This window comes from Mustelus asterias, unplaced genomic scaffold, assembly GCF_964213995.1.
Source record: "Mustelus asterias unplaced genomic scaffold, sMusAst1.hap1.1 HAP1_SCAFFOLD_1916, whole genome shotgun sequence".
Lineage (NCBI taxonomy): Eukaryota > Metazoa > Chordata > Chondrichthyes > Carcharhiniformes > Triakidae > Mustelus > Mustelus asterias.
In genome coordinates this window covers 1-67,500 of record NW_027591861.1, presented here as the reverse complement: position 1 = coordinate 67,500, position 67,500 = coordinate 1, and the positions used below count along the sequence as shown (strand labels likewise).

General features: G+C 53.0%; 1 protein-coding gene across 2 annotated transcripts; it reads left to right on the top strand.

Annotated features, from left to right (window-relative positions):
• Nucleotides 1-21,649: 21,649 nt before the first annotated feature.
• On the top strand, nucleotides 21,650-45,354 carry wdr74 (WD repeat domain 74). 2 transcript variants are annotated; one of them, XM_078206954.1, is made up of 12 exons: nucleotides 21,650-21,760; nucleotides 21,855-21,952; nucleotides 26,746-26,867; nucleotides 31,022-31,085; nucleotides 31,519-31,656; nucleotides 33,429-33,530; nucleotides 35,042-35,142; nucleotides 36,530-36,585; nucleotides 38,133-38,275; nucleotides 42,111-42,167; nucleotides 44,253-44,417; nucleotides 45,035-45,354. In XM_078206954.1, exons 1-12 carry the CDS (start codon nucleotides 21,658-21,660, stop codon nucleotides 45,071-45,073), a joined length of 1,188 nt encoding a protein of 395 aa, XP_078063080.1. In that variant the 5' UTR covers nucleotides 21,650-21,657; the 3' UTR covers nucleotides 45,074-45,354. The 2 variants fall into 2 exon arrangements, with proteins under 2 accessions (XP_078063080.1, XP_078063081.1); XM_078206955.1 differs by having other exon boundaries at nucleotides 44,253-44,454.
• Nucleotides 45,355-67,500: the final 22,146 nt, after the last annotated feature.

The window sequence follows — 67,500 nt, the reverse complement described above, 5'->3', positions numbered from 1 at the left end:
GGTGCTCCGGTTTCCTCCCACAGTCCAAAGATGTGCGGGTTAGGTTGATTGGCCAGGTTAAAAATTGTCCCTTAGAGTCCTGGGATGCGTAGGTTAGAGGGATTAGCGGGTAAAATATGTGGGGGTAGGGCCTGGGTGGGATTGTGGTCAGTGCAGACTCGATGGGCCGAATGGCCTCCTTCTGCACTGTAGGGTTTCTATGTTTCTATCTGCTGCTCCTCGTCCTTCTCGGTGGAAGCGGTCGTGGGTTTGGAAGGTGCTGCCTCAGGATCTTTGGCCAGTCGCTGCAGTGCATCTTGTAGATGGTACACACTGCTGCCACTGTGCGTCGGTGGTGGAGGGAGTGAGTGTTTGTGGTTAGCGTGTCGATCGAGCGGGGCTGCTTTGTCCTGGATGGTGTCGAGCTTCTCGAGTGTTGTTGGGAGCCGCACTCATCCAGGCAAGTGGGGAGTATTCCATCACACTCCGTTCCATGTACACAAAGGTGGTCTCTTCCTCGCAGGGAGGGAGGAATGGCATGAGGGACTTGGGGAGGTGGAGTAATCTTCTGCCTCACCTTTGCCCTGGATGTGCTCCCCAAACTTGGCCCCACCCACTTGAACAGCCACCCTCCGCTGCCACCATGTCAGACTTTTTTTTATTCTTCCTGGGTTTGCCCACAGCGCTCTCCAGGTGGTGGATTCTGGGAAACACCAGACCAATCCCGAGACAACTTCCTCCTCCCCCTTCCCTCCCTGTCCCTGCCCCACCCTCCCCTTTACAAGGCAGGAAAGGGAGGCATTGCCCTCTGACCCCTGCGTATGTTAGCCATGCATGCCCCTCTTGCGTGTGATCAGGCTTTGTACCACCAGTCTGATGCATGCTCCTCAGTTGATATCCAGTTTAGGATTGCTCCAGCACAGGAGGCCATTTGGCCCGTAAGTGTCTGTGCCAGCTCTTTGCCAGAACAATTGAGTTTAGTCCCGCTCTTCCTCTGCCCAGCCTCCTCCCCTTCCCCACAACCTCTCTCACCTTCAGCTGCTTATCCAGTCCCTCTTTCAACAGCCTCGACTGAACCTGCCTCCGCCACACACTCAGACAGTGCCTTCCAGACCCTACCACCCTCACTGTGTGGAAAAACCTTCTCCTCGTAGCCACTGCTTGTTTTGCCAATCACCTTACATCCGTGTCCCCGATCCTTCCATCAATGGGAACAACTTACAAAGAAAAGTCCAGCACAGGAACAGGCCCTTCGGCCCTCCAAGCCTGTGCCGTTCATGATGCCCTAACTAAACTACAAAAAAACCCTCCTGCCCTTACTCGGTCCGTATCCCTCTATTCCCTCCCTATTCATGGACCCATCCAGATGCCTCTTAAATGTTGCTAATGTACCCGCTTCCACCACCTCCTCTGGCAGCGCGTTCCAGGCACCCACCACTCTCTGCGTGAAAAACCTCCCCCCGCACATCTCCCTTAAACTTTCCCCCCTTGAACCTTGTAATTGATCCTTCCACCCTGGGGGAAAAGCCTCTGACTATCCACCCTGTCTACGCCTCTCATCATTTTGTAGACCAGGTCTCCCCCTCAGCCTCCGTCTTTCCAGTGAAAACAATCCTAGTTTATCCGACCCCTCCTCATACCTAACGCCCTCTGCACAGTGGGTTAGCACTGTTGCCTGACAGCAACAGGGACCCGGGTCACTGTCTGTGTAAAGTCTGCACAGTCTCCCCGTGTCTGCGTGGGTTTTCTCCGGCTGCTCCGGTTTCCCTCCCACAGTCCAAAGATGTACAGGTCAGATGGATTGGCCATGCTAAATTGTCCCTTAGTGACAAGGGGACTAGCAGGGTAAATAGGTGGAGTTAAGGAGATAGGGCCTGGGTGGGATTGTGGTCAGTGCAGACTCGATGGGCCGAATGGCCTCCTTCTGCATTGTAGGGATTCTATGATTGCCCTCGAGACCCGGTCAACATCCTGGTGAACCTTCTCTGCACTCTCTCCAAAGCTTCCTCCTGCTAGTGTGGCGACCAGAACTGCACGCAATACTCCAAATGCGGCCTAACCAAGGTTTTATATAGCTGCAACATGAACTCCTGTACTCAAGCCAATTTCTCGCCATCCACTCTATCCAGACCCCTCTCGTGATTTTGATTGCCTCAATCAAATCTTGTTGCAGGGCCTTCCTTGATGTTCTGCTTGTCAGTGTATTAACTATTTTGCTCCCTTTAAGTGACCACACAATGGACGACCTCTTCGTGAACTAGTGGGGACCAAAGGGGTCACCCGACCGTCAACCCCTCTACCACGGCCTCATTCATGGCCAGGTGTTCCTGGAGAAGGAATGTGTAGTGTCATGGAACCATAGAATCCCTACAGTGCAGGAGGAGGCCATTTGGCCCATCACAATCCCACCCAGGCTCTATCCCTGTAACCCCATGTATTTACCCTGCTAATCCCTTTATCACTAAGGAGCAATGTAGCATAGCCAATCCACCTAACCTGCACATCTTTGGACACTAAGGGGCAATTTAACATGGCCAATCCACCTAACCTGCACATCTTTGGACACTAAGGGTCAATTTAACATGGCCAATCCACCTAACCTGCACATCTTTGGACACTAAGGGGCAATTTAGCATGGCCAATCCACCTAACCTGCACATCTTGGGGCACTAAGGGGCAATTTAGCATGGCCAATCCACCTAACCTGCACATCTTTGGACACTAAGGGGCAATTTAGCATGGCCAATCCACCTAACCTGCACATCTTTGGACACTAAGGGGCAATTTAGCATGGCCAATCCACCTAACCTGCATATCTTTGGACACTAAGGGGCAATTTAGCATGGCCAATCAACCCAACCTGCACATCTTTCGGACTGTGGGAAGAAACTGGAGCACCCGGAGGAAACCCACGCAGACACGGGAAGAATGTGCAAACTGCGCACAGACAGTGACTAAAGCCAGGAATCAAACCTGGGTCCCTCGTGGCGTGAGGCAGCAGTGCTAACCACCGTGCCACCACGGGCACCTTTGAGGCCTTCCGTGCTTGCTGGGCACCGCAGAGACTGGGATGTATTATTGACCCCTGTTGGGTCCATTCATTGGGGACAGCACTGGTATGAGTTTTAAAATGGTTTTCTTTTATTGAACAGAACTTAAAAAGATTAACATGACAGAAGCCAGTTAAAAAAAAACTTGGATTCTGGCTTCACAGCCAGGCCCTGTACTAAAGTTGAACGCACTGAAACAAAAACTCAACACAATTCCAAAACTATATTTCAACCCTTATCTCGTTATTGGAAATGTTTTCCACAGGCTGTCTCCGACATAGAAAAACAATCCCTGCAGCTGCTGTTATGAAAGACCTGTTTGCCTGCGTTGTGTACCCTTCAGGAATGCAGTCAATTTTTAGCTAACCTTGAGCCTTCTGATTCTACATTTGGTCAGATTAGCAGAGTTAGTAACATCGGCAGAAATATCAAAAAAAGAAGTCTTTGCATCGACTGATGCAAACAGGGCTAAGCGTACACTGGATCTCTCAACCCTTTAATCACATTTTGGTCTAATGTTTTAAGTTTCCTTTCTGTTTTGTTTCGGGCGGTTCCCTTCTTGCTTTTTCCCTGATTTTGTTCATTTTAGTTTAGTGTTTTGCCCAAAGAAAGTAGCCAGACAAAGTCACCCAGTGTCTCACAATGGTGGTTAATACTATAGTTATACGACTTCGGAAGGTCATCTGCGGCCAGCCACAATACACGATTCAGGAATACCCGAGCAGATATAGTTTCCAGTTTGATTACAAGTAATTAACATATACCAATCAAGTTATAAAGAGTTATCTCTATCCACTCTCAACTATTGATTAAGGTTACATCATGCTTAAGATACAAATGTTAAACACCAATCGATGCTATTGTTATGAAGGGGATCCCCTCTCTGAGAACTAACACCTAACCCACTCAGAAGTACCTTGCCTCATAATCTGTTAAAGTGCGTGTGAGAAGGGGGAATATCTGCTCTTCAGCAACTTTTAGTGGTTAAATTAAAATAACTACCTAACACTCTGGAAAAGCAACAAGTAACACTTTATTTATCTAACTAACAGTGAACAGGTTAACTAAACTATTAAGAAACCCAATAAACCACAATTCTAATGGAACGCTGTTTAGATAAATATAATTCCCACTTATTAACAAAAATAAAGAAAATTTTTAGTCACTCTCAAAATACAACCAGGTTTGTGTCATCTTCCGGAATCTTCTGTCTTCTTTCTGCAATCTCTGGCTTCTTTTGCTATCTTCGCTATCGAGACTAGGCTTTTTTTTAAGACATAAATGCAGCTATGAGATCCAGCAAGTGTCTCTCTCTCTCGGAGCTGAACTAAGCTGTCATGTGGCAGGTGCTCTTCTCCTCCAGTTTGCCACTGCCCCCCCCCCCCCGCCTTTCTCTTATACCCCTGATGACACATCAAAATCCCCACAATAGGATTGTTTTTTGAACAGATTACCAAAACATCAAATTGAAATCTAATTGGCTGCTGTTATTCAAAAGCCTAGTTTAAACTGATTGGGCAAACTTCAAAAACAGCCTGTTGTCTTGGCAATACTCTCAGTACAATGTTTCAGTCTGTGTACTCCACGTGCACCTGCAATTTCCCTTTTTTTAAACTAAGTACAGAAAAATAACTACCTTTTTTAACAGACCATGTATTTTACAATTTTTTTTATAATTTACAAACACTAACTTTGCAACACTACCGAGCCTTTGCTTAATTATAATATCTAATCAGCGTAAAGGCTTAATCATTATTGTGTTATGGTTCAGGTTAGAAACTACAAAGTGTTTTACAAAGCCCGCTTGATTCGTAAGTATTGCATCCTGAAGTTGGCTAGGATAAGCATGATAGGTTTCACTCCAGGTATGATTCAAATGACCCACCAGGGAGCTTTTATCAAACACAGCTAATTTAAGAATATAGTTAACATGTATAGTAAGAAAATTAACAATAGTTTTCATCGATTGCAAACACGAAACAAACCCACACTAATGTATAACCCTTAACAGACAGAGGTAGTGGCATTGTTGCCCACATTGATTTGGGCTGACATGGTGGCACAGTGGTTGGAAATTTCCCGGCGGCACGGTAGCACAGTGGTTAGCACTGCTGCTTCACAGCTCCAGGGTCCCGGGTTCGATTCCCGGCTCGGGCCACTGTCTGTGTGGAGTTTGCACATTCTCCTCGTGTCTGCGTGGGTTTCCTCCGGGTGCTCCGGTTTCCTCCCACAGTCCAAAGATGTGCGGGTTAGGTTGATTGGCCAGGTTAAAAATTGTCCCTTAGAGTCCTGGGATGCGTAGGTTAGAGGGATTAGCGGGTAAAATATGTAGGGATATGGGGGTAGGGCCTGGGTGGGATTGTGGTCGGTGCAGACTCGATGGGCCGAATGGCCTCCTTCTGCACTGTAGGGTTTCTATGTTTCACTGGTGCAGCAAGGATTGTGTCTCTGAGACTGATTGAGGCTCATTGTTGCTTCACAGTGAGAAACGCTCAAAGTATCATGCACTTTTGGATTGTGAATTTGGTCGGTTTTTTTTTCTGTACTCAAGAGTTTTAGAAAAAGGGAAATTGCAGGTGCATGTGGAGTACACAGACTGAAATGCTGTATCGCGAGGCGAAGGCAGTAGTATCGTCAAGACAACGGGCTGTTTTTGAAGTTTGCCCAGTCAGTTTAAACTAGGCATTTGAATTAACAGCAGCCTATCAGATTTGAATTTGATATTTTGGTAACCTGTAAACCAATCCTATTGGCTCTGCTGCCTCACAGCGCCAGGGACCTGGGTTCAATTCCAGCCTTGGATGACTGTGTGGAATCTGCACCTTCTCCCCATGTCTGTTTGTAATATATATAAATAAATGATTTGGAGGAAAATGTAACTAGATTGATTAGTAAGTTTGCGGACGACACAAAGGTTGGTGGATTTGCGGATAGCGATGAGGACCATCAGAGGATACAGATCGGTTGGAGACTTGGGCGGAGAGATGGCAGATGGAGTTTAATCCAGACAAATGTGAGGTAATGCATTTTGGAAGGTCTAATACAGATAGGAAATATACAGTCAATGGCAGAACCCTGAGGAGTATTGATAGGCAAAGGGATCTGGGTGTACAGGTACACAGGTCACTGAAAGTGGCAACGCAGGTGGAGAAGGTAGTCAAGAAGGCATACGGCATGCTTGCCTTCATCGGCCGGGGCATTGAGTTTAAAAATTGGCAAGTCATGTTGCAGCTTTATAGAACCTTAATTGGGCTGCACTTGGAATATAGTGTTCAATTCTGGTCGCCACACTACCAGAAGGATGTGGAGGCTTTGGAGAGGGTACAGAAAAGATTTACCAGGATGTTTCCTGGTATGGAGGGCATTAGCTATGAGGAGAGGTTGGAGAAACTTGGTTTGTTCTCACTGGAACGACGGAGGTTGAGGGGAGACCTGATGGAAGTCTACAAGATTATGAGGGGCATGGACAGAGTGGATAGTCAGAAGCTTTTTCCCAGGTTGGAAGAGTCAATTACTAGGGGGCATAGGTTTAAGGTGCGAGGGGCAAGGTTTAAAGGAGATGTACGCGGCAGATTTTTTACACAGAGGGTGGTGGGTGCCTGGAACTCGTTGCCGGGGGAGGTACTGGAAGCAGATACGGTAGTGACCTTTAAGGGGCGTCTTGACAAATACATGAATAGGATGGGAATAGAGGGATATGGTCCCCGGAAGGGTAGGGAGTTTTAGTTCAGTCGGGCAGCATGGTCGGTGCAGGCTTGGAGGGCCGAAGGGCCTGTTCCTGTGCTGTAATTTTCTTTGTTCTTTGCATGGGTTTCCTCCAGGTGCTCTGGTTTCCTCCCACACTCCAAAGATGTGTAGATTAGGTGGATTGGCCATGCTAAATTGCCCTTAGTGTCAGGGGGACTAGCAGAATAAATAGGTGGGGTTATGGGGATAGAACCTGGGTGGGATTGTTGTTGGTGCAGATTCGATGGGCCGAATGCCCCCTTTCTACACTCTCGGTTAATTCTAAGGAAATAGATCTAAGATGTTCCAGTCAAACCAAAACCTTCCATAGACAAAACCCTTTAAACAGGTTCAAGACTCAAGGTTCACGTGACACTAGAGCACTAGACACTGGTTGGAGGATTGAAAGCTTTTGGCCCAGAAGGGAAAGAGGGGGACTATGAGAGCAACAGTTAGAGGCACGGACAGGCGGTTCTGTGGGCGCGAACGAGACTCCAGGACGGTAGTCTGCCTCCCTGGTGCCGGGGTCCTGGATGTCTCTGAGTGGGTAGGAAGCATCCTAAAAGGGGAGGGTAACCAGACAGACGTCATTGTCCACATTGGTGCAAATGACGCAGGCAGAAAGAGCAGGGGGGTCCTGAGAGAGCAATTCAGGGAGTTGGGTAGTAGGCTAAAAAGCAGGGCCTCTAGGGTAGCGATCTCTGGACTACTCCCAGTGCCACAAGCTAGTGAGGCTAGGAACAGGGAGACTGCACAGCTGAACGTGTGGCTAAAGGACTGGTGCAGGAGGGAGGGTTTCAAATTCCTGGATCACTGGGAAGTCTTCAAGAGAGGATGGCACCTGTACAAGAAGGACGGGTTGCACGTAAACTGGAGGGGTACGAATATCCGAGCTGGGAGTTTTGCTAGTGTGGTTCGGGTGGGTTTAAACTAATGTGGCAGGGGGGGTGGGGATCAGAACAATAGGTCAATAAGCAGAGAGGCTGGGGACGAGGTTGGAGCCAAGACAAGGCTGTCTAAGAGGAAGAGCATTCTGGGGGAGGATGACTTCAGTGGGCCTGGAGGTCTGGAGTGCATCTGCTTCAATGCGAGGAGCGTCACGGGCAAGACAGACGAGCTTAGAGCCTTAAAGCTTGCGCGGAACTTGGATGTGGTTGCAGTGACGGAGACTTGGTTAAAAGAAGGACAGGACTGGCAGCTGAATATTCCGGGGTATAAGTGTTTTAGGCGAGACAGAATATAAAAGTTGGGGTCTGATGTTGCGGCTGTATAGAACGTTGGTTAGGCCACATTTGGAGTACTGCGTCCAGTTCTGGTCGCCGCACTACCAGAAGGACGTGGAGGCGTCAGAGAGAGTGCAGAGAAGGTTTACCAGGATGTTGCCTGGTCTTAGCTATGAGGAGAGATTGGGTAAACTGGGGTTGTTCTCCCTGGAAAGACGGAGGATGAGGGGAGACTTAATAGAGGTGTATAAAATTATGAAGGGCATAGATAGGGTGAACAGTGGGAAACTTTTTCCCAGGTCGGAGGTGACGAACACAAGGGGTCACGGGTTCAAGGTGAGGGGGGCAAGGTTCAACACAGATGTCAGGGGATGTATTTTACACAGAGGGTGGTGGGGGCCTGGAATGCACTCCCAAGCAAGGTGATTGAGGCGGACACGCTGGGATCGTTTAAGACTTATCTAGATAGCCACATGAACAGACTGGGAATAGAGGGATACAAACGAATGGTCTAGTTGGGCACATGAACGGCACGGGCTTGGAGGGCCGAAGGGCCTGTTCCTGTGCTGTATTGTTCTTTGTTCTCTCAGCCTTCTAAGTTCTCGTAGTCCTTTTGACACACCCAGAACAGTTTGAGGTCGGAACAGCTTCCCAGAAACCCAGGCAGACTCTGGTCAAGCCGCCAACAGCAGATTTTCAACTCCAGGAAGGCAAGACCTTGCTCTCAGATAACCAGCAGAATTTCCAAATAAAACGGAGAGAGAAACACTTTGTTTCAGCTTGATGTCCCTTCTAAAACGAACCTGCAGCTCAGAACTGAAAATGTAAGCGCTCCTGTCACCTGACCTGCCAACCAGTTTTCCTCCTAACAATACAGAGTCATAAAACTAATCCCAGAAAGTACCTGAGGCTCCAATTTAAGCTACTGAAGGAGTAATAAAAGGACATCTGGTTAACAACTGGGCACCAATGAGAAACACTGAAGCTGTGAGGACTCCAGAGATAATGGTAGGGGAGAGTTACAGAACAAAGAGATCTCGGGGTACATGTTCATAGCTCCTCGAAAGTGGAGTCACAGGTGGACAGAGTGGTGAAGAAGGCACTCGGCATGCTTGGTTTCATCAGTCAGAACATTGAATACAGGAGTTGGGACGTCTTGTTGAAGTTGTACAAGACATTGGTAAGGCCACACTTGGAATACTGTGTACTGTTCTGGTCACCCTATTATAGAAAGGATATTATTAAACTAGAAAGAGGCAGAAAAGATTTACTAGGATGGTACCAGGACTTAATGGTTTGAGTTATAAGGAGAGGCTGGATAGATTGGGACTTTTTTCTCTGGAGCGTAGGAGGCTGAGGGGTGATCTTATAGAGGTCTATAAAATAATGAGGGGCACAGGTCAGCTAGATGGTCAACATCTTTTCCCAAAGGTAGGGGAGTCTAAAACTAGAGGGCATAGGTTTAAGGTGAGAGGGGAGAGATACAAAAGTGTCCAGAGGGGCAATGTTTTCACGCAGAGGGTGGTGAGTGTCTGGAATGAGTTGCCAGAGGCAGTAATAGAGGCGGGTACAATTTTGTCTTTTAAAAAGTGTGGTGAACCATAGATGGTTACCACTATGGGTACTGAACCATAGATGGTTATCACTATGGATACTTGTACATATATTACTGTTGTCACTGTTGGGGTTAGGGTTGGGGTGTTCTACCTGTTGGTATTGTTCTGTGGTACACTCCGGTTGGCTCCGCCTACCTGTAGGAGTATAAAGGTCACTGCACTGCCTGGTGACCCTTTAGTCTGGGATTGTATTGTTATGCAGTATGCTCCATTCTTGTTACTAATAAAAGCCTTTATTTCCCGGGTACGATCCAGCCTCCCGAGTGATTTAATCGCGCATCAAAAAGCATTTAGATAGTTACATGGGTATGATGGGTATAGAGGGATATGGACCAAATGCGGGCAATTGGGACTAGCTTAGTGGTTAAGAACTGGGCGGCATGGACAAGTTGGGCCAAAGGGCCTGTTTCCATGCTGTAAACCTCTATGATACTATAATGATTTTTAAAAACTTCCTTAAAGGTACACTGATGTCACAATTGTGACAAGTTATCATTGCCCCAGTTTGTGTCTGGGTTTGTGGATATCGATCCCTCCCAAGTCCGGATGTATGAATTCTCTCAGACTAAGGGCCTTGATGCTTATCTATGTCAACTCTTTATAAAGGCCTCTGGTTTCTCTCATAAGAGCTTATACGATTCGTAACCTTGTGTGATTCTTAACCCTTTAAAATCTCCGCAGCCACCTCTTGTCCAAGGGAAACAGCCCCAACATCCTCCAATCTTCATCACTGAAGTTCCTCATTCCTGGAACCATTCTTGCGATTTCTTTCCACGCTGTCTCTAAAGTCTTCACGTCCTTCCCAATAGTGCGGCACCCAGAACAGAACGCCAGGGGATGTGATGGCCGAGATTTACATAGAAACTAGAAGCAGGAGGAGGCCATTCAGCCCTTCCAGCCTGCTCCCCCATTCATTTTGATCATTGGCTGATCATCAAATTCAATATCCTGATTCCCCCCCTTCCCCCCCCATATCCCTCGATCCCTTTCGCCCCAAGAGTGATATCTAATTTCTTCCTGAAATCACACAACGTTTTGGCCTCAACTACTTCCTGTGGGAATGAATCCCACAGGCTCACCGGGTGAAGAAATGTCTCCTCATCTCCGTCCTAAATGGTCTCCCCCGAATCCTCAGACTGTGACCCCCTGGTTCTGGATCATCAAATTCAATAGCCTCATTCCCCCCTTCCCCACAATATCCCCACAATATCCCTTTAGCCCCAAGAGCGATATCTAATTTCTTCCTGAAATCACTCAACGTTTTGGCCTCAACTACTTTCTGTGGGAGTGAATTCCACCATTCTCTGGGTGAAGAAATTTCTCCTCACCTCAGTCCAAAAAGGTTTATCCTCAAACTATGCCCCCCCCGCCTAGTTCTGGACTCCCCCCCCCCCCCCCCCCCCCACACCATTGGGAACTAGTTGGGCCGAAGAGCCTCTTTCCATGCTGCATTGCTATCTGATTCTATGGTATTATCACCAGACTATTAATCCAGAAACTCAGCTAATGTTCTGGATCTCATGGGATAAAGGGGAGGTGGCTAGATGGGTGGAGAACTGGCTTGGTCACAGAAGACCAGTGGAAGGGTCTTTTTCCAACTGGAGGCCTGTGACTAGTGGTGTTCCGCAGGGCTCTGTATTGGGACCTCTGCTGTTTGTGATTTATATAAACGATCTGGAAGAAGGAGTAACTGGGGTGATCAGTAAGTTTGCGGACGACACAAAATTGGCAGGACTTGCAGATAGTGAGGAGCATTGTCAGAAGCTACAGAAGGATATAGATAGGCTGGAAATTTGGGCAAAGAAATGGCAGATGGAGTTCAATCCTGATCAATGCGAAGTGATGCATTTTGGTAGAAATCATGAAGGGAGGAGCTATACGATAAATGGCAGAACCATAAAGGGTGTAGATACGCAGAGGGACCTGGGTGTGCAAGTCCACAGATCCTTGAAGGTGACGTCACAGGTGGAGAAGGTGGTGAAGAAGGCATATGGCATGCTTGCCTTTATAGAACGGGGCATAGAGTATAAAGGTTGGGGTCTGATGTTGCAGATGTATAGAACGTTGGTTCGGCCGCATTTGGAATACTGCGTCCAGTTCTGGTCGTCACACTACCAGAAGGACGTGGAGGCTTTGGAGAGAGTACAGAGGAGGTTTACCAGGATGTTGCCTGGTATGGAGGGGCTTAGTTATGAGGAGAGATTGGGTAAACTGGGGTTGTTCTCCCTGGAAAGACGGAGGATGAGGGGAGACTTAATAGAGGTGTATAAAATTATGAAAGGCATAGATAGGGTGAACGGTGGGAAGCTTTTCCCCAGGTCGGTGGTGACGTTCACGAGGGGTCATAGGTTCAAGGTGAAGGGGGGGAGATTTAACACAGATATCAGAAGGACATATTTTACACAGAGGGTGGTGGGGGCCTGGAATGCGCTGCCGGGCAAGGTGGTGGAGGCGGTCACACTGGGAACGTTTAAGACTTATCTAGATAGCCACATGAACGGAGTGGGAATGGAGGGATACAAAAGAATGGTCTAGTTTGGACCAGGGAACGGCACGGGCTTGGAGGGCCAAAGGGCCTGTTCCTGTGCTGTATTGTTCTTTGTTCTTTGTTCTGGGAGACCCGGGTTCGAATCCCGCCACGGCAGATGGTGGAATTTGAATTCAATAAAAAATATCTGGAATTAAGAATCTACCGATGACCCATTGTGGGAAAAACCCATCTGGTTCCCTTTAGGGAAGGAAATCTGCCGTCCTTACCCCGGTCTGGCCTACATGTGACTCCAGAGCCACAGCCAGTGTGGTTGACTCTCAACTGCCCTCCAAGGGGCAACTAGGGATGGGCAATAAATGCTGGGCCCAGCCAGCGACGCCCATGTCCCAGGAATGAGTAAAATAAATACTCCATTTGATGGTGAAATAGGTTTTATACAAGTTAAACGTAACCTCCTTGTTCTTGAACCTATTCATGAAGCCCAGGATACAGTCTCCTTTATTGACCACACTCTCAACCTGTCACCCAGATCCCTCTACCACCTTGAGAGTTCAGAGAATCCCGTCAGTGTCGGAGGAGACCATTCAGCCCATCAAATCTGCAACAATCCCTCCCAGGACATATTCCCTGTAACCACACACATTCACCCGACTAATCCCCCTGACACTAAGGGGGCAGTTTAGCATAGCCAATCCACCCAACCTGCACATCTTTGGACGGTGAGGGACAATTTAGCATGGCCAATCCACCCAACCTGCACATCTTTGGACGGTGAGGGACAATTTAGCATGGCCAATCCACCCAACCTGCACATCTTTGGACGGTGAGGGACAATTTAGCATGGCCAATCCACCCAACCTGCACATCTTTGGACGGTGAGGGACAATTTAGCATGGCCAATCCACCTAACCTGCACATCTTTGGACAGTGAGGGACAATTTAGCATGGCCAATCCACCTAACCTGCCCATCTTTGGACAGTAAGGGGCAATTTAGCATGGCCAATCCACCTAACCTGCACACCCTTGGACAGTAAGGGGCAATTTAGCACGGCCAATCCTCCTTTCCAAAGATGTGCTGGTTATATGGATTGGCCATGCTAAATTCTCCCTCAGTGTAACCCGAACAGGCGCCGGAGTGTGGCGACTGGGGGATTTTCACAGTAACTTCATTGCAGTGTTAATGTAAGCCGACTTGCGTCACTAATAAATAAACATCAACTGAAAATTGAATTCTCTGGTGTGTGAGTGTTGGTGGAGTCTTGCCCTGCTTTGCATTGTTGAACAATGCTGCCACCTGGTGGGCAGTTACTCTTGTGGTCTTCATAGAAATCATAGAAACCCTACAGTGCAGAAGGAGGCCATTCGGCCCATCGAGTCTGCACCGACCACAATCCCACCCAGGCCCTACCCCCACATATTTTACCCGCTAATCCCTCTAACCTACACATCCCAGGACTCTAAGGGGCAATTTTCTAACCTGGCCAATCAACCTAACCCGCACATCTTTGGAGTGTGGGAGGAAACCGGAGCACCCGGAGGAAACCCACGCAGACACGAGGAGAATGTGCAAACTCCACACAGACAGTGACCCGAGCCGGGAATCGAACCCGGGACCCTGGAGCTGTGAAGCAGCAGTGCTAACCACTGTGCTACCGTGCCGCCCTAAGAAGTCCAACAGGTTTATTTGGTAGCAAAAGCCACACAAGCTTTCGGAGCTGCAAACCCCTTCTTCAGGTGAGTGGGAATTCTGTTCACAAACAGGGCATATAAAGACACAGACTCAATTTACATGAATAATGGTCTTATCACCTTGCCAGTAGGATGTAGCACAGCAGATTAAGGATGCCAGCCACTCGAAGGGTGCCACGCAAGAAAATCAAACAGGATCTAACAAAGATACAAGATTTGCCCAGTATGGGGGAGATTGGAAAGGTTGGGACTGTTCTCCTTGCACAGAAGATGGCCACAGTGGGTTAGCACTGCTGCCTCACAGCGTCAGGGACCCGGGTTCGATTCCCGGCTTGGGTCACTGTCTGTGTGGAGTTTGCACGTTCCCCCCGTGTCTGCGTGGGTTTCCTCCGGGTGCTCCGGTTCCCTCCCACAGTCCGAAAGATGTGTAGGTTCAGAGGATTGGCCATGCTAAATTGCCCCTTGGTGTCCAAAGATTTGCAGGTTAGGTGGAGTGGCCATGCTAAATTGCCCCTTAGTGCCCAAAGATGTGTAGGTTAGGTGGATTGGCCATGCTAAATTGCCCCTTGGTGTCCAAAGATGTGCAGGTTAGGTGGATTGGCCGTGCTAAATTGCCCCTTAGTGTCCAAAGATGTGCAGGTTAGGTGGATTGGCCATGCTAAATTGCCCCTTGGTGTCCAAAGATGTGCAGGTTAGGTGGATTGGCCGTGCTAAATTGCCCCTTAGTGTCCAAAGATGCGCAGGTTAGGTGGATTGGCCATGCTAAATTGCCCCTTAGTGTCCAAAGATGTGCAGGTTAGGTGGATTGGCCATGCTAAATTGCCCCTTGGTGTCCAAAGATGTGCAGGTTAGGTGGATTGGCCGTGCTAAATTGCCCCTTAGTGTCCAAAGATGTGCAGGTTAGGTGGATTGGCCATGCTAAATTGTCCCTTGGTGTCCAAAGATGTGCAGGTTAGGTGGATTGGCCGTGCTAAATTGCCCCTTAGTGTCCAAAGATGTGTAGGTTAGGGGGATTGGCCGTGCTAAATTGCCCCCTTAGTGTCCAAATAAAGAAATTGTCCACATTGGTAAAAGGTTGGAGAGCGAGAGGGACACCGGACTCGGTGGAAGCAGTGAGGGAGACAGGAGGAGAAAGTTTCTCACACAGCGAGGGGTTGGGGTCTGGAATGCGCTGTGTGGGGGAGGCAGGTTCAATCCAGGCTTTGAGGAGGGAATTGGGTTGTTATCTGTAGCATCTGTAACCCCTGGCAACACAGGATGGATGTTCTGCACACACACACACACGGAAAGCCAGTTTCATTCTGCTCCGCCCAACTTGCCCGTACACCTCTGTGTACATGTTTTACAATCCCTTTTACATTGACATGAACACTGGGCCTGTACTGAGTGTGACTGAGAGATTAGCTATCACCTGATCGGCCTATAGAGGAGTACAGCACAGAGAAAGGCCATTCAGCCCATCGAGTTATAGAGGACTACAGCACAGAGAAAGGCCATTCAGCCCATCGAGTTATAGAGGACTACAGCACAGAGAAAGGCCATTCAGCCCATCGAGTTATAGAGGACTACAGCACAGAGAAAGGCCATTCAGCCCATCGAGTTATAGAGGAGTACAGCACAGAGAAAGGCCATTCAGCCCATCGAATTATAGAGGACTACAGCACAGAGAAAGGCCATTCAGCCCATCGAATTATAGAGGACTACAGCACAGAGAAAGGCCATTCAGCCCATCGAGTTATAGAGGACTACAGCACAGAAAAAGGCCATTCAGCCCATCGAATTATAGAGGACTACAGCACAGAGAAAGGCCATTCAGCCCATCGAATTATAGAGGACTACAGCACAGAGAAAGGCCATTCAGCCCATCGAATTATAGAGGACTACAGCACAGAGAAAGGCCATTCAGCCCATCGAGTTATAGAGGACTACAGCACAGAGAAAGGCCATTCAGCCCATCGAGTTATAGAGGAGTTCAGCACAGAGAAAGGCCATTCAGCCCATCGAGTTATAGAGGAGTACAGCACAGAGAAAGGCCATTCAGCCCATCGAATTATAGAGGACTACAGCACAGAGAAAGGCCATTCAGCCCATCGAATTATAGAGGACTACAGCACAGAGAAAGGCCATTCAGCCCATCGAGTTATAGAGGACTACAGCACAGAGAAAGGCCATTCAGTCCATCGAATTATAGAGGACTACAGCACAGAGAAAGGCCATTCAGCCCATCGAATTATAGAGGACTACAGCACAGAGAAAGGCCATTCAGCCCATCGAATTATAGAGGACTACAGCACAGAGAAAGGCCATTCAGCCCATCGAGTTATAGAGGACTACAGCACAGAGAAAGGCCATTCAGCCCATCGAGTTATAGAGGAGTACAGCACAGAGAAAGGCCATTCAGCCCATCGAGTTATAGAGGAGTACAGCACAGAGAAAGGCCATTCAGCCCATCGAATTATAGAGGACTACAGCACAGAGAAAGGCCATTCAGCCCATCGAATTATAGAGGACTACAGCACAGAGAAAGGCCATTCAGCCCATCGAGTTATAGAGGACTACAGCACAGAGAAAGGCCATTCAGCCCATCGAATTATAGAGGACTACAGCACAGAGAAAGGCCATTCAGCCCATCGAATTATAGAGGACTACAGCACAGAGAAAGGCCATTCAGCCCATCGAATTATAGAGGACTACAGCACAGAGAAAGGCCACTCAGCCCATCGAGTTATAGAGGACTACAGCACATAGAAAGGCCATTCAGCCCATCGAGTTATAGAGGACTACAGCACAGAGAAAGGCCATTCAGCCCATCGAGTTATAGAGGACTACAGCACAGAGAAAGGCCATTCAGCCCATCGAGTTATAGAGGACTACAGCACAGAGAAAGGCCATTCAGCCCATCGAGTTATAGAGGACTACAGCACAGAGAAAGGCCATTCAGCCCATCAAATTATAGAGGACTACAGCACAGAGAAAGGCCATTCAGCCCATCGAGTTATAGAGGAGTACAGCACAGAGAAAGGCCATTCAGCCCATCGAGTTATAGAGGACTACAGCACAGAGAAAGGCCATTCAGCCCATCGAATTATAGAGGACTACAGCACAGAGAAAGGCCATTCAGCCCATCGAGTTATAGAGGACTACAGCACAGAGAAAGGCCATTCAGCCCATCGAGTTATAGAGGACTACAGCACAGAGAAAGGCCATTCAGCCCATCGAATTATAGAGGACTACAGCACAGAGAAAGGCCATTCAGCCCATCGAGTTATAGAGGACTACAGCACAGAGAAAGGCCATTCAGCCCATCGAATTATAGAGGACTACAGCACAGAGAAAGGCCATTCAGCCCATCGAGTTATAGAGGACTACAGCACAGAGAAAGGCCATTCAGCCCATCGAATTATAGAGAGCAACAGCACAGAGAAAGGCCATTCAGCCCATCGAGTTATAGAGGACTACAGCACAGAGAAAGGCCATTCAGCCCATCGAGTTATAGAGAGCAACAGCACAGAGAAAGGCCATTCAGCCCATCGAGTTATAGAGGACTACAGCACAGAGAAAGGCCATTCAGCCCATCGAATTATAGAGGAGTACAGCACAGAGAAAGGCCATTCAGCCCATCGAATTATAGAGGACTACAGCACAGAGAAAGGCCATTCAGCCCATCGAGTTATAGAGGACTACAGCACAGAGAAAGGCCATTCAGCCCATCGAATTATAGAGGACTACAGCACAGTGAAAGGCCATTCAGCCCATCAAGTTATGGAGGATGACAGCACAGAGAAAGGCCATTCAGCCCATCGGGTTATGGAGGATGACAGCACAGAGAAAGGCCATTCAGCCCATCGAGTTATGGAGAGCAACAGCACAGAGAAAGGCCATTCAGCCCATCGAGTTATGGAGAGCAACAGCACAGAGAAAGGCCATTCAGCCCATCGAGTTATGGAGGATGACAGCACAGAGAAAGGCCATTCAGCCCATCGAGTTATGGAGAGCAACAGCACAGAGAAAGGCCATTCAGCCCATCGAGTCATAGAGCAGTACAGCACAGAGAAAGGCCAATCAGCCCATCGAGTTATGGAGAGCAACAGCACAGAGAAAGGCCCTTTGGCCCATCGAATCACAGAGGTCATAGGGTGGCACAGTGGGTTAGGACTGCTGCCTCACAGCGTCAGGGACCCGGGTTCGATTCCCGGCTTGGGTGACTCTCTGTTCTCCCCGTGTCTGCGTAGGTTTCCTCCGGGAGCTCCGGTTTCCTCCCACAGTCCGAAAGACGTGCGGGTTAGGTGGATTGGCCATGCTAAATTGACCTGAGTGTCAGGGGATTGGCAGGGTAAATAAGTGGGGTTACTTGGGTGGGATTGTTGTTGGTGCAGACTCGATGGACAGAATGGCACTGTAGGATTCTATGATTCTATATAAAGGCCCTTCAGCCCATCAAGTCAGAGAGGTGTACAGCACGTATAAAGGCCCTTCGGCCCATTGAGTCTGTGCCGGTCAAAGACAAACCACCCAACTATTCTAATCCCATTTCCCAACACTTGGCCCACAGCCTTGTCTGCCTTGGCATTGCAAGTACACATCTAATTACTCCTTCAACATTATGGGGGGGGGGGGTCTCTGCCTCCACCGCCCTCCAGACTCCCACCACCCTCTGGGTGAAAAAGCTTTTCCTCCCATCCCCTCAATCTTCTGCTCCTTACGTTAAATCTCTGTCCCCTGGTCATTGATCCCTCCACCAAGGGGAAAAGGTTTCTACCTGTCCACTCTATCTATACCCCTCATAATCTTATACATCTCTAACATGTCCCCCTCTGCTCCAAGGAAAACAAGCCCAGTCTATCCAATCTCTCTTCAGCCCAGGCAATATCCTGGTAAATCTCCCGCTGCGCCTTTTCCAGTGCGATCACATCCCACCTATAATGCGTATCCCAGAACCACACACAACATTCCAGCTGTCGCCTCACCGACACTTTTATACAGTTCCAGCAAAACCTCCCTGCTCTTAAATCTATGCCTCAGCTAATAAATGATGTGGAGATGCCGGCGTTGGACTGGTGTGGGCACAGTAATCACCGCACGCAATGAGGGCGGCCTCAACCGGGATCTTGGGTTCATGTCACACTATCTGTAACCCCCACGACTTGCCTGGGCTTGCAAAATCTCACTAACTGTCCTGGCTGGAGATAATTCACACCTCTTTAACCTGTGATTAACCCTCTCTCCACTCACACTGTCTGTACCTGTAAAGACTTGATTACCTATAGAGACTCACATTCCAATCATTATCGTGCAATTGTGTCTCTGTCGATATACGCCATGTTTGTGAAACATACCTCCCCCACTCACCTGATGAGGGAGCAGCGCTCTGAAAGCTCGTGCTACCAAATAAACCTGTTGGACTTTAACCTGAGACTTCTCACTCAGCTAATAAAGGCAAGTATACCCTATGCCTTCTGAACCACTTTATCCAGCTGTCCTGCCACCTTCAGGGACCGGTGTACCTGCACGCCGAGGCTCCTCGGGGCTTCCCAGGGTCCTGCCGTTCATCATGTATTCCCTTGTCTTGTTTGTCAGGCCCAAGTGCATCACCTCACACTTAGAGTCATAGAGGTTTACAGCATGGAAACAGGCCCTTCGGCCCAACTTGTCCATGCCGCCCAGTTTTTAACCACTAAGCCAGTCCCAATTGCCCGTATTTGGCCCATATCCCTCTAAACCCATCGTACCCATGTAACTGTCCAAATGCTTTTTAAAAGACAAAATTGTACCCGCCTCTACTACTACCTCTGGCAGCTCGTTCCGGACACTCACCACCCTCTGTGTGAAAAAATTGCCCCTCTGGACACTTTTGTATCTCTCCCCTCTCACCTTAAACCTATGCCCTCTAGTTTTAGACTTCCCTACCTTTGGGAAAAGATATTGACTATCTAGCTGATCTGCGCCCCTCATTATTTTATAGACTTCTATAAGGTACTACAAAGTGTCGTGAACACAGCCCAGTCCATCACGCAAACCAGCCTCCCATCCATTGACTCCGTCTACACTTCCCGCTGCCTCGGGGAAAAGCAGCCAACATAATCAAGGACCCCACGCACCCCGGACATTCTCTCTTCCACCTTCTTCCATTGGGAAAAAGATACAAAAGTCTGAGGTCACGTACCAACCGACTCAAGAACAGCTTCTTCCCTGCTGCTGTCAGACTTTTGAATGGACCTACCTCGCATTAAGTTGATATTTCTCTACACCCAAGCTATGACTGTAACACCACATTCTGCACCCTCTGCTTTCCATCCCTATGTACTCTATGATAAACGGTATGCTTTGTCTGTATAGCGCGCAAGGAACAATACTTTTCACTGCATCCCAATACATGTGACAATAATAAATCAAATCAAATCAAAGATCACCCCAAAGCCTCCTACACTCCAGGGGAAAAAGGTCCCAGTCTATCCAGCCTCTCCTTATAACTATAACCATCATCTGGATTGAATTCCATTTCCCACTGACCAGCCCGTCTATATCCTCCTGTAATCTTAAGGCTATCCTCCTCACTATTTCCCACCCCACCAATTTTCGTACACAAAGAATCCTGACAGTGCAGGAGGAGGCCATTCAGCCCATCAACTCTGCACCAACCACAATCCCACCCAGGCCCTATCCCCATAACCCCACATATTTACCCTGCTAATCCCCCTGACACTAAGGGGCAATTTAGCATGGCCAATCCACCTAACCTGCACATCTTTGGACTGTGGGAGGAAACCGGAGCACCCGGAAGAAACCCATGCAGACACGGAGAGAACGTGCAGACTCCACACAGACAGTGACCTGACTCGGGAATTGAACCCGGGTCCCTGGCGCTGTGAGGCAGCAGCGCTAACCCACTGTGCCACCGTGTCTCCCAAATGAGTGAACCAGATGTTTTTTTTAACGACAACAGTTTCACAGTCATCTGTGGACTTTAATTCCCAGCTATTTAAATTTCACCATCTGCCGTGGTGGGATTCAAACCAGGGTCCCCCAGATCTTTGCCTGGGTCTCTGGTTTACTAGTTTAGTGACAATACCACGACACCACTGCCTCCCCTGTCCAACTGGGCCTGTACGTCATAGAATCATAGAATCCACAGTGCCGGAGGAGGCCATTCGGCCCACCGGGTCTGCACCGACCACAATCCCACCCAGGCCCTATCCCCATAACCCCACATATTTACCCTGCTAATCCCCCTGACACTAAGGGGCAATTTAGCATGTCCAATCCACCTAACCTACACATCTTTGGACTGTGGGAGGAAACCGGAGCACCCGGAGGAAACCCACGCAGACACGGGGAGAACGTGCAAACTCCACACAGACAGTGACCCGAGCCGGGAATCGAACCCGGGTCCCTGGAGCTGTGAGGCAGCAGCGCTAACCCACTGCGCCACCGTGCTGCCCATACAAGAAGGCAGGTGGCCACAGGCTAACCCACTCTGCATGGCTGGCGGTGCAGAGAGAACATTTGGACAGGTTGCCTGATTCTGCTCTGATGTTGCCCTTGGGTGGGAATGGGGGTAGGAACGGAAGGGGAGGGAGGGGGAAAATGTTCTCCAGCCGGACCTGAAGGGCGGAGGGTGCGGCAGGAACGGAGGGGAAGGGAGAGCGGACTGGGAGGCTGTGACCGGAAGTTGGGTGCGGACGTCTTCGGGAGACAAGAGAGACGTCACCGGATGTAGGTGAACCGGGACGGAAGTGCGATGCGGACGGATTAGGGTAAAGGTGGAGAGATCTAACCGGAAGTATGGGGAGTGAGCCGGAAGTGGGATGCGGACCGATTAGGAAGGGGGTGGCCAGACGCAACCGGAGGTAGCGGGAGAGGGCCGGAAGTGGGAGGCGGACGGATGAGGGACCGGATGGGAAGGGGAGGTCGGACGGACGGGACGCACAAGATGGCGGCGCGGAGGTTCCACGTGTGGGTCGGTGCGGAGAGCGGGATCCTGAAGGGTGAGAAGCGGCGGCCGCGGCGCGCGGACTTTCCCGGCGGGTTAACGCCCGATTTTAACCCCCTCTCTCTCTCTCTCTCCTCCCCGCTCTGCAGGCGTCGATCTCGGGGGGAAACGGGCGGTAAACCTCACCGATTTTAACCGGGCGCAAGAAATCAGCGACATCGCCTGGAGAGACCCGGAGGAAACAGAGGTGAAAAAATAAACCCTCCGACAGTGCGGCACTCCCTCAGTACTGACCCTCCGACAGTGCGGCACTCCCTCAGCACTGACCCTCCGACAGTGCGGCACTCCCTCAGCACTGACCCTCTGACAGTGCGGCACTCCCTCAGCACTGACCCTCCGACAGTGCGGCACTCCCTCAGCACTGACCCTCCGACAGTGCGGCACTCCCTCAGCACTGACCCTCCGACAGTGCGGCACTCCCTCAGCACTGACCCTCTGACAGTGCGGCACTCCCTCAGTACTGACCCTCCGACAGTGCGGCACTCCCTCAGCACTGACCCTCTGACAGTGCGGCACTCCCTCAGCACTGACCCTCCCACAGTGCGGCACTCCCTCAGCACTGACCCCCTGACAGTGCGGCACTCCCTCAGTACTGACCCTCCCACAGTGCGGCACTCCCTCAGCACTGACCCTCCAACAGTGCGGCACTCCCTCAGCACTGACCCTCCGACAGTGCGGCACTCCCTCAGCACTGACCCTCCGACAGTGCGGCACTCCCTCAGTACTGACCCTCCGACAGTGCGGCACTCCCTCAGCACTGACCCTCCGACAGTGCGGCACTCCCTCAGCACTGACCCTCCGACAGTGCGGCACTCCCTCAGCACTGACCCTCTGACAGTGCGGCACTCCCTCAGCACTGACCCTCCGACAGTGCGGCACTCCCTCAGCACTGACCCTCCGACAGTGCGGCACTCCCTCAGTACTGACCCTCCGACAGTGCGGCACTCCCTCAGCACTGACCCTCTGACAGTGCGGCACTCCCTCAGCACTGACCCTCCCACAGTGCGGCACTCCCTCAGCACTGACCCCCTGACAGTGCGGCACTCCCTCAGTACTGACCCTCCCACAGTGCGGCACTCCCTCAGCACTGACCCTCCAACAGTGCGGCACTCCCTCAGCACTGACCCTCTGACAGTGCGGCACTCCCTCAGCACTGACCCCCTGACAGTGCGGCACTCCCTCAGCACTGAGCCTCCGACAGTGCGGCACTCCCTCAGTACTGACCCTCCGACAGTGCAGCACTCCCTCAGCACTGACCCTCCGACAGTGCAGCACTCCCTCAGCACTGACCCTCCGACAGTGCGGCACTCCCTCAGCACTGACCCTCCCACAGTGCGGCACTCCCTCAGTACTGACCCTCTGACAGTGCGGCGCTCCCTCAGCACTGACCCCCTGACAGTGCGGCACTCCCTCAGTACTGACCCTCCGACAGTGCGGCACTCCCTCAGCACTGACCCTCCCACAGTGCGGCACTCCCTCAGTACTGACCCTCTGACAGTGCGGCACTCCCTCAGCACTGACCCTCTGACAGTGCGGCACTCCCTCAGTACTGACCCTCTGACAGTGCGGCACTCCCTCAGTACTGACCCTCCGACAGTGCGGCACTCCCTCAGCACTGACCCTCTGACAGTGCGGCACTCCCTCAGCACTGACCCTCCGACAGTGCGGCACTCCCTCAGCACTGACCCTCCGACAGTGCGGCACTCCCTCAGCACTGACCCTCTGACAGAGCAGCGCTCCCTCAGCACTGACCCTCTGACAGTGCAGCGCTCCCTCAGCACTGACCCTCCGACAGTGCGGCACTCCCTCAGCACTGACCCTCCGACAGTGCGGCACTCCCTCAGTACTGACCCTCTGACAGTGCGGCACTCCCTCAGCACTGACCCTCCGACAGTGCGGCACTCCCTCAGCACTGACCCTCCGACAGTGCGGCGCTCCCTCAGCACTGACCTTCTGACAGTGCAGCGCTCCCTCAGCACTGACCCTCCGACAGTGCGGCACTCCCTCGGCACTGACCCTCCGACAGTGCAGCGCTCCCTCAGCACTGACCCTCCGACAGTGCGGCACTCCCTCGGCACTGACCCTCCCACAGTGCGGCACTCCCTCAGCACTGACCCTCCGACAGTGCGGCACTCCCTCAGCACTGACCCTCCGACAGTGCGGCACTCCCTCAGCACTGACCCTCCGACAGTGCGGCACTCCCTCAGCACTGACCCTCCGACAGTGCAGCACTCCCTCAGTACTGACCCTCTGACAGTGCGGCACTCCCTCAGTACTGACCCTCTGACAGTGCGGCACTCCCTCAGTACTGACCCTCTGACAGTGCGGCACTCCCTCAGCACTGACCCTCCGACAGTGCGGCACTCCCTCAGCACTGACCCTCCGACAGTGCGGCACTCCCTCAGCACTGACCCTCCGACAGTGCGGCACTCCCTCAGCACTGACCCTCCGACAGTGCGGCACTCCCTCAGCACTGACCCTCCGACAGTGCGGCACTCCCTCAGCACTGACCCTCCGACAGTGCGGCACTCCCTCAGCACTGACCCTCTGACAGTGCGGCACTCCCTCAGCACTGACCCTCTGACAGTGCGGCCCTCCCTCAGCACTGACCCCCTGACAGTGCGGCACTCCCTCAGTACTGACCCTCCCACAGTGCGGCACTCCCTCAGCACTGACCCTCCAACAGTGCGGCACTCCCTCAGCACTGACCCTCTGACAGTGCGGCACTCCCTCAGCACTGACCCCCTGACAGTGCGGCACTCCCTCAGTACTGACCCTCCGACAGTGCGGCACTCCCTCAGTACTGACCCTCCGACAGTGCAGCACTCCCTCAGCACTGACCCTCCGACAGTGCGGCACTCCCTCAGCACTGACCCTCCCACAGTGCGGCACTCCCTCAGTACTGACCCTCTGACAGTGCGGCGCTCCCTCAGCACTGACCCCCTGACAGTGCGGCACTCCCTCAGTACTGACCCTCCGACAGTGCGGCACTCCCTCAGCACTGACCCTCCCACAGTACGGCACTCCCTCAGTACTGACCCTCTGACAGTGCGGCACTCCCTCAGCACTGACCCTCTGACAGTGCGGCACTCCCTCAGTACTGACCCTCTGACAGTGCGGCACTCCCTCAGTACTGACCCTCCGACAGTGCGGCACTCCCTCAGCACTGACCCTCTGACAGTGCGGCACTCCCTCAGCACTGACCCTCCGACAGTGCGGCACTCCCTCAGCACTGACCCTCCGACAGTGCGGCACTCCCTCAGCACTGACCCTCTGACAGAGCAGCGCTCCCTCAGCACTGACCCTCTGACAGTGCAGCGCTCCCTCAGCACTGACCCTCCGACAGTGCGGCACTCCCTCAGCACTGACCCTCCGACAGTGCGGCACTCCCTCAGTACTGACCCTCTGACAGTGCGGCACTCCCTCAGCACTGACCCTCCGACAGTGCGGCACTCCCTCAGCACTGACCCTCCGACAGTGCGGCACTCCCTCAGCACTGACCCTCCGACAGTGCGGCACTCCCTCAGCACTGACCCTCTGACAGTGCGGCACTCCCTCAGCACTGACCCTCTGACAGTGCGGCACTCCCTCAGCACTGACCCCCTGACAGTGCGGCACTCCCTCAGTACTGACCCTCCCACAGTGCGGCACTCCCTCAGCACTGACCCTCCAACAGTGCGGCACTCCCTCAGCACTGACCCTCTGACAGTGCGGCACTCCCTCAGCACTGACCCCCTGACAGTGCGGCACTCCCTCAGTACTGACCCTCCGACAGTGCGGCACTCCCTCAGTACTGACCCTCCGACAGTGCAGCACTCCCTCAGCACTGACCCTCCGACAGTGCGGCACTCCCTCAGCACTGACCCTCCCACAGTGCGGCACTCCCTCAGTACTGACCCTCTGACAGTGCGGCGCTCCCTCAGCACTGACCCCCTGACAGTGCGGCACTCCCTCAGTACTGACCCTCCGACAGTGCGGCACTCCCTCAGCACTGACCCTCCCACAGTACGGCACTCCCTCAGTACTGACCCTCTGACAGTGCGGCACTCCCTCAGCACTGACCCTCTGACAGTGCGGCACTCCCTCAGTACTGACCCTCTGACAGTGCGGCACTCCCTCAGTACTGACCCTCCGACAGTGCGGCACTCCCTCAGCACTGACCCTCTGACAGTGCGGCACTCCCTCAGCACTGACCCTCCGACAGTGCGGCACTCCCTCAGCACTGACCCTCCGACAGTGCGGCACTCCCTCAGCACTGACCCTCTGACAGAGCAGCGCTCCCTCAGCACTGACCCTCTGACAGTGCGGCACTCCCTCAGCACTGACCCTCCGACAGTGCGGCGCTCCCTCAGCACTGACCCTCCGACAGTGCGGCACTCCCTCAGCACTGACCCTCCGACAGTGCGGCACTCCCTCAGTACTGACCCTCCGACAGTGCGGCACTCCCTCAGCACTGACCCTCCGACAGTGCAGCACTCCCTCGGCACTGACCCTCCGACAGTGTGGCGCTCCCTCAGTACTGACCCTCCGACAGTGCGGCGCTCCCTCAGCACTGACCCTCCGACAGTGCGGCGCTCCCTCAGTACTGACCCTCCGACAGTGCGGCACTCCCTCAGTACTGACCCTCCGACAGTGAGGCACTCCCTCAGCACTGACCCTCCGACAGTGAGGCACTCCCTCAGTACTGCCCTCAGTACAGTAACTGGGATAGGAACAGTCTGTGTGACTAAATCTTCGAGCCGTGGGTTATTGAACGATGTCAGTGACTCGTCCTGTTCCATCTCTCATAGAAGCAGGAGGAGGCCATTCAGCCCTTCCAGCCTGCTCCGCCATTCATTTTGATCATGTCTGATCATCCAATTCAATATCCTGATTTCCCCCCCTTCCACCCCCATATCCCTCGATCCCTGTCGCCCCAAGAGCGATATCTAATTCCTTCTTGAAGTCACAATCTCGGTCTCTCCCCTTCTCCGTCCCCAGGTGCTCCTGGGCTGTGTCGATGGTACGGTGAAGGTGTTTAGCACACGGGAAGGAATTGTCACAGAGTCCCGGCACTGTTCGGGCGGAGAGGGACCCCTGCGAGGGCTGGCTGTTTACAACAGGTGAGTATGTGAGAAATGGGGCAGGGGTAAGGCCATTCAGCCCCTCCAGCATCGCTCCGACATTCAGTACAATTCACTGAACATATCGATATCCCTTTGCAGACTCTTTGTATCCTCCTCGCAACTTCCATTCCTACCTGACGGCACAGTGGGTTAGCACTGCCGCCCCACAGCGCTAGGGACCCGGGTTCAATTCCTGGCTTGGGTCACTGTCTGTGTGGAGTCTGCACGTTCTCCCCTGTGTCTGTGTGGGTTTCCTCCGGGTGCTCCGGTTTCCTCCCACAGTCTGAAGGACGTGCTGGTTAGGTGGATTGGCCGTGCTAAATTCTCCCTCAGTGTAACCCAAACAGGTGCCGGAGTGTGGCAACTGGGGAATTTTCACAGTAACTTCATTGCAGTGTTAATGTAAGCCTACTTGTAACTAATAAATAAACTTTAAGATGTGTAGGTTGGGTGGATTGGCCGTGCTAAATTGACCCTTAGTGTCAGGGGGACTAGCTGGGTAAATACATGGGATTATGGGGATAGGCCCTGGATGGGATTATGGTCGGTGCAAACCCGATGGGCCGAATGGCCTCCATCTGCACTGTAGGGATTCTATGATTCTTTGTACTGTCAGAACAGGTGGTTAGGATGTCAGGGGGGAATACGGAGCGGGGTTGGGGAGGGGATTTTTTAAAAAATTCATTCGTGGGACATGGGTGTCACTGGCCGGGTCCAGCATTTATTGCCCATCCCTAGTTGCCCCTTGAGAAGGTGATGGTGAGCCGCCATCTTGAATCTCAGCAGTCCCGTGCTGTGGGTTGACCCACAATGCCATTACGGAGGGAATTCCAGGATTTTGACCCCAGCCACAGTGAAGGAACGGCCGATATATTTCCAAGTCAGGGTGGTGAGTGGCTCGGAGGGGGAGCTTGCAGGTGGTGGTGTTCCCCATGTGTCTGCTGCCCCCCCCCCCCCCCCCCCCTTGTCCTTCTAGGTGGTAGAGGTGGTGGGTTTGGAAGGTGCTGTCGAAGGAGCCTTGGCGAGTCGCTGCAGTGCATCTTGTAGATGGTACACACTGCTGCCACTGTGCGTGGGTGGTGGAGGGAGTGAGTGTTTGTGGTTAGCGTGTCGATCGAGCGGGGCTGCTTTGTCCTGGATGGTGTCGAGCTTCTTGTGTTGTTGGGAGCCGCACTCATCCAGGCAAGTGGGGAGTATTCCATTTGAATTTGTTTTGACTTATTATTGTCACATGTATTGGGATGCAGTGAAAAGTATTGTTTCTTGTGCACTATACAGACAAAGCATACCGTTCATAGAGAAGGAAAGGAGAGGGTGCAGAATATAGTGTTACAGTCATAGCTAGGGTGTAGAGAAAGATCAACTTAATGCGAGGTAGGTCCATTCAAAAGTCTTGACAGCAGCAGGGAAGAAGCTGTTCTTGAGTCGGTTGGTGCGTGACCTCAGACTTTTGTATCTTTTTCCCGACGGAAGAAGGTGGAAGAGAGAATGTCCGGGGGTGCATGGGGTCCTTAATTTTGCTGTAGACAGAGTCAATGGATGGGAGGCTGGTTTGCATGATGGATTGGGCTACATTCACGACCTTTTTAGTTCCTTGTGGTCTTGGGCAGAGCAGGAGCCCCATACCAAGCTGTGATACAACCAGAAAGAATGCTTTCTATGGTGCATCTGTAAAAGTTGGTGAGAGTCGTAGCTGACAGGCCAAATTTCCTTAGTCTCCTGAGAAAGTAGAGGCGTTGGTGGGGCTTTCTTAACTGTAGTGTCGGCATGGGGGGGACCAGGACAGGTTGTTGGTGATCTGGACACCTAAAAACTTGAAGCTTTCGACCCTTTCTACTTCGTCCCCATTGATGTAGACAGGGGCATGTTCTCCTTTACGCTTCCTGAAGTCGATGACAATCTCCTTTGTCTTGTTGACATTGAGGGAGAGATTATTGTTGCCGCACCAGTTCACCAGATTCTCTATCTCATTCCTGTACTCTGTCTCGTCATTGTTTGAGGTCCGACCCACTACGGTGGTGTCATCAGCAAACTTGAAAATCGAATTGGAGGGGAATTTGGCCGCACAGTCACAGGGGTGTAAGTAGGGGGTTGAGAACACAGCCATCACACACACTCCTGACTTGTCGTTGTAGATGGTGGACAGGCTTTGGGGGGGAGTCAGAAGGTGAGTTACCTCCGCAGGATTCCCAGTAAGAGTTTTAACAACACCAGGTTAAAGTCCAACAGGTTTACTTGGTAGCAAATGCCATTAGCTTTCGGAGCGCTGCTCCTTCGTCAGATGGAGTGGAAATCTGCTCTCAAACAGGGCACAGAGACACAAAATCAAGTTACAGAATACTGATTAGAATGTGAATCTCTACAGCCAACCAGGTCTTAAAGGTACAGACAATGTGAGTGGAGGGAGCATTAAGCACAGGTTAAAGAGATGTGTATTGTCTCCAGACAGGACAGCCAGTGAGATTTTGCAAGTCCAGAAGGCAAGCTGTGGGGGTTACTGATAATGTGACATAAATCCAACATCCCGGTTTAGGCCGTCCTCATGTGTGCGGAACTTGGCTATCAGTTTCTGCTCAGCGACTCTGCGCTGTCGTGTGTCGTGAAGGCCGCCTTGGAGAACGCTTACCCGAAGATCAGAGGCTGAATGCCTGTGACCGCTGAAGTGTTCCCCGACAGGAAGAGAACAGTCTTGCCTGGTGATTGTCGAGCGGTGTTCATTCATCCGCTGTCGTAGCGTCTGCATGGTTTCCCCAATGTACCATGCCTCGGGACATCCTTTCCTGCAGCGTATCAGGTAGACAAGCCCTCCTTATACACATGATCTGCTCGGATGAGGAGGATCACAACAGACACCTCCAGACGCTGAAAGATGTCCTCATAAGAACAGGATATGGCGCTCGACTCATCGATCGACAGTTCCGACGCGCCACAGCGAGAAATCGCACCGACCTCCTCAGAAGACAAACACGGGACACAGTGGACAGAGTACCCTTCGTCGTCCAGTACTTCCCCGGAGCGGAGAAGCTACGACATCACCACTGGAGCCTTCAACATGTCATTGATGAAGACGAACATCTCGCCAAGGCTATCCCCACACCCCCACTTCTTGCCTTCAAACAACTGCACAACCTCAAACAGACCATTGTCCGCAGCAAACTACCCAGCCTTCAGGAGAACAGTAACCACGACACCACACAACCCTGCCACAGCAACCTCTGCAAGACGTGCCGGATCATCGACACGGATGCCATTATCTCACGTGAGAACACCATCCACCAAGGTACACGGTACATACTCTTGCAACTCGGCCAACGTTGTCTACCTGATACGCTGCAGGAAAGGATGTCCCGAGGCATGGTACATTGGGGAAACCATGCAGACGCTACGACAACGGATGAATGAACACCGCTCGACAATCACCAGGCAAGACTGTTCTCTTCCTGTGGGGGAGCACTTCAGCGGTCACGGGCATTCGGCCTCTGATCTTCGGGTAAGTGTTCTCCAAGGCGGCCCTCACGACACACGACAGCGCAGAGTCGCTGAGCAGAAACTGATAGCCAGGTTCCGCACACATGAGGACGGCCTAAACCGGGATGTTGAATTTATGTCACACTATCAGTAACCCCCACAGCTTGCCCCCTGGACTTGCAGAATCTCACCAGCTGTTCTGTCTGGAGACAATACTCATCTCTTTAACCTGTGCTTAATGCTCCCTCCACTCACATTGTCTGTATCTTTAAGACCTGGTTGGCTGTAGAGAATTCGCATTCTAATCAGTATTCTGTAACTTGATTTTGTGTCTCTGTGCCCTGTTTGAGAGCAGATTTCCACTCCATCTGACGAAGGAGCAGCGCTCCGAAAGCTAATGGCATTGCTACCAAATAAGCCTGTTGGACTTTAACCTGGTGTTGTTAAAACTCTTACTGGGTTCCCAGTGGTCAGGCTTTGGGGGAGTCAGGAGGTGAGTTACTCTCCGCAGGATTCCCAGCCTCTGGCCTGCTCTGGTAGCCGCTGTGTAGTGTGGCAATCATATACAAGGGGGAGGGTGGTTCTGAAACCTCTGGAAGCCGGGTCTGTACTAGCCCACCTCCCCGGAGTGCCTCGGTGGGTCCCTCGCACTAACAATACGCGTCTCCCTCTTCTCCCCACAGCTCCCTCGTCACCTGCACAGAGTCTGGCCTTCTGAAAGTGTGGACGGAGGATTCGGAAGATCATGTGAGGAGAATTCCTGTCTTTACTGGGGGCAGAGTGCGGGCGGGGAGAGGGAGAGAGTGCGGGCGGGGAGAGGGAGAGAGTGCGGGCGGGGAGAGGGAGAGAGTGCGGGCGGGGAGAGGGAGAGAGTGCGGGCGGGGAGAGGGAGAGAGTGCGGGCGGGGAGAGGGAGAGAGTGCGGGCGGGGAGAGGGAGAGAGTGCGGGCGGGGAGAGGGAGAGAGTGCGGGCGGGGAGAGGGAGAGAGTGCGGGCGGGGAGAGGGAGAGAGTGCGGCGGGGAGAGGGAGAGAGTGCGGGCGGGGAGAGGGAGAGAGTGCCGTCAGGCTGGGGGGAGGGCAGGGAGAAGGGGAGGTGAGTGGGTGGGGTATTGGTTGTGTATGGAGTGTGTGTAACATGTCTGAAGCCTCTCTGATTCCACCCCGGCTGTTCTGCCGACAGGTGGAGGTGGGCCGTGGGGTGTGTCGGATGCGGCAGGACGCTGGGAGGCCGGAGTGCGTGGCGACGGGGGGCAAGGAGAACGCGCTGAAGGTGTGGGACCTGCAGAAGCTGCAGCAGCCGATCTTCACTGCCAAGAACGTAAGTGGAAAGCGCAGACCCTCCCCCTGCAACCCACACACTGCTATCTGGCTGCCCCCCAAAACCCCCCTCCCCCTGCAACCCACACTCTGCTATCTGGCTGCCCCCCAAAACCCCCCTCCCCCTGCAACCCACACTCTGCTATCTGGCTGCCCCCCAAAACCCCCCTCCCACTGCAACCCACACTCTGCTATCTGGCTGCCCCCAAAACCCCCCTCCCCCTGCAACCCACACTCTGCTATCTGGCTGCCCCCAAAACCCCCCTCCCCCTGCAACCCACACTCTGCCATCTGGCTGCCCCCAAAACCCCCCTCCCCCTGCAACCCACACTCTGCCATCTGGCTGCCCCCCAAAACCCCCCTCCCACTGCTCAAACCTTTCTCTCCCTCTCTCTCTCCCCCCTCTTTCCATCCCGCTCCCCCCTCTCTCCGTCCCGCTCCCCCCTCTCTCCGTCCCGCTCCCCCCCTCTCCCCGTCCCGCTCCCCCCCTCTCCCCGTCCCGCTCCCCCCCTCTCCCCGTCCCGCTCCCCCCCTCTCCCCGTCCCGCTCCCCCCCTCTCCCCGTCCCGCTCCCCCCCTCTCCCCGTCCCGCTCCCCCCCTCTCCCCGTCCCGCTCCCCCCCTCTCCCCGTCCCGCTCCCCCCCTCTCCCCGTCCCGCTCCCCCCCTCTCCCCGTCCCGCTCCCCCCCTCTCCCCGTCCCGCTCCCCCCCTCTCCCCGTCCCGCTCCCCCCCTCTCCCCGTCCCGCTCCCCCCCTCTCCCCGTCCCGCTCCCCCCCTCTCCCCGTCCCGCTCCCCCCCTCTCCCCGTCCCGCTCCCCCCCTCTCCCCGTCCCGCTCCCCCCCTCTCCCCGTCCCGCTCCCCCCCTCTCCCCGTCCCGCTCCCCCCCTCTCCCCGTCCCGCTCCCCCCCTCTCCCCGTCCCGCTCCCCCCCTCTCCCCGTCCCGCTCCCCCCCTCTCCCCGTCCCGCTCCCCCCCTCTCCCCGTCCCGCTCCCCCCCTCTCCCCGTCCCGCTCCCCCCCTCTCCCCGTCCCGCTCCCCCCCTCTCCCCGTCCCGCTCCCCCCCTCTCCCCGTCCCGCTCCCCCCCTCTCCCCGTCCCGCTCCCCCCCTCTCCCCGTCCCGCTCCCCCCCTCTCCCCGTCCCGCTCCCCCCCTCTCCCCGTCCCGCTCCCCCCCTCTCCCCGTCCCGCTCCCCCCCTCTCCCCGTCCCGCTCCCCCCCTCTCCCCGTCCCGCTCCCCCCCTCTCCCCGTCCCGCTCCCCCCCTCTCCCCGTCCCGCTCCCCCCCTCTCCCCGTCCCGCTCCCCCCCTCTCCCCGTCCCGCTCCCCCCCTCTCCCCGTCCCGCTCCCCCCCTCTCCCCGTCCCGCTCCCCCCCTCTCCCCGTCCCGCTCCCCCCCTCTCCCCGTCCCGCTCCCCCCCTCTCCCCGTCCCGCTCCCCCCCTCTCCCCGTCCCGCTCCCCCCCTCTCCCCGTCCCGCTCCCCCCCTCTCCCCGTCCCGCTCCCCCCTCTCCCCGTCCCGCTCCCCCCCTCTCCCCGTCCCGCTCCCCCCCTCTCCCCGTCCCGCTCCCCCCCTCTCCCCGTCCCGCTCCCCCCCTCTCCCCGTCCCGCTCCCCCCCTCTCCCCGTCCCGCTCCCCCCCTCTCCCCGTCCCGCTCCCCCCCTCTCCCCGTCCCGCTCCCCCCCTCTCCCCGTCCCGCTCCCCCCCACCCAGCTGTTGCTTTGTGAGTTCCATATTTTCACCCTCTGACCCCTGGGCTTGCCCCTGTTTTTGTGTTTGCAGGTTCGCAATGATTGGCTGGACCTGCGGGTGCCAATCTGGGTGAGGGACATGCAGTTCATTCCCGGATCCGGGAAAATCGTCACCTGCACTGGGCATTCCCAGGTACGTCCGTCACTCTCCCTCCTGCCCGCTCGACCGCAGTGTTACAGTGACAGACCCATCCCCACCAGTACTGTACCCCAGTGTTATACAGTGACAGACCCGTCCCCACCAGTACTGTACCCCAGTGTTATACAGTGACAGACCCATCCCCACCAGTACTGTCCCCCAGTGTTATACAGTGACAGACCCGTCCCCACCAGTACTGTACCCCAGTGTTACACAGTGACAGACCCATCCCCACCAGTACTGTACCCCAGTGTTATACAGTGACAGACCCATCCCCACCAGTACTGTACCCCAGTGTTATACAGTGACAGACCCGTCCCCACCAGTACTGTACCCCAGTGTTATACAGTGACAGACCTGTCCCCACCAGTACTGTACCCCAGTGTTTCACAGTGACAGACCCGTCCCCACCAGTACGGTACCCCAGTGTTATACAGTGACAGACCCGTCCCCACCAGTACTGTACCCCAGTGTTACACAGCGACAGACCCGTCCCCACCTGTACTGTACGCTAGTGTTATCCAGTGACAGACCCGTCCCCACCGGTACTGTACCCCAGTGTTACACAGTGACAGACCCGTCCCCACCAGTACTGTACCCCAGTGTTACGCAGCGACAGACCCGTCCCCACCAGTACTGTACCTCAGTGTTGTACAGTGACAGACCCGCCCCCACCAGTACTGTACCCCAGTGTTATACAGTGACAGACCCGCCCCCACCAGTACTGTACCCCAGTGTTATACAGTGACAGACCCGCCCCCACCAGTACTATACCCCAGTGTTATAGTGACAGACCCGCCCCCACCAGTACTGTACCCCAGTGTTATACAGTGACAGACCCGCCCCCACCAGTACTGTACCCCAGTGTTATACAGTGACAGACCCGCCCCCACCAGTACTGTACCCCAGTGTTATAGTGACAGACCCGCCCCCACCAGTACTGTTCCCCAGTGTTGTACAGTGACAGACCCGCCCCCACCAGTACTGTACCCCAGTGTTATACAGTGACAGACCCGCCCCCACCAGTACTGTACCCCAGTGTTATACAGTGACAGACCCATCCCCACCAGTACTGTACCCCAGTGTTATACAGTGACAGACCCATCCCCACCAGTACTGTACCCCAGTGTTATACAGTGACATACCCGTCCCCACCAGTACTGTACCCCAGTGTTATACAGTGACAGACCCGTCCCCACCAGTACTGTACCCCAGTGTTATACAGTGACAGACCCGTCCCCACCAGTACTGTACCCCAGTGTTATACAGTGACATACCCGTCCCCACCAGTACTGTACCCCAGTGTTATACAGTGACAGACCCGCCCCCACCAGTACTGTACCCCAGTGTTAGACAGCGACAAACCCGTCCCCACCAGCACTGTACCCCAGTGTTATACAGTGACAGACCCATCCCCACCAGTACTGTACCCCAGTGTTATACAGTGATACACGCATCCTCACCAGTACTTTACCCCAGTGTTTTAAGTGTTTCTCTGTCCACAGGTGCGTGTCTATGACCCCAGCTCTCCACAACGCAGGCCGGTTATGGAAATGACTTACGAAGAGTACCCGATAACTGCCCTCTCACTGACATCAGATGCCAAGTGAGTGTAGAGGGAGCTTTTACTCTGTATCTAACCCCGTGCTGTACCTGTCCTGGGAGTGTTTGATGGGGGCAGTGTAGAGGGAGCTTTTACTCCGTATCTAACCCCGTGCTGTACCTGTCCTGGGAGTGTTTGATGGGGGACAGTGAAGAGGGAGCTTTACTCTGTATCTAACCCTGTGCTGTACCTGTCCTGGGAGTGTTTGATGGGGGACAGTGTAGAGGGAGCTTTACTCTGTATCTAACCCTGTGCTGTTCCTGTCCTGGGAGTGTTTGATGGGGGACAGTGTAGAGGGAACTTTACTCTGTATCTAACCCCGTGCTGTACCTGTCCTGGGAGTGTTTGATGGGGGACAGTGTAGAGGGTGCTTTACTCTGTATCTAACCCCGTGCTGTACCTGTCCTGGGGGTGTTTGATGGGGGACAGTGTAGAGTGAGCTTTACTCTGTATCTAACCCCGTGCTGTACCTGTCCTGGAAGTGTTTGATGGGGGACAGTGTAGAGGGAGCTTTACTCTGTATCTAACCCCGTGCTGTACCTGTCCTGGGAGTGTTTGATGGGAACAGTATAGAGGGAGCTTTACTCTGTATCTAACCCCGTGCTGTACCTGTCCTGGGAGTGTTTGATGGGGGACAGTGTAGAGGGAGCTTTACTCTGTATCTAACCCCGTGCTGTACCTGTCCTGGGAGTGTTTGATGGGGGACAGTGTAGAGGGAGCTTTACTCTGTATCTAACCCCGTGCTGTACCTGTCCTGGGAGTGTTTGATGGGGGACAGTGTAAAGGCAGCTTTACTCTGTATCTAACCCCGTGCTGTCCCTGTCCTGGGAGTGTTTGATGGGGGACAGTGTAGAGGGAGCTTTACTCTGTATCTAACCCCGTGCTGTACCTGTCCTGGGAGTGTTTGATGGGGGACAGTGTAGAGGGAGCTTTACTCTGTATCTAACCCCGTGCTGTACCTGTCCTGGAAGTGTTTGATGGGGACAGTGTAGAGGGAGCTTTACTCTGTATCTAACCCCGTGCTGTACCTGTCCTGGGAGTGTTTGATGGGGGACAGTGTAGAGGGAGCTTTACTCTGTATCTAACCCCGTGTTGTACCTGTCCTGGGGGTGTTTGATGGGGGACAGTGTAGAGGGAGCTTTACTCTGTATCTAACCCCGTGCTGTACCTGTCCTGGGAGTGTTTGATGGGGACAGTGTAGAGGGTGCTTTACTCTGCATCTAACCCCGTGCTGTACCTGTCCTGGAAGTGTTTGATGGGGGACAGTGTAGAGGGAGCTTTACTCTGTATCTAACCCCGTGCTGTACCTGTCCTGGGAGTGTTTGATGGGGACAGTGTAGACTCTGACTACCAACACTGCGTCACTAACTCTGCCTTTTTCCGCCCGCAGTTCGGTTGTTGTGGGTAACACACGTGGACAGATTGCCATTCTCGATCTCCGGAAAGGTGAGATCCCATTCATTCCAATTGGACGTTTTTCCCCCAATGGATCCGAGCGCCTGTCGTGTGATTGGAGAGAACCTTGACCCCCAACCCCGTGATCTCTGTCACCTCTTCCCAGGAGCACCGGCCTGTCCCTTCGGATGTAACGTCGCAAATTGGGAAATTGTAGGAACAGGAGGAGGCCATTCAGCCCCTCGAGCCTGTTACACAGGAACAGGGGGAGGCCATTCAGCCCCTCGAGCCTGTTACCCAGGAACAGGAGGAGGCCATTCAGCCCCTCTCGAGCCTGTTACCCAGGAACAGGAGGAGGCCATTCAGCCCCTCGAGCCTGTTACCCAGGAACAGGGGGAGGCCATTCAGCCCCTCGAGCCTGTTACCCAGGAACAGGGGGAGGCCATTCAGCCCCTCGAGCCTGTTACACAGGAACAGGAGGAGGCCATTCAGCCCCTCGAGCCTGTTACACAGGAACAGGAGGAGGCCATTCAGCCCCTCGAGCCTGTTACACAGGAACAGGAGGAGGCCATTCAGCCCCTCTCGAGCCTGTTACCCAGGAACAGGGGGAGGCCATTCAGCCCCTCGAGCCTGTTACACAGGAACAGGAGGAGGCCATTCAGCCCCTCGAGCCTGTTACACAGGAACAGGAGGAGGCCATTTATCCCCTCGAGCCTGTTACACAGGAACAGGAGGAGGCCATTCAGCCCCTCTCGAGCCTGTTACCCAGGAACAGGAGGAGGCCATTCAGCCCCTCGAGCCTGTTACACAGGAACAGGAGGAGGCCATTCAGCCCCTCGAGCCTGTTACACAGGAACAGGAGGAGGCCATTCAGCCCCTCTCGAGCCTGTTACCCAGGAACAGGAGGAGGCCATTCAGCCCCTCTCGAGCCTGTTACCCAGGAACAGGAGGAGGCCATTCAGCCCCTCTCTCTTCAGCATGTTACCCAGGAACAGGAGGAGGCCAGTCAGCCCCCTCGAGGCTGCTGCACCATTCGATACTGACCTGTATCTCAAACTAATCTACCCGCCTTGGTTCTGAAACCAACCTCGCCCCCCCCCCCCCCCCCAGTCCCTTTGCCCCACAACGATCTGTCCATCTCCCGGATGAGGTTTCCAATTCACCTCCTCTCCCCCTCCCCCCCCATCTTCCACCCTCTTTCTTCCGCCCCCCCACTCTCCCCCGGTCCTCGATCGCATTCTCTGGAGAGAGAGTTCCAGATTCCCCCCCTCCCCTTTGTGTGAGGAAGTGCTTGCTCACTTCCCCCCACCCCAGAACAGTCTGTCATTTTATTCCCCCCTCACCCCCCCCCCCCTCAGAACAGAGGAAACAGTCTTTCTCCATCGCCTGTACTGAATTATTTAATCAGCTGAAGCAGGGTGTCGTGAGGAGCTCCACTGCTGCTCCTGGTGTACGTGTTGGAGTTGGAGGGGCACAGCAGTCGATTTCGAAACGGGGCGGGTTGTGCGTTTGGAGTGGGGGGGGGTGGGGGGAGTCTGGGTATGTTTTTCCTGGTGTGTCCTGGTTCCTGGCTGATTGGTGTGGCTGCTTTTCCGCAGGGAGGCTGCTGAAATGCCTGAAGGGACAGGCCGGGAGTATCCGCGGCCTCCACTGTCACCCCACCCTGCCCTTGGTGGCGTCCTGCGGCCTGGATCGCTTCCTCCGGATCCACAACACCGAGAGCAAGGTGCTGCAGCACAAGGTGAGAGGCCCCCCAGAGAGAGAGAGAGATCCCCGCCTCTCTGTCCCTACCCCCCCCCTCCTACCCTCTTCGTATGACCCCCATCCCTCTGTCTAACAGACCCCCATCCTCACCAAGATCCCAGTCCCTCCCCCTCCCTCACCGAGATCCCTGTCTGTCCACCCACCCTCTGTCTAACCCTACCCCCACCCTCTGTATGTCCCCCCCTCCCTAACCAAAATTCCTGTCCATCTGCCTACCCCCTCTGTCCAACCCTATCCCCACCCTCTCCGAATGATCCTCATCCCTCCATCTAACAACCTCACTCCCTCACCAACATCCCTGTCTCTGCCCCCACCCTTTCTGTATGAACACCCCCCTCACCGAGATCCCTGTCCCTACCCCAACCTCCCTCTATGACGCCACTCCCTCACTGAGATCTCTGTCCTCACCCCACCCTCTCTGTATGACTTCCCCCCCTCACCGAGATCTCTATCCTTCACCCCACCCTCTCCGATTAACACCCTCCCTTCACTGAGATCTCTGTCCCTCCCCCCACCCTCTTTCCACCATCCCCACAGATCCCTCTCTGTTTCTGCTCCCCACCTAAGGGATCCCTGTCCCTTCCCTACCCTCTTCACCTCTTTCTCCCTCTTCCCCCCCCTCCCCATACCCTGAGATTCCTCTCCATCCCTCTCACCTCCCCCACCCCGAGATCCCCCTCTGTCTTCTGCCATCCCCGCCTCCCAATATCCTTCTCTGTCTCTTCCCCTTTTCAGGACTCCCGGTTTATTCCTCTCCTCCACACTGCCCCTCTCCCAGAGATGCCTCTCGTGTCGGTGTGAAATAGTTCCAAGCCAGCTGAAGTTTGAGACTAGGAACATATCCTTTTCTTGACAGTAGGTTTATCTGCAGGACGCAGCGTTCCTAATCCCTGCCTCCTACTCTAATAACTCCCAGAGTAAAAGTGGTCCCTTGTTATTTGTACCCAAGGTAGTTATCAGTGTTTATCCTTCAGAACAAAATAAGACCATAAGATATCGGAGCAGAATTTGGCCATTCGGCCCATCAAGTCTGCTCCGCCATGCCTGATACGTTTCTCAACCCCCCATTCTCCCGCCTTTTCCCCGTTAACTTTCACCCCCTCACCAATCGGGAACCTATCTATCTCTGTCTCCAATACACTCAGTGATCCGGCCTCCTCTGTGGCAACGAATTCCACAGATTCACCCCCACCCTCCGGCTGAAGAAATTCCTCCTCATCTCGGTTCTAAAGGGTCCGTCCCTTTACTCTGAGGCTGTGCCCTCGGATCCCAGTCTCTCCGACTAATGGAAACATCTTCCCCACGTCCACTCTATCCGGGCCTTTCAGTATTCTGGAAGTTTCAATGAGATTCCCCCCCTCATCCTTCTAAACTCCATCGAGTACAGACCCAGAGTCCTCAAACACTCCTCATACGTCAAGCCTTTCATTCCCGGGATCGTTCTGGTGAATCTCCTCTGGATCCTCTCCAAGCCCGGCACATCCTTCCTTAGATACGGGGCCCAAAACTGCTCACAATACTCCAAATACTGGTCTGACCAGAGCCTTATAATTGTTATAAACGGGGAAGGTTGATTCCCTCTCTGAGAATTAACACTTAACCACCCAGAAGTACCGAGTACCTCCCCTTCACAATCTGTTAAAGTGAGTGTGAGATGGGGCAATATCTGCTCTTCAGCAACTTCTAGTGGTTAAATCAAAACTACCACCTGAGACTCTCTGGAAAAGCAACAAGTAACTTTTATTTATCTAACTAACAGTGAACAGGTTAACTAAACTATTAACAACCTGAATAAAACACAATTCTAATGGAACGCTGTTTAGATAAATAAATACAATTTCTACTTATATAGAATTTTTAGTCACTCTCTAAATTCCAACCAGGTTTGTTGCCTTCCAGAATCTTCTTTCTATAAGTCTCCAGGGGGGGTGGTCTCATAGAGACTTATAAAATTCTAACAGGACGAGACAGGGTAGATGCAGGGAGGATGTTCCCGATGGTGGGGGGAGTCCAGAACCAGGGGGTCACAGTCTGAGGATTCGGGGTAGACCATTTAGGACGGAGATGGGGAGATATTTCTTCACCCGGTGAGCCTGTGGAATTCATTACCACAGGAAGTAGTTGATGCCAAAACATTGAATGTATTCAAGAGGCGGCTGGATATAGCACTTGGGGCGAACGGGGTCAAAGGTTACGGGGAGAAAGCAGGATTAGGCTATTGAGTTGGACGATCAGCCATGATGGTGATGAATGGGAGAGCAGGCTGGAAGGGCCGAATGGCCTCCTCCTGCTCCTATCTTCTACGTTTCTTCTGTCTGGAATCTCTGTCTTCTCTTGGTACCTTTCTATTCAGATGAGGCTTTGAGCTAAAAGCTGTGGCTGAGAGCAGTCGCTGTGACTCTCTGGAGCTGAGAGCTATCTCTTATACCCATGATGACATACCAACATCCCCACAATAGGATTAGTTCTCAGGTTACCAAATGATCAAATTTAAATCTAATGGGCTGCTGTTATCCAAGTGCCTCATTTAAAACTGGCTAAAATTCAAATATTCAAATGCCTGAAGCCTGTTACCAAAGCAATCCTGGTGTTTTGCCTCTGGTACAATGTTTCACTTTGGGCTCTCCGTGTACTTCTTTAAAAATCTAAAACCACCTTATTAAGTGGACTATGCGATACTTTCACCTCTGAGAATTTTACAGTTTTTTATAATCTTTACAAACACCAAACATTCGACTGAACTTTGCAACATGATAGAATGAGTATTACCAACCCAGCGGGCAGACAGACTGGGTTCGGAGCGGGTGAGGCTGGGTCTGATTAAACCCTCCCCCGCCAACTGCGACCTCGCCAAGCACTGTGCCAAAAGAGAAAACGCTGGAAAGTCTCAGCGGGTCTGGCAGCGTCTGTCAGGAGAGGAAGGAGCTGACGTTTCGAATCCAGACGACCCTTTGTCAAAGCTAAAAGGCAGAGAAAGTGGGAGATATTTATACTGGAGGGGGAGGGAATGAAAGATGAGTCATAGCCACGGAAACCAGGGGAAAGGCTGCTAATGGCAGCCCATAGAGAGAATAAAGGGTGTGAATGGCCAAACGGCAGTGAAGCTGTAATCAGAGGGTGAACTGTGACGGGTGACGATGTGGGGGGGGGGGGAGATGGGTGGGAGAGAGGTAAAATTGGGGAGAGAGGGATAAAGTAGGGGAAAAACTGGAGGGGGGAAAGAAAAATAAAGACAACGAAATAAAAGGTAGAGAACAGTTTAAAAATAATAAATAAAATTAAAACAAGGGTTGCAGTGGGATAGAGCTAATCATCTGAAGTAGGGCGGCACGGTAGCAGTGTTTAGCACTGCTGTCTCACAGCACCAGGGACCCGGGTTAGATTCCCGGCTCGGGTCACTGTCTGTGTGGAGTCTGCACGTTCTCCCCGTGTCTGCGTGGGTTTCCTCCGGGTGCTCCGGTTTCCTCCCACAGTCCCAAGATGTGCAGGTTGGGTGGATTGGCCGTGCTAAATTGACCCTAGTGACGGGGGGATTAGCGGGGTAAATGTGTGGGGTTATGGGGATAGGGCCTGGGTGGGATTGTGGTCGGTACAGACTCGATGGGCCGAATGGCCGCCTCCTGCACGGTGGGGATTCTATGAAGGTGTTGAATTTGATGTTGGGACTGGAAGGCTGTGACCTGTCGAGCCGGAGGATGCGATGCTGTTTCTCCAGCTCTGTCCCAGTCTCCTGTCCCAGTCTCCTGTGCCAGTCTCCTGTCCCTTGCTGCTTTCTGCCCCTCGCTCAATCTGTGCACTGCTTCCATCTCCAGGTTTACCTGAAGTCGCGTCTGAACTGTGTCCTGTTTACAAGTCGGGAAAACTGGGAGGTGAGTGGCTGGCTGGAGGTGATGCATGTGCGGGGGAAAGGAAGCGGGAATGAGCGGCCGGCTCGCCTCTGGCAGACTGGAGTGGGTTTGGACCACCATCTGGAGTCTGTAATCTAGACCGACAGTCCCAGTGCCCGGACAGAGAGAGAGCCACGCTCTCAATAGACAGGATTTAATATTCCACCCAAAAGAGGGCAACTCTAACATTGCTGCTTTTCCGACAGTGCGGCGCTCCCTCGGCACTGACCCTCCGACGGTGCGGCACTCCCTCAGCACTGACCCTCCGACGGTGCGGCACTCCCTCAGCACTGACCCTCCGACAGTGCGGCACTCCCTCAGTACTGACCCTCCGACAGTGCGGCGCCCCCTCAGCACTGACCCTCCGACGGTGCGGCACTCCCTCAGCACTGACCCTCCGACAGTGCGGCACTCCCTCAGCACTGACCCTCCGACAGTGCGGCACTCCCTCAGCACTGACCCTCCGACAGTGCGGCACTCCCTCAGCACTGACCCTCCGACAGTGCGGCACTCCCTCAGCACTGACCCTCCGACAGTGCGGCACTCCCTCAGTACTGACCCCCTGACAGTGCGGCACTCCCTCAGTACTGACCCCCTGACAGTGCGGCACTCCCTCAGTACTGACCCTCTGACGGTGCGGCACTCCCTCAGTACTGACCCTCCGACGGTGCGGCACTCCCTCAGCACTGACCCTCCGACAGTGCGGCACTCCCTCAGCACTGACCCTCCGACAGTGCGGCACTCCCTCAGCACTGACCCTCCGACAGTGCGGCACTCCCTCAGCACTGACCCTCCGACAGTGCGGCACTCCCTCAGCACTGACCCTCCGACAGTGCAGCACTCCCTCAGCACTGACCCTCCGACAGTGCAGCACTCCCTCAGCACTGACCCTCCGACAGTGCGGCGCTCCCTCGGCACTGACCCTCCGACAGTGCGGCACTCCCTCGGCACTGACCCTCCGACAGTGCGGCACTCCCTCAGCACTGACCCTCCGACAGTGCGGCACTCCCTCCGTACTGACCCTCCGACAGTGCGGCACTCCCTCAGCACTGACCCTCCGACAGTGCGGCACTCCCTCAGCACTGACCCTCTGACAGTGCGGCACTACCTCAGCACTGACCCACTGACAGTGCGGCACTCCCTCAGCACTGACCCTCTGACAGTGCGGCACTCCCTCAGTACTGACCCTCTGACAGTGCGGCACTACCTCAGCACTGACCCACTGACAGTGCGGCACTCCCTCAGCACTGACCCTCTGACAGTGCGGCACTCCCTCAGCACTGACCCACTGACAGTGCGGCACTCCCTCAGCACTGACCCTCCGACAGTGCGGCACTCCCTCAGTACTGACCCTCTGACAGTGCGGCACTACCTCAGCACTGACCCACTGACAGTGCGGCACTACCTCAGTACTGACCCTCTGACAGTGGGGGCCATGGTTTCATTAAATGTCGGTACTTGCTCGATGGGCCAAACAGCCTGTTTTGTTTTCTGAGCAATGCCTTCCCTTGCGTGGAAAGACAGTGCAGAAGAAGGTTTGGCCCTTCGAGTCAGTGCTGGCTCCTTCCAAGAGGAGAACACTTTGTGTTCGTCCCACACCCCCCACTCGTTCCCCCAATAATCACTGCATCTCCTTTCCCGTTCAAATTCCCCCTTTTGAAAGTTCCTCTTGAATCTGCTTCCACCGCCCTTTCAGGCAGCGCCTTCCAGACCCGAGCCACTTCTCGCGTGCGGACGTCCTGCCCACAAGGTGTTTGCTGGCTGTCTTGTGAATCACCTTGGGCCCTCAGACGCTGATTCCCCCCCCCCCCCCCCCCCCCCACAGCTGGGTGGCCAGACAGCGACCCCCCCCCCCCCCCCCCCAAAAGCCACTGTGCAGCCCCCGCCCCGCCCCGCCCCCCAACACAAGCTGGACCCCTTTCAAGTAACACTCGGGCGCCACTGAGAGGAAATCAATCATGTCGCGCACAACCCGATGTCTCCCGCGTGCACTCAACAAAAAGTATATGAATATAGACTGGTTTCCGACCCTTCAGCCATTAACGTGAAGCTGTCCTTTTGTGAAAGGAGGAAGCTGCAGACGGTGCGGCGACTGTGAAGGAGGAAGAGGAGGATGAAATCTGGGACTCGATGGCCACTGTCACCGACCGACCGGAATCGAAGCGGAAGACAGGCCCACAGGAAGCTCCCGCCAGTCAGAAGCGGCTCAAACAAATGAGCAAAGATTCCGAGGTTTAACCAGGAGACTCTGCTGTAACTTGCGCCCTCTGTAAATCGATTTATTACCTCACTGGCCTTCTCCCCCCCCCCCCCCCCCCAACCACCCTGTGTCTTGTCTTTCCCTGTTTCCGTGCAATCGCAGTCCCGTGTCAACCCTCCCCCAACGTAGCAACGTTTAAATTAAAGCATTCGGATAAGTACGTGGATGGGGAAGGATTAGAGGGATCGGGGCCAAACGCGGGCAACTGGGACGAGCTGGGAGGGCAGCATGGAGCGGCTGGGCCGAAGGGCCTGTTTCCGTGCTGTATGCTGGGGGTGGCACAGTGGGTTAGCACTGCTGCCTCACAGCACCAGGGACCTGGGTTTGATTCCCAGCTTGGGTCACTGTCTGTGTGGGATTTGCACGTTCTCCCCGTGTCTGCGTGGGTTTCCTCCGGGTGCTCCGGTTTCCTCCCACAGTCCGAAAGACGTGCTGGTTAGGGTGGATTGGCCGTGCTAAATTCTCCCTCAGTGTAACCCGAACAGGCGCCGGACTGTGGCGACTCGGGGATTTTCACAGTAACTTCATTGCAGTGTTAATGTAATCCTTACTCGTGACTAATAAATAAACTTTACTTCTTATACCATAGTTAAAGTCCACCAATGCCTCTACTTTCTTAGAAGACTGAGGAAATTTGCCATGTCCGCTACGACTCCCTCCAACTTTTACAGATGCACCATAGAAAGCATTCTTTCCGGATGTATCACAGCTTGGTATGGCTCCTGCTCTGACCAAGACCGCAAGAAACTACAAAAGGTCGTAAATGTAGCCCAGTCCCATCACACAAACCAGCCTCCCATCCATTGACTCTGTCTACACTTCCCGCTGCCTCATTTCCACTCCATCTGACGAAGGAGCAGCGCTCCGAAAGCTAATGGCATTTGCTACCAAATAAACCTGTTGGACTTTAACCTGGTGTTGTTAAAACCCTTACTCGGCAAAGCAGCCAGCATAATTAAGGACCCCACGCACCCCGGACATTCTCTCTTCCACCTTCTTCCTTCGGGAAAAAGATACAAAAGTCTGAGGTCACGGACCAACCGACTCAAGAACAGCTTCTTCCCTGCTGCTGTCAGACTTTTGAATGGACCTACCTCGCATTAAGTTGATCTTTCTCTACACCCTAGCTGTGACTGTAACACTACATTCAGCACTCTCGTTTCCTTCTCTATGAACAGTGTGCTTTGTATAGCACGCAAGAAACAATACTTTTCACTGTAGCCCAATACATGTGACAAATCAAAATCAGAACTCTGAGCAGGAGTAGACCATCTGGCTCCTCGAGCCTGCTCCGCCATTCAATAAGTTCATGGCTGATCTTTTCGTGGACTCAGCTCCACTTACCCGCCTGCTCACCATAACCTTTAATTCCTTTACTGTTCAAAAATTTATCCTTGCCTTAAAAACATTCAATGAGGTAGCTTCAACTGGGCAGGGAATTCCACAGATTCACAACCCTTTGTGTGAAGAAGTTCCTCCTCAACTCAGTCCTAAATCTGCTCCCCCTTATTTTGAGGCCATGCCCCCTAGTTCTAGTTTCACCCGCCAGTGGAAACAACTTCCCTGCTTCTATCTTATCTATTCCCTTCATAATCTTACATGTTTCCATAAGATCTCCCCTCATTCTTCTGAATTCCAATGAGTATAGCCCCAGTCTACTCAGTCTCTCCTCACAAGCCAACCCTCTCAACTCTGGAATCAACCTAGTGAATCCCCTCTGCACCCCCTCCAGTGCCAGTATATCCTTTCTCAAGTAAGGAGACCAAAACTGTACACACTATTCCAGGTGTGGCCTCACCAGCACCTTATACAGCTGCAACATAACCTCGCTGTTTTTAAACTCCATCCCTCTAGCAATGAAGGACAAAATTCTATTTGCCTTCTTAATTACCTGCTGCACCTGCAAACCAACTCCTTGAGATTCCTGCACAAGGACACCCAGGTCCCTCTGCACAGCAGCATGCTGCAATTTTTTAACCATTTAAATAATAGTCCATTTTGCTGTTATTCCTATCAAAATGGATGACCTCACATTTACCAACATTGTACTCCATCTGCCAGACCCTCGCCCACTCAGACTATCTAAATCCCTTTGCAGACTTTCAGCGTCCTCCGCACACTTTGCTCTTCCACCCATCTTAGTGTCATCTGCGAATTTTGACACACGACACTTGGTCCCCAATTCCAAATCATCTATGTAAATCGTAAACAATTGCGGTCCCAACACTGATCCCGGAGGCACACCACTAGTCACTGATCGCCAACCTTGTACAGCTGGTGTCTACAGCTATATTCCTCTGACCTCCCTCGCCTCTGAATTCCCAGTGGACCCTGCACCAGTGAGAGGCGACATGGGCCTAATCGCACAGAGTGTCAAGGGACTGGGGGTACTGGCTAGATCCTTAGATGTGGCTGGAACACATTGAGAGTATGGCTGGCTAAGTGTATGGCATCTTCAATAGCTTACAAAAGCAGAGACTTTAGGCCGAACCCTTAGTAAAACCTTGGTCAGACCGCAACTAGAGTATTGTGTCCAGTTCCTGGTCACCTACACACTTCAGGGAGAATAAACCCGTAAGGTACAGGAGCAGAATTAGCCCATTCGGCCCATCGAGTCTGCTCCGCCATGGCTGTTATGTTTCTCACCCCCATTCTCCCGCCTTTTCCCCGTGCCCTTTCACCCCCTCACCAATCAGGAACCTATCTCTCTGTGTCTCCAATACACTCGATGACCCGGCCTCCTCTGTGGCAGCGAATTCCACAGATTCACCCACCCTCTGGATGAAGAAATTCCTCCTCATCTCGGTTCTAAAGGGTCCGTCCCTTTACTCTGAGGCCGAGCCCTCGGATCCCAGTCTCTCCGACTAATGGAAACATCTTCTCCCACGTCCACTCTATCCAGGGCCTTTCAGTATTCTGGAAGTTTCAATGAGATCCCCCCATCATCCTTCTAAACTCCATCGAGTACAGACCCAGAGACCTCAAACATTCCTCATTCGTCAAGCCTTTCATTCCCGGGATCGTTCTGGTGAACCTCCTCTGGACCCTCTCCAAGGCCGGCACATCCTTCCTTAGATACGGGGCCCAAAACTGCTCTCAATATTCCAAATGTGGTTTGACCAGAGCCTGATAAAACCTCAGCAGTACATCCCTGCTTTTATATTCTAGTCCTCTCAATGTGAAGGAGGGTTTCGAGAGGGAGCGTGTGGAGGGAGATTCACTAAGATACAGGAGCAGAATTAGGCCATTCAGCCCATCGAGTCTGCCCCGCCATTTGATCAAGGCTGATATGCTCCTCATCCCCATTCTCCCCATAACCCCTGATCCCCTTGTTAATCAAGAACCTATCTATCTCTGTCTTAAAGACACTCAATGACCCGGCCTCCACAGCCTTCAAGAGTTCCACAGATTCACCACTCTGGCTGAAGAAATTCCTCCTCATCTCAGTTTTAAAGGAGCGTCCCTTCACTCTGAGGTTGTGCCCTCGCATTCTACTCTCTCCCACCAGTGGAAACATCCCCTCCGCGTCCACTCTATCCAGGCCTCTCAGTGTTCTGTAAGATCGGTTCCCAGGGATGATGGGGGTTTTTAGCTCCAGGGTTAGGGGGCCGGAGAAGCTGGGGGTCGCTCCTCTCTGAGCGAAGGAGATGGAGGGAGGGGGGGGGGGGGATTTGATGGAGGTGGACAAGATGGTGACAGGATTGGATATGGGGGAGAAAGAAAAGTGGGTCCCATTGGCTGACGGTGCAAGGACATTGCGGGGGGCGGAGGTCAGATTTAAGGGGTTGGGTGAGGGGGGAAGAACATGAAGAACGTTTTCACACAGCGAGTGGGAATGAGCCGGAACCCGCTGCCCATGGGGGGCTGGGGGAGAGAGAGAGTGGAGATGAGGAACGATTTCGGAAGGAGATCAGATGAACATTCGAGGGAAATAAAGCCACGGATATGGGGGTGGAGCGGGCGGGGGTGGGATGAATTGATGCATGGAGAACCTGGATGGACTGCACATGACACCGGTGGAAACACTCTGCATTGCTGACACATTGGTAATCTGCTACATTGAGCCTTAACAATGTTAGCCAATTTCCTGTATCTAGTCCATCCCAATACCCTGTCCTTAAGAACAAAGAACAATACAGCACAGGAACAGGCCCTTTGGCCCTCCAAGCCCGTGCCGCTCCCTGGTCCAAACTAGACCATTCTTTTGTATCCCTCCATTCCCACTCCGTTCATATGGCGATTTAGATAAGTCTTAAACGTTCCCAGTGTGTCCGCCTCCACCACCTTGCCCATTCCAGCGCATTCCAGGCCCCCACCACCCTCTGTGTAAAATACGTCCTTCTGATATCCGTGTTAAACCTCCCCCCCCCTTCACCTTGAACCTATGACCCCTCGTGAATGTCACCACCGACCTGGGAAAAAGCTTCCCACCGTTCACCCTATCTATGCCTTTCATAATTTTATACACCTCTATTAGGTCACCCCTCATCCTCCGTCTTTCCAGTGAGAACAACCCCAGTTTACCCAATCTCTCTTCATAACTAAGCCCTTCCATACCAGGCAACATGCTGGTAAACCTCCTCTGCACTCTCTCTAAAGCCTCCACGTCCTTCTGATAGTGTGGTGACCAGAACTGGACGCAGTATTCCAAATGCGGCCGAACCAACGTTCTATACAACCGCAACATCAGACCCCAACTTTTATACTCTATGCCCCGTCCTATAAAGGCAAGCATGCCATATGCCTTCTTCACTACCTTCTCCACCTGTGCCGTCACCTTCAAGGATCTGTGGACTTGCACACCCAGGTCCCTCTGCGTATCTACACCCTTTATGGTTCTGCCATTTATCGTATAGCTCCCCCCTACGTTAGTTCTACCAAAATGCATAATTTCGCATTTATCAGGATTGAACTCCATCTGCCATTTCTTTGCCCAAATTTCCAGCCTATCTATATCCTTCTGTAGTCTCTGACAATGTTCCTCACTATCTGCAAGTCCAGCTATTTTCGTGTCGTCCGCAAACTTACTGATCACCCCAGTTACACCTTCTTCCAGATCGTTTATATAAATCATTTAATCCTTTAATTTGCATCGTTTAGAATCCCTACAGTGCAAAAAGAGGCCATTTGGCCCATCAGACCTGCATCAAAACTATCCCATCCAGGCCCTCTCCCCGCAACCCCACACATCTACCCTGCTAGCCCCCTGACACTAAGGGGCAATTTAGCACAACCAATCCCCCTAACCTGCACATGTTTGGACTGTGGGAGGAAACTGGAGCACCCGCAGACATGGGGAGAATGTGCAGACTCCACACAGACAGTTCCAGAATCGAACCCAGGTCCCTGGTGCATTGGCCATGCTAAATTTTCCCTCAATGTACCCGAACAGGCGCCGGATTGTGGCGACTAGGGGATTTTCACAGTAACTTCATTGCAGTGTTAACGTATGCTGACTTGTGACACTAATAAATAAACTTTTTCTTAAAACTCTCAGACCAATTTTATTCCACGCCTCTCATCATTGCCTCCACCCCTCCCTGTCTTGGTCATGTCCCCTCTGTCTCCCCTTTTGCCTCCCACCCACCTTTCCAACATCCCTCTGTTGCTCTCTCCCTGTCTCTCACCTGCTCCTTTCTCTAGGAAGGGGCCAATCAGCCCATCAAACATGTTCCACAATTGCAATGAAATCGCTTCAGTGCTGAAGGAGGCCACTCGGCCCCTCATGTCTGGGCCGGCTCTCTGAATGAGCAATGGAGGCCGGAGCCTTCTCCCCGTAGCCCTGCCCATTCTTCCTGTTCAGGTAAGACTCCAATTCCCTCTTGGCATCCTGGATTGAACCTGCCTCCCCCACAATCTCACAACCGCCTTCCAGATCCTAACCACTTGCCGTGCGAGAAACTTTCTCCTTGTTGCCATTGCTTCATTGATCAATCCCCTTAAATCTGCCTTCGAGTTCTGGATTCTTCCACCAGTGGGAACAGTTTCTCCCCGTCAACTCTGTCCAGGCTGCTCAGTTTTGAAGACCTCGATCTCTCTACGGAGAATCATCACAGAATTCCTACAGTGCGGAAGGAGGCCATTTGGCCCATCGAGTCTGCACCAAATCTGACTGCGAGGCCCCCTACCCCGCCTTATCCCTTTAATCCCCACGTATTTACCATGGCCGATCCATCTAACCTACCGTTAGATTCAAGGATTCACTGACACCTCGTAGGACTTGGACACGTTTATTAGGAGTTCACTCCAGATGTGCACCAGCTTTTCAATATCACTCACCCTCTCTCTCTCAAGATGTCACCAGTCTCTCTCTCTTCCTCTTGTTCTGACACAGTATTATTCATTACTCCAGAGAATGTCCATTTGCCTTCATTGCTTAATTAAACACACCACGTAAGGTGATCAATACTGATTAGTCCGGACCTCTGATCATGCATTGTGCATGAGTGAGTGGTCTTCCGCCAAGGTTAGCTAAATCACACACTGAGTACGTGACAAGCAGAGCACCACAGATAACATCGGAACATGATCAGAAGTGAACCCTCCAGCAGGGTTTATCCCGTGTGAAAATGTTAATAAAAATATAGCATAGAAAATGCTATATAAAATAAAACTGGCTTCCCACATCTTTGGACACTCAGAGGCAATTTAGCATGGCCAATCCCTACACATCTTTGGACACTAAGGGGCAATTTAGCATAGCCAATCCACCTAACCTGCACATCTTTGGACACTAAGGGGCAATTTAGCATGGCCAATCCACCTAACCTGCACATCTTTGGACACTAAGGGGCAATTTATCATGGCCAATCCACCTAACCTGCACATCTTTGGACACTAAGGGATAATATAGCATAGCCAATCCACCTAACCTGCACATCTTTGGACACTAAGGGGCAATTTATCATGGCCAATCCACCTAACCTGTACATCTTTGGACACTAAGGGACAATATAGCATAGCCAATCCACCTAACCTGCACATCTTTGGACACTATGAGGCAATTTAGCATGGCCAATCCCCCTAACCTACCCATCTTTGGACACTATGAGGCAATTTAGCATGGCCAATCTACCTAACCTACACATCTTTGGATACTAAGGGGCAATTTAGCATGGCCAATCCCCCTAACCTGCACATCTTTGGACACTAAGGGGCAATTTAACATGGCCAATCCCCCTAACCTACCCATCTTTGGACACTATGAGGCAATTTAGCATAGCCAATCTACCTAACCTACACATCTTTGGACACTAAGGGGCAATTTAGCATGGCCAATCCACCTAACCCGCACATCTTTGGACACTAAGGGGCAATTTAGCATGGCCAATCCCCCTAACCTGCACATCTTTGGACACTAAGGGGCAATTTAACATGGCCAATCCCCCTAACCTGCACATCTTTGGACACTAAGGGGCAATTTAACATGGCCAATCCCCCTAACCTACCCATCTTTGGACACTATGAGGCAATTTAGCATGGCCAATCCACTGAACGCGCACATCTCTGGAGTGTGGTAGGAAACCGGACCAGCCAGAGGAAACCCACGGAGACACAAGGAGAACGTGCAGTCTCCACACCGTGACCCGAGGCTGGAATCGAACCCGTGTCCCTGGCGCTGTGAGGCAGCAGTGCTAATCACCGTGCCGCGCTTTTCAGTTGAGGAGGCAGGGACACTGGGAAAGCGCTCACCAGTTGCAGCATGGGAAAGCATGCCACCTGAACAATCGCAACCTCTCCAATCTACACTTGTATCTGAAGTTCCTCATCCATGGAACCGTACTGGTGAATCCCAAACTCTCTCCAGAGCCTTCACATCCTTCCGAAAAAGTGCGGCAACCAGAACTGGGCGTAATGTTGCATTTGAGGCCAAAACTGGTGTTTTAGACAAGTTGAACATGTCCTCCTTACCCTCGGTACTCCATCCCTCTGTCAATAAAGCTAATCAGAACAGTGTGCTTTGTTAGTTGTGCTCTCTCCCTATCCTGCAACCTTCAATTCATTGCAACCAATTCATGGTTGATCTATAGCCTAACACTATCCACCCATCTTGACTCCAGTACCTCTCAATAAGGCTCGCACACTGCTCGCATTTCTCCCTCTTTACATGAGGAAATGATCCCTTTTGAAATTACGCCCTTGTACCCTCGCCCCAAACTTGCTTCCGATGTGTCCAAACTCCAATCGAACAATCCTCCCACGTTCCGGGCATCGTAAGCCTGTTTTATTCGAGCTCTGTTTGAGTTCCCTTTGGCAACACCCGCCCTCGTTACTGCCTGGGGTTTTCGGAGTTGGAGTGCGGAGGGGAGGCTGTCCACCCGTGACATCATCGAGAGGGCCGAGCATTACAAAATCTCTACGGAGCAGAAACAGGCCATTCAGCCCATCGGGTCAGCACCAACTCTCCAACAGAGCATTCCACCCAGACCCTAATGCCCGTAACCTCACCGATTTATCCTGCTCATCCCCCCACTCCCAACCTACACATCCTGTGACACAAAGTGTCAACTGTGGCATGGCCAGTCCCCCTAACCTGCACATCTTTGGACACTATGGGACAATTTAGCATGGCCAATCCCCCTAACCTGCACATCTTTGGACACTAAGGGGCAATTTAGCATGGCCAATCCACCTAACCTGCACATCTTTCGGACTGTGGGAGGAAACCGGAGCACCCGGAGGAAACCCACGCAGACACGGGGGGAGAACGTGCAGACTCCACACAGACAGTGACCCAAGCCGGGAATCGTGAGGCAGCAGCGCTAGCCCACTGTGCCATCTTCTCTGCAAGGAGAACAGTCCCAACCTTTCCAATCTCCCCCATACTGGGCAAGCCTTGTTAGACCCTATTCGGTTTTGTCACTTACTGCCTTTCGAGTGGCTGGCATCCTTAACCTGCTGTGCTACATACATCCTACTGGCAAGGTGATAAGACCACAAGAGTAACTGCCCACCAGGTGGCAGCATTGTTCAACAATGCAAAGCAGGACAAGGTTCCACCAACACACATACACCAGAGAATTCAATTTTAAGTCCCTCCCTAACAGCACTGTGGGTGTACCTACACCACACACGGGGACTGACTGATGTCCAATCACAATCCTGGAACTCCCTCCCTAACAGCACTGTGGGTGTACCTACACCACACACGGGGACTGACTGATGTCCAATCACAATCCTGGAACTCCCTCCCTAACAGCACTGTGGGTGTACCTACACCACACACGGGGACTGACTGATGTCCAATCACAATCCTGGAACTCCCTCCCTAACAGCACTGTGGGTGTACCTACACCATACACGGGGACTGACTGATGTCCAATCACAATCCTGGAACTCCCTCCCTAACAGCACTGTGGGTGTACCTACACCACACACGGGGACTGACTGATGTCCAATCACAATCCTGGAGCTCCCTCCCTAACAGCACTGTGGGTGTACCTACACCACACACGGGGACTGACTGATGTCCAATCACAATCCTGGAACTCCCTCCCTAACAGCACTGTGGGTGTACCTACACCACACACGGGGACTGACTGATGTCCAATCACAATCCTGGAACTCCCTCCCTAACAGCACTGTGGGTGTACCTACACCACACACGGGGACTGCGACGGGTTCAAGATGGCGGCTTCACCCACCACCTTCTCAAGGGGGGGGATGAGGGATGGGGGGTAAATGCTGGACCCGGCCATCCCATTCTTTAACCCTTGGAGGCTTTAGGACATTCTGGTGAATCTGCTGTCCTTCCATGAACAATATTTACCTTTCTAAGGTCTGGTTTCTGGGGCAGTATCTATTTACAGGTGTGGTCTAACACCAGATTGTAAATTCAACCCTTCACCTCTCCTTTATTCCCTTCTTCCTTTCTCACTACCTGCTCTCCCCCTCCTAATCCCCTCCATCCATCCCTCCCTCTCCTTTCCACATCCCATCCCTTTTCTCCCTGTCCCGTTTTCCTCCACTCCAATCCACAATCCCTCCGTCGCCTCTGTCTCCTCTTTCTGCTCTCTCCCACATTTCCCAATCCTGTTTCTTCTCCTCCTCTCCCCATGCTCTCTCTATCCATCCCCTCCTTCGCTCTCTCTCCTTCCCTCTGGGCCTCACTCATTTTCTCTCCCATGTTCTGTCCCTTTGTATTCCCCCCTCATCTCTTCCCATTCTCCTTTCCGCTCTCTCCTTCCATCTCTCCCCCCTCTTTCTCCTCTCCTTCCCTCATCCCTTCACTCTCCTTTCTGTGTCTTCCCAATACTTCCCTTCTCCCCTCCTACTTTCTCTCGTTCCATTCCCTCTCTCACCGACACCCTTCCTTTCTCCCTCTCTCTGTCCTTCCCTCTCTCCTAGTCTCTCTCGCTCCCCCTTCTCTCTCTCCTTTCACCCCCTTCTCCGACTTTCTCTCCCTTCCCTTACCCACTCTCTCTCTGTCCCTTTCTCTCTCTCTCTTCCCTCCCTCCTCCTATATTTTCACCCTCTCGTTCCCATCTACATTCTCCCCCTCCTGCCTTCTCTCTCACTCCATCTCCCATTCCCCACTCCCTCTCATCCTCTCTCTTACTCCCTATCCCCCTCTCCCCTTATCCCTCTCTCCGCCCTGTCCTGCCCCATTCTCTCTCTCCCCCACCGTCCTGCCCCACTTGCTCTCTCTCTTTCGTCCACTGTCCTGCCTCATTCCCTCTCTCTCTCTTTCCTCCCTGTCCTGCCCCATTCCCTCTCTCTTTCCTCCGTCCTGCCCCATTCCCTCTCTCTCTCCCCCGTCCTGCCCGATTCCCCCCCCCTCTCTCTCCCTCCCCTGTCCTGCCCCATTCTCTCTCTCTCTCTCCCTGTCCTGCCCCATTCCCCCTCTCTCTCTCTCTCCCCCTGTCCTGCCCCATTCCCTCTCTCTCTCCCCGTCTTGCCCCATTCCCTCTCTCTCTCTCTCTCTCTCTCCCCTGTCCTGTCCCATTCCCTCTCTCTCTCTCCCCTGTCCTGTCCCATCCCCTCTCTCTCTCCCCCGTGTCCTGTCCCATTCCCTCTCTCTCTCTCTCTCTCCCCCGGTCCTGCTCCATTCCCTCTCTCTCTCCCCCATCCTACCCCATTCCTTCTCTCTCTCTCTCCCCTGTCCTGCCCCATTCCCCCCCTCTCTCTCTCTCTCCCCTGTCCTGCCCCATTCCCTCTCTCTTCCCCCCTGTTCTGCCGCATTCCCTCGCTCTCTCTCTCTCCCTCCCTGTCCTGCCCCATTCCCTCTCTCCTTCTCTCTCCCCCTGTCCTGCCCCATTCCCTCTCTCTCTCTCTCTCTCTCTCCCCCGTCCCGTCCCATTCCCTCTCTCTCTCCCCCTGTCCCGCCCCATTCCCCCTCTCTCTTTCTCTCCCCTGTCCTGGCCCATTCCCTCTCTCTCTCCCCCGTCCAGCCCAATTCCCCCCCTCTCTCTCTCCCTCCCCTGTCCTGCCCCATTCTCTCTCTCTCTCTCCCTGTCCTGCCCCATTCCCCCTCTCTCTCTCTCCCTCTCTCTCCCCCTGTGCTGTCCCATTCCCTCTCTCTCTCTCCCCCGTCCTGTCCCATTCCCTCTCTCTCTCCCCGTCCTGCCCAATTTCCTCTCTCTCTCTCTCCCTCCGTCTTGCCCCATTCCCTCTCTCTCTCCTCCTGTCCTGCCCCATTCCCTCTCTCTCTCTCTCTCTCCCCCTGTCCTGCCCCATTCCCTCGCTCTCTCTCTCTCCCTGTCCTGCCCCATTCCCCCTCTCTCTCTCTCTCTCCCCTGTCCTGCTCCATTCCCTCTCTCTTCCCCCCTGTTCTGCCCCATTCCCTCGCTCTCTCTCTCTCCCTGTCCTGCCCCATTCCCTCTCTTTCTCTCTCCCCCTGTCCTGCCCCATTCCCTCTCTCTCTCTCTCTCCCTTCCTGCCCCATTCCCTCTCTCTCTCTCTCTCCCCCCCTGTCCTGCCCCATTCCCTCTCTCTCTCTCTCCCCCTGTCCTGCCCCAATCCCTCTCTCTCTCTCTCCGTCTTGCCCCATTCCCTCTCTCTCTCCTCCTGTCCTGCCCCATTCCCTCTCTCTCTCTCCCCCTGTCCTGCCCCATTCCCTCTCTCACTCTCTCCCCCTGTCCTGCCCCATTCCCTCTCTCTCTCTCCCTGTCCTGCCCCATGCCCTCTCTCTCTCTCCCCCTGTGCTGTCCCATTCCCTCTCTCCCCCCCTGTCCTGCCCCATTCCCTCTCTCTCTCTCCCCCTGTCCTGCCCCATTCCCTCTCTCTCTCCCTCCGTCTTGCCCCATTCCCTCTCTCTCTCCCCCCTGCCCCATTCCCTCTCTCTCTCCCCCCTGCCCCATTCCCTCTCTCTCTCTCCCCTGTCCTGCCCCATTCCCTCTCTCTCTCTCTCCCCTGCCCCATTCCCTCTCTCTCTCTCCCCTGCCCCATTCCCTCTCTCTCTCTCTCCCCTGCCCCATTCCCTCTCTCTCTCTCCCCTGCCCCATTCCCTCTCTCTCTCTCCCCTGCCCCATTCCCTCTCTCTCTCTCTCTCCCCTGCCCCATTCCCTCTCTCTCTCTCTCCCCTGCCCCATTCCCTCTCTCTCTCTCTCTCCCCTGCCCCATTCCCTCTCTCTCTCTCTCCCCTGCCCCATTCCCTCTCTCTCTCTCTCCCCTGCCCCATTCCCTCTCTCCCCCCTGTCTTGCTGCCTCTCCCTTGTTACGTTTTCCGGGGTCGGACCCGTCACAAGAGGCGGCTCCGGGACCGCGTTTCAGACTCAGCGGCTGAGGCAGAGCTCCGGCCGGAGCCAGGATGGGCTGCGGAGCGTCCAACCAGGACGTGCAAGTGGAGGATTCAGGTGGGTGCGGGCTCTTTCTACCCCCCTCCTGCCCCTGAACCCCCAGATCCCAGCACTGAACCCCCCAAAGCTCACCCTGAACCCCCCAAAGCTCACCCTGAACCCCCCAAATCTCACCCTGAACCCCAAATCTCACCCTGAACCCCAAATCTCAGCACTGAACCCCCAAATCTCAGCACCGAACACCCCAAATCCCAGCACTGAACCCCTAAATTCCACCCTGAACCCCCAAATCTCAGCACTGAACCCCCAAATCTCAGCACTGAACCCCCAAATCCCAGCACTGAACCCCCCAAAGCTCACCCTGAACCCCCCAAAACTCACCCTGAACCCCCCAAATCTCACCCTGAACCCCAAATCTCAGCACTGAACCCCCAAATCTCACCCTGAACCCCAAATCTCAGCACTGAACCCCCAAATCTCAGCACCGAACACCCCAAATCCCAGCACTGAACCCCTAAATTCCACCCTGAACCCCCAAATCTCAGCACTGAACCCCCAAATCTCAGCACTGAACCCCCAAATCCCAGCACTGAACCCCAAATCCCAGCACTGAACCCCCAAAGCTCACCATGAACCCCCAAATCTCAGCACTCAACCCTCAAATATCAGCACTGACCCCCCAAATCTCAGGACTGAACCCCCAAATCTCACCCTGAACCTCTAAATCCCAGCACTGAACCCCCAAATCTCAGCACTGAGCCCCCAAATATCAGCACTGACCCCCCAAAGCTCACCCTGAACCCCCAAATCTCAGCACTGAACCCCCAAATCTCAGCACTGAACCCCTCAAATCCCAGCACCAAACCCCCAAAGCTCACCATGAACCCCCATTTCTCAGCACTCAACCCCCAAATCTCACCCTGAACCCCCAAATCTCAGCACAACCCCCAAATCTCACCCTGAACCCCCAAATTTCAGCACTGAACCCCACCAAATCTCATCATGAACACCCAAATCTCAGCACTGCACCCCAAAATCTCACCCTGAAACCCCAAAATCTCAGCACTGAACCCCACAAATCTCAGCACCGAACCCCCAAATCTCAGCACTGAACCCCCAAATCTCAGCATTGAACCCCCAAATCTCACACACGACCCCCAAATCCACCCTGAACCCTCAAATCGCAGCACTGAACTCCCAAATCTCACCCTGCACCCCTTAAACTCAGCACAGAAACCCCCAAATCTCTGCATGCCTACAATGTCTAGATTAGATCTGGTAAGAAGTTTAACAACACCAGGTTAAAGCCCAACAGGTTTATTTGGTAGCAAAAGCCACACAAGCTTTCGGAGCTCCAAGCCCCTTCTTCAGGTGAGTGGGAATTCTGTTCACAAACAGAGCATATAAAGACACAAACTCAATTTACATGAATAATGGTTGGAATGCGAATACTTACAACTAACCAAGTAGATTAGATCTGAACAGAGCTTTACCTGATCTATGGATGGCACAGTGGCGCAGTGGGTTAACACGACTGCCTCACAGCGCCAGGGTCCCGGGTTCGATTCCCGGCTTGGGTCACTGTCTGTGAGGAGTTTGCACATTCTCACCCTGTGACTGCATGGGTTTCTTCCGGGTGCTCCCGTTTCCTCCTACACTCCAAAGATGTGCGGGTTAGGTGGATTGGCTATGCTAAATTGTCCCTTAGTGTCCAAAGATGTGGGGATTAGGTGGATTGGCCATGCTAAATTAATCCGAGTGTCAGGGGGATTAGCAGGGTGAATATGAGGGGTTATGGGAATAGGGCCTGGGTGGGATTGTTGTCAGTGAAGGCTCGATGGGCTGAATGGCCTCCTTCCGCACTGTAGGGATTCTACGGATGGATTCCACGAGGGACTGTGTACCCAGTCCCAGATATTAACCCTCACAAACCCCAATGCAATATCTCCCCCCAGGTCTTAGAAACATAGAAACTAGAAGCAGGAGGAGGCCATTCAGCCCTTCCAGCCTGTTCCGCCATTCATTTTGATCATGGCTGATCATCAAATTCAAGATCCTGATCCCCCCCCTTCCACCCCATATCCCTCTATCTCTTTAGCCCCAAGAGCGATATCTAATTTCTTCTTGAAATCACCCAACGTTTTGGCCTCAACTACTTTCTGTGGGAGTGAATTCCACCGCTCTCTGGGTGAAGAAATTTCTCCTCACCTCAGTCCTAAAAGAAGTCTCACAACACCAGGTTAAAGTGATGGATTGGGCTACATTCACGACCTCACAAAAGGTCATGAATGTAGCCCAGTCCCATCACGCAAACCAGCCTCCCATCCATTGACTCTGTCTACACTTCCCGCTGCCTCGGGGAAAAGCAGCCAGCATAATCAAGGACCCCCACGCATCCCGTACATTCTCTCTTCCACCTTCTTCCATCAGGAAAAAGATACAAAAGTCTGAGGTCACGAAGCAACCGACTCAAGAACAGCTTCTTCCCTGCTGCTGTCAGACTTTTGAATGGACCTACCTCGCATTAAGTTGATCTTTCTCTGCACCCTAGCTATGACTGTAACACTACATTCTGCACCCTCTCCTTTCCTTCTCTATGAACAGTATGTTTTGTCTGTATAGCGCGCAAGAAACAATACTTTTCACTGTATGTTAATACATGTGACAATAATAAATCAAATCAAGTCCAACAGGTTTATTTGGTAGCACAAACTTTCGGAGCGTTGCCCCTTCATCAATTGATGAAGGAGCAACACTCCGAAAGCTTGTGCTACCAAATAAACCTGTTGGACTTTAACCTGGTGTTGTGAGACTTCTTACTGTGCTTACCCCAGTCCAACGCCGGCATCTCCACATCATGACTTCATTCTAAAAAGTTTACCCCTCATTCTCAATTCCTGACCCCCCTCGTTCTGGACACCCCCCTCCCCCCCCCAAACCATCGGGAACATTATTTTTTTATTCAGACAACCTTCGCTGTGCTCCCTCTATAGCAAGGACATCCTTCCTCAGATAAGGACACCAAAACTGCTCACAATACTCCAGGTGTGGCCTCACCAATTGCAGCAAAACATCCCTATCCCGATACTCCAATCCTCTCGCTATGAAGGCCAACACACCATTTGCCTTCTTTACTGCCCGCTGTACCTGCGCGCTTACTTTCAGCGACTGATGCACGAGGACTCCAAAGTCTCGCTGAGTATCCGCCTCTCTCAATTTACACCCATTCAAATGAAGGTTTACCAGGCTGATTCCTGGGATGGCAGGTCTGTCATATGAGGTGAGACTAAGTCAGTTAGAATATAGAACATAGAACATTACAGCGCAGTACAGGCCCTTCGGCCCTCGATGTTGCGCCGACCAGTGAAACCAATCTAAAGCCCCTCTAATCTACACTATTCCAATATCATCCATATGTTTATCCAATAACCATTTGAATGCTCTTAATGTTGACGAGTCCACTACTGCTGCAGGCAGGGCATTCCACGCCCTTACTACTCTCTGAGTAAAGAACCTACCTCTAACATCTGTCCTATATCTATCACCCCTCAAGTTAAAGCTATGTCCCCTCGTGCTAGCCATCACCATCCGAGGAAAAAGGCTCTCACTATCCACCCTATCTAATCCTCTGATCATCTTGTATGCCTCTATTAAGTCACCTCTTAACCTTCTTCTCTCTAACGAAAACAACCTCAAGCCCCTCAGCCTTTCCTCATACGATTTTCCCACCATACCAGGCAACATCCTGGTAAATCTCCTCTGCACCCTTTCCAACACTTCTACATCCTTCCTATAATGCGGCGACCAGAACTGTACGCAATACTCCAAGTGCGGCCGCACCAGAGTTTTGTACAGTTGCAACATGACCTCCTGGCTCCGAAACTCAATCCCTCTACCAATAAAAGCTAACACACCGTACGCCTTCTTAACAACCCTATCAACCTGGGTGCCAACTTTCAGGGATCTATGCACATGGACACCCAGATCCCTCTGTTCATCCACACTAACCAAGTATCTTACCATTAGTCCAGTACTCTGTATTCCTGTTACTCCTTTCAAAGTGAATCACTTCACACTTTTCCGCATTAAACTCCATTTGCCACCTCTCAGCCCAGCTCTGCAGTTTATCTCTGTCCCTCTGTAACCTGCCACTTCCCTCCGCACTGTCTACAACTCCACCGACTTTAGGATTATCTTCACTGGAGTTTAGAAGAGTGAGAGTGAATCTCGTAGAAACTTATAAAATTCTAACAGGGTTAGACAGGGTAGATTCAGCAAGAATGTTCCCGATGGTGGGGGGAGTCCAGAACTAGGGGTCATAGTTTGAGGATGGGGCAGCCCGATGGCACAGTGGTTAGCATTGCTGCCTCACAGCGCCAGGGACCCGGGTTCAATTCCGGCCTCGGGTCACTGTCTGTGTGGAGTTTGCACATTCTCCCCGGGTCTGCGTGGGTTTCCTCCGGGTGCTCCGGTTTCCTCCCACAGGCCAAAGATGTGTGGGTTAGGTGCATTGGCCATGCCAAATTGACCCTAGTGTCAGGGGGATTAGCAGGGTAAATATGTGGGGTTACAGGAACAGGGCCTGGGTCAGTTGTGGTCAGTGCAAACCTGATGGGTCGAAAGGCCTCCTTCTATGATTCTATGATTCTATGAGGATTAGGGGTAAACCTCTTTGGACTGAAGTGAGGAGAAATTTCTTCAACCAAAGGGTGATGAATGTGTTGGATTCACTCCCACAGAAAGTAGTTGGGGCCAAAACGTTGTGTGATTTCAAGAAGAAATTAGATATCGCTCTTGGGGCTAAAGGGATCGAGGGGTATGGGGGGGGAAGGGGGATCAGGATATTGAATTCGATGATCAGCCATGATCATAATGAATGGCGGAACTGCTCGAAGGGCCGAATGGCCTACTCTTGCTTCTAGTCTCTAGGTATATTTCCATGGATGTCCAAAGATGTGTAGGTTAGGTGGATTGGCCATGCTAAATTGCCCCTTAGTGTCAAACGATGTGCAGGTTAGGTGGATTGGCCATGCTAAATTGTCCCTTAGTGTCCAAAGATGTGTAGGTTAGGTGGATTGGCTATGCTAAATTGTCCCTTTGTGTCCAAAGATGTGCAGGTTAGGTGGATTGGCCATGCTAAATTGCCCCTTAGTGTCAAACGATGTGCAGGTTAGGTGGATTGGCCATGCTAAATTGTCCCTTAGTGTCCAAAGATGTGTAGGTTAGGTGGATTGGCCATGCTAAATTGTCCCTTAGTGTCCAAAGATGTGCAGGTTAGGTGGATTGGCCATGCTAAATTGCCCCTTAGTGTCCAAAGATGTGTGGATTAAGTGGATTGACCATGCTAAATTGCCCCTTAGTGTCCAAAGATGTACGGGTGAGGTGGATTGGCCATGCTAAATTGTCCCTTAGTGTCCAAAGATGTGTAGGTTAGGTGGATTGGCCATGCTAAATTGTCCCTTAGTGTCCAAAGATGTGCAGGTTAGGTCGATTGGCCATGCTAAATTGTCCCTTAGTGTCCAAAGATGTGTAGGTTAGGTGGATTGGCCATGCTAAATTGCCCCTTAGTGTCCAAAGATGTACGGGTGAGGTGGATTGGCCATGCTAAATTGTCCCTTAGTGTCCAAAGATGTGCGGGTTAGGTGAATTGGCCATGCTAAATTGCCCCTCAGTGTCCAAAGATGCGTAGGTTAGCTGGATTAACCATGCTAAATTAAAATTTTATTTATTAGTGTCACAAGTAGGCTGACATTAACACTGCAATGAAGTTGTTGTGAAAATCTGCTAGTCGTCACACTCGGCGCCTGTTCGGGTTACACTGAGGAAGAATTTAGCACCTAACCAGCACGTCTTTTGGACTGTGGGAGGAAACCCGAGCACCCGGAGGAAACCCACGCAGACATGGGGAGAACGTGCAGACTCCACACAGATAGTGACCCAAACCAGGAATCGAACCCAGGTCCCTGACACTGTGAGGCAGCAGTGCTAACCACTGTGTCACCCCCCGTTCTCACGCCCCACTACCTAATTGTCCTTTAGTGTCTAAAGATGTGTAAGCTCGGTGGATTGGCCATGCTAAATTGCCCCTTAGTGTCCAAAGATGTGCAGGTTAGGTGGATTGGCCATGCTAAATTGCCCCTTAGTGTCCAAAGTTGTGCAGGTTAGGTGGATTGGCCATGCTAAATTGCCCCTTAGTGTCCAAAGATGTGCGGGTTAGGTGGATTGGCCATGCTAAATTGCCTGCTAGTGTCCAAAGATGTGTAGGATCGGTGGATTGACCATGCTAAATTAGAAGTTTATTTATTCGTGTCACAAATAGGCTTACATTAACAATTCAATGAAGTTACTGTGAAAATCCCCTGGTCGCCACACTCCAGTGCCTGTTCGGGTACACCGAGGGAGAATTTAGCGTGGCCAATCCACCAAACCTGCACGTCTTTTGGACAGTTGGAGGAAACCGGAGCACCCGGAGGAAACCCACGCAGACACGAGGAGAATGTGCAAACTCCGCACAGACAGTGACCTGAGCTGGAAATCGAACCCGGGTCCCTGGCACTGTGAGGCACCAGTGGTAACCACTGTGCCACCGTGCCGCCCCACATCTCACGCCCCACTACCCAATTGTCCTGCAGTGTCTAAAGATGTGCAGGTTAGGGTGGATTGGCCATGCTAAATTGCCCTTTAGTGTCCAAAGGTGTGCGGGTTAGGCGGATTAACGGGGTAAGTATGTGGGGTTATGCGGGGGGGGGGGGGGAATAGGGCCTGGGTAAGATTTCGGAGAGCCAGTGCAGACTGGATGGGCCGAATGGCCTCTCGCTGCACTGCCGAGATTCTCAGATTTGTGTTTGGGCGATGGGTATGTACTCACTGTGTGACAATTGGGTGAGAGATTCCAGCCTTTCTATTCTAATCAGCAATACTTTGATTTTCCAACCCCACCCTGCCTCCCACCCTCCATCTCGCTCTCCCCCCCCACCCTCCCTGTCGGGTGCAGAGATCGCCACTGACGCTGAGGTGGGTGACACGCAACCTCTGGTGGACCTTAACACCCTGCTGGAACCACGAGGTCAGGAGGTCGAGTCCCCAGAAGCCAAGGCTGAACCGCAGGAAGAAGTAGACTCTGTGCCTCTGGACGCCAGGCCCGAGCACCCAGCAACGCAGGCAAAGGCCCCCCGCAAATACATCAAGCCCCGACTCCACAACAAGGCCCGCGGCTACCTACTGGATCTCATTCCCCTCGAGGTGCCCCCCCAGGTCATGTGCGTCGTCCCCCTGCACCAGGAAGCTTCCCCCCGGCGTCCCCGCAAGTACAAGAGGCTCGCCCACAGAACCATGATCTCCAAGGCCTACAGCAACATGTCCGCGGCGCGGGCCGATCAGTGGGGGTACTTGGCGAGCCAGGTTTTCCCCGGCTTCAAGGCAGCCCCTCAGCTCCAAGTCACGGCATCGGCCCAGCGGGCAACGGCACCCGTGCCCCCCAAACCAGCCCCCAACGCACCCTGGCGATCGGAAGCTGTCCCACTGAGGAAGGAGTCCCCGAGGCCCAAGTCCGTAGCTCCGCAGAGTGGGAGTGAACCCCCAATATCCGAGTCTGTAACGCCAGAGAGAGTAACTGAAGCCCTGAAGTCTGAACCCCCAAAATCTGAGAGTGACATGTCACAGAGAGTAACTGAACCCCCAAAATCTGAGTCTGTAAAGCTGGAGAAAGGAACTGAACCCCCAAAATCTGAACCCCCAAAATCTGAACCCCCGAAATCTGAAAGTGATGCGTCACAGAGAGGAACTGAACCCCAACGATCTAAACCCAAGGATTCTGATCCTAAGGAAATTTTACTCTGGGAATTTGAATTCCGAGAACCAGGATCCCAGGGTCCTGAATCCCAAAAATCTGAATTTAAGGAATCTCAACTCCAGCAGCCGACACTTAAGGATCTGGGATCCAAGAATATAGATCCTGAGGAATCTGGAGTCCAGGAATTTGAATTCCGGGAACCTGGATCCCAGGAAGCTGCAATGGAGCAATCCAAATCCAAGGAAATTGAATTCCAGGAATCTAGACTCCAGGGATCTGAGTCCCAGAAATCTGAATCGCAAACACCTGAACCTCAGAAATCGGCATCCTTGGAATCTGCTTCCCGGGAATCTGAGGCCCAGGAATCTGAAGTAGTTGAATTCTGGGAATCTGCCCCTAAGGATTCAAGAAGCGAGAAATCTGATCCCGAAGATTCTGAAGTCCAGGAATCTGCATCCCAGGAATCTGAAGGAGTTGAATTCTGGGAATCTGCCCCTAAGGATTCAGGAAGTGAGAAATCTGATCCCAAGGAATTGAAATTACAGGAATCCAGACTCAAGGAATCTGAAGTCCAGGAATTTGAACTTGAGGAATCGGAACACCAGGATTCGGAATGTCAGGACACTGAATCCCAAGGAAGCCAACCCCAAGATTCGGAGCTCGAAGAATCGGAACATAATCCTCTGGGGAGAAATCCTGATCCGCAGGAGTCGGAAATCGAAGAATCCGAACTCGAAGAATCTGAACCCCAGGAATCGGAAAGCGAGGAGACGGACCCCCAAGAATCGGACGTTGAGGAGTCTGAGCAGCGGGAATTGGAACTTGAGGTGTATGACCCGGAAGATTCCGAATCGGCCGAATCGGACCCCCCGGCCTCCGAAGCTGTCACCCCAGTTGGAACAGAGGAACTCCTGATTCCCCAACTCCCGCCTCTTATGGAGGTTCCCGAACCCCAGGAATTGGAAGCTGCCCCTCAAGAGGTCGCTTCGCCCCAGGAAACGGAATTCCCAAACTCCGGATCTGCCACTTGGCAGAGAGGAACCAAACGCCCAAAATCCGGCTCTGTCACTCCAGAGAAAGCAACGGGATTTCCAAAATCCGGATCCGTCACTCCAGAGAAAGCAACGGAATTCCCAAAATCCGGATCTGTCACTCCAGAGAAAGCAACGGAATTCCCAAAATCCGGCTCTGTCACTCCAGAGAAAGCAACGGGATTTCCAAACTCCGGATCCGTCACTCCAGAGAAAGCAACGGAATTCCCAAAATCCAGATCTGTCACTCCAGAGAAAGCAATGGAATTCCCAAAGTCCGGATCTGCCACTTCGCTGAGAGAAACGGAACGCCCAAAATCTGGATCCATCGCTCTGGAGAAAGCAATGGAATTCCCAAAATCGGGATCCATCACTCCGGAGAAAGCAATGGAATTCCCAAAATCCGGATCTGTCACTTCTCGGGGAGAAACAGAAATCCCAAAATCCGGATCTGCCACATCACAGAAAGAAACAGAATTCTCAAAATCCGGATCTGCCACTCAGGAGAAGGCAACGTTATTCCCAAAGTCCGGATCTGCCACTTGTCAGGGAGAAATGGATCACCCAAAATCCGGATCCGTCACTTCAGAGAGAACAACGGAATTCCCAAAATCTGGATCTGCCACTCCGCAAAGAGAAACAGAACTCCCAAAATCCGGATCCGTCTCTCCAGAGAGACCAATGGAATTCCCAAAATCCGAATCTGCCACTTCTCAGGGAGAAATGGAACGCCCAAAATCTGGATCCGTCTCTCCAGAAAGACTAACGGAATTCCCAAAATCTGGCTCTGCCACAACGCAAAGAGAAACGGAACGCCCAAACTCCGGATCAGTCACTCCAGAGACAGCAATTGAATTCCCAAAATCCGGATCTGCGACATCACAGAGAGAAACAGAATGCCTAAAATCTGGATCAGTCACTCCAGAGACGACAGTGGAATTCCCAAAATCCGGATCTGTCACATCGCAGAGAGAAACGGGACGCCCAAAATCTGGATCGATCACTCCAGAGAAAGCAACGGAATTCCCAAAATCCGGTTCCGTCACTCCAGAAAGACCAACGGAACTCCCAAAATCCAGATCTGCCACTTCTCAGGGAGAAACGGAACACCCCAAATCTGGATCCGTCACTCCAGAGAAAACGACTGACCTCCGACATTCCGAGTCCGCCGTCCCGCCGGGGGCGCCCGAACCCCAAGAGCGAAAGGAGCCGGACCCCAGAGTTCAGAGTGCGGCGGCGGCGCCGAGAGAGCGACTTATCCCAGACGTCTAGACGCTGCGGCCGGACCTCAGGAGTCAGAACCTCTATCCCAGCTCCGCCAATCCGGAGCGTGCCTTCCTCCTTCCCCACCACCCATGGGCCTCTCCATATCCCCCACCACCCCCCTTCCCCCTCAACTCCCCCCCCCCCCCGCCCCCCCCCCCACCTCCCTCACCCCCCAAGCCTCAACCAAGACCAAAACAGTCTCGGAATCCTAGCAGTAGGAAGCCCTTTC

What these genes read in the sequence shown, in the direction of transcription:
- wdr74 (XM_078206954.1), top strand. Translation starts at nt 21,658, where the DNA reads ATGAGGGACCGGATGGGAAGGGGAGGTCGGACGGACGGGACGCACAAG. An exon ending in GGAGAGCGGGATCCTGAAGG is followed by an intron (nt 21,761 to 21,854) that starts GTGAGAAGCGGC and finishes CCCGCTCTGCAG; the next exon opens with GCGTCGATCTCGGGGGGAAA. An exon ending in GCAAGGTGCTGCAGCACAAG is followed by an intron (nt 38,276 to 42,110) that starts GTGAGAGGCCCC and finishes TTCCATCTCCAG; the next exon opens with GTTTACCTGAAGTCGCGTCT.